The sequence below is a fragment of the Nansenia antarctica genome (assembly GCF_963989245.1).
Source record: "Nansenia antarctica genome assembly, chromosome: 8".
Lineage (NCBI taxonomy): Eukaryota > Metazoa > Chordata > Actinopteri > Argentiniformes > Microstomatidae > Nansenia > Nansenia antarctica.
Genome location: NC_137678.1, coordinates 56,441,235 through 56,513,323, shown reverse-complemented (window position 1 = coordinate 56,513,323; position 72,089 = coordinate 56,441,235). Strand labels below are relative to the sequence as shown.

The 72,089-nt window shown below is 44.0% G+C and overlaps 8 pseudogenes across 8 annotated transcripts; all 8 read right to left on the bottom strand.

The window, feature by feature from the left end:
- Positions 1–28,315: 28,315 nt before the first annotated feature.
- LOC308164459 (NAD-dependent protein deacetylase sirtuin-3, mitochondrial-like) lies at positions 28,316–30,482 on the bottom strand (annotated as a pseudogene). Its single transcript has 2 exons — positions 29,787–30,482; positions 28,316–28,365 (listed from the first exon to the last, which is right to left on the bottom strand). The product of its transcript is annotated as an NAD-dependent protein deacetylase sirtuin-3, mitochondrial-like (transcript).
- A 4,529-nt stretch (positions 30,483–35,011) lies between these two features.
- LOC308164458 (NAD-dependent protein deacetylase sirtuin-3, mitochondrial-like) lies at positions 35,012–38,804 on the bottom strand (annotated as a pseudogene). Its single transcript has 2 exons — positions 38,099–38,804; positions 35,012–35,154 (listed from the first exon to the last, which is right to left on the bottom strand). The product of its transcript is annotated as an NAD-dependent protein deacetylase sirtuin-3, mitochondrial-like (transcript).
- Positions 38,805–38,901: 97 nt separating this feature from the next.
- On the bottom strand, positions 38,902–39,855 carry LOC308164457 (NAD-dependent protein deacetylase sirtuin-3, mitochondrial-like; annotated as a pseudogene). The gene is made up of 2 exons: positions 39,157–39,855; positions 38,902–38,905 (listed from the first exon to the last, which is right to left on the bottom strand). The product of its transcript is annotated as an NAD-dependent protein deacetylase sirtuin-3, mitochondrial-like (transcript).
- A 130-nt stretch (positions 39,856–39,985) lies between these two features.
- Positions 39,986–40,971, bottom strand: LOC308164456 (NAD-dependent protein deacetylase sirtuin-3, mitochondrial-like; annotated as a pseudogene). The gene is made up of 2 exons: positions 40,241–40,971; positions 39,986–39,989 (listed from the first exon to the last, which is right to left on the bottom strand). The product of its transcript is annotated as an NAD-dependent protein deacetylase sirtuin-3, mitochondrial-like (transcript).
- Positions 40,972–41,068: 97 nt separating this feature from the next.
- LOC308164455 (NAD-dependent protein deacetylase sirtuin-3, mitochondrial-like) lies at positions 41,069–42,054 on the bottom strand (annotated as a pseudogene). Its single transcript has 2 exons — positions 41,324–42,054; positions 41,069–41,072 (listed from the first exon to the last, which is right to left on the bottom strand). The product of its transcript is annotated as an NAD-dependent protein deacetylase sirtuin-3, mitochondrial-like (transcript).
- Positions 42,055–42,151: 97 nt separating this feature from the next.
- LOC308164453 (NAD-dependent protein deacetylase sirtuin-3, mitochondrial-like) lies at positions 42,152–43,137 on the bottom strand (annotated as a pseudogene). Its single transcript has 2 exons — positions 42,407–43,137; positions 42,152–42,155 (listed from the first exon to the last, which is right to left on the bottom strand). The product of its transcript is annotated as an NAD-dependent protein deacetylase sirtuin-3, mitochondrial-like (transcript).
- A 97-nt stretch (positions 43,138–43,234) lies between these two features.
- LOC308164452 (NAD-dependent protein deacetylase sirtuin-3, mitochondrial-like) lies at positions 43,235–44,204 on the bottom strand (annotated as a pseudogene). The gene is made up of 2 exons: positions 43,490–44,204; positions 43,235–43,238 (listed from the first exon to the last, which is right to left on the bottom strand). The product of its transcript is annotated as an NAD-dependent protein deacetylase sirtuin-3, mitochondrial-like (transcript).
- A 106-nt stretch (positions 44,205–44,310) lies between these two features.
- On the bottom strand, positions 44,311–45,296 carry LOC308164451 (NAD-dependent protein deacetylase sirtuin-3, mitochondrial-like; annotated as a pseudogene). The gene is made up of 2 exons: positions 44,566–45,296; positions 44,311–44,314 (listed from the first exon to the last, which is right to left on the bottom strand). The product of its transcript is annotated as an NAD-dependent protein deacetylase sirtuin-3, mitochondrial-like (transcript).
- Positions 45,297–72,089: the final 26,793 nt, after the last annotated feature.

The following is a 72,089-nucleotide window of genomic DNA, read 5'->3' as shown; positions in this document are numbered from 1 at the left end:
CACATGATACTATTTATTATATGCCGTTTAGCTGACGCTTTTATCCAAAGCGACTTACATTGCAGTAAGTGCATACATTTGTTAGTCTACTACAGTCTATGGTCCCAGCGGGAACCAAACCCACAACCTAAGCACTATTAGCGCCATGCTCTACCAACTGAGCCACAGAGTACTTAAATCGTATATAGAAGAGCATAGTCCATGTGTGATGCTTATAAAATCTTACGCCTAAATTACACATCCGACCTTACCTCAGCGGTGCGTGTGCGTGGCGGAACTTTTGCCGTTGGACTTTTTACAGCATTGTACTCACTGGACCTGTTGTACTCACTGGACCAACCTAACCTGTTAAGATAGGTGCCTAAATGAAACTCACACACGCCGCTGAGGTAAGGTTGACATGGCAGCATGTGTCATTTAGCCCTTAGTGTTGTTATGTGATATCCCCAGATTGACTTTGTGGCCCATGACGATATCCCATACACCTCTGCAGGATCAGAGGAGGTCTACAAACACATCAAGGAAGCAGGTGAGAGATCTTTACATAAGCACACACTACAAATACCTCAGATACATTTGGATGTTTTTACATTTATTTAAGGATAAGTGTCACGGGGTGACATTTGCATGCGGAACCTTTTTCGTCTGTGTTTTGTTTCCCTTCGGTCGGGCGCACCGTTGGTGTTGTGTTCGCTGCCCCTCCTGTGCACACCTGGTGCTGGTTGATGGTGATTGGGGACTGGGAGTGGCACTCTTCCCCTTTTTTCTATTTAAGGTGCCAGCAAGCAGAGGAGGAGAGCGCAGTTTGGGAACGAGTGGCCAGACGGGAGTACAGAGACACCGAGTGCCGATAGGACGACCACTAGATGAACCCCTGCTGGATACCAGAGGGACCCGCGTGGAATCGAGAGAACGCCTGACTGGGGATAAGGGAGGGTGTGGCACAAAGCACCCTTCCCAGAGTTAAGTGGACTTTACGCCTTACCTCATCATCTGTCGCGGCCTGTGGGCCACTGTAGTCCCGCTGTTGTTGACGGGAACGTCCGGACTATTAGCTCGCCTCCTATACAGACATAGTGTTCTAGGGTTAGCCTCTCCAGTGTTTCTTGTGAACTTTATTTTGCTTTTGCTTGGTGTGTCTATTCTTTTGAGTAGTGTTGTTTATGACGAGCTAGTGGCAAGCTCCTTATTTGTGTGGTTTATTATTTCTGTCTTCTCGACAGTTGTGTGGTTTTCTTTGATCATTTAGTTTTAAGTATTTTTTTGAAGTTTTGAGTTGTATTATTTTGGAGATCGAGGGCTAACCCTATGGTCTAGCGTAGCTGGGAGTTAGTGGAGGGGCGCACCGTGAGAGTGACTGTCATCTATATACCACCTGTTGAGTCCCTCTCCCTCCTGTCCTCAGCGAGACCATTGGCGCCACGCCGGGATAGAGACGTGCCGGACCTTAGGGTCCTTGACCGACGGGATACGGCCGGGAGTTAACCCTGGGGGGAGCCCGAGTCGAGACTCCATCGGATTACCCCATCCCATTGGACTCTGTTGTTTTTAAAGACTCTGTTTTTAATTAGCTTTTGCAATTCCTTCTAATAAAGATTCATTGTGGACTGTTCCTGGTCTCTGGGTGTTGTCTGGGTAACCTTGGTTGGCTCCTCAACAGTATCCTCTTAGAAGGCAGGGGTGTTGGAAAGCTTTAGGGCTGCCCCTGCCCCGTTACATTTGGCGTTGTCGGCAGGATTACTGTTGAGTTGAGTAGCTGAGGTTGCCCAGCATGCCTACAGAGGGACCACAAGTAGTGGGACAGCCCATAATGATGCCATTTTTTATGGGTGCTCCATGGTTACAGAGATTCAGTGGGCTAGAAGCAGAGAAATTGGGGCCATGGAAAATATATGTGGAAAACATTCTAAACATACAGACTTTTGAAGAAGGGCAGAAAGCACAGTGTGTGTTGAGCCTTTTAGACGGGGAGGCGAAACGTGAAGTCCTGACACTGGATGAGACTGATAGAGACACCACAAAAAAGATCTTTGACTTTTTGGCCCGTTTGTATGGTGATACTACCCATGACGCTGTATTAAGATCTCAGTTTTATAGTTGTAGACAAGAGGGGAATGAATCCCTCAGATCCTTCTCCCTCCGCCTACGTGAACTGTTTTGCAGGTTGAGGCGTAGAAGAGCAGTGGGCTCGCAGCATGAGGCCATCATTCTGCGAGATCAATTTGTCATGGGCTTAAAAGAAGGACCTATCCGCCAACGACTGAGGGCCGAAGTGCGTAAGGACTCCGACCTCACCTTTGACGACGTCAAACAAGAGGCCTTGGCTTTGGAAGCGGAACAAGCGGAGCAGTGGGCGACGCCCAGCTGCCTAGCGGTGAGTCACCCAAACCCCCCAACCCACCCTACTCAACCATCTTGGTCTGTTCTAAAACAGGAAATCCGGAAGGAGATACTGGAGGAGGTAAAGGGGCATATGTCTGAAATGACCAAGACTCTACTCGACGAGATACGGGCCAGCAACAGCACCACCCACCCTTCAGATACCCCTCAGCGAAGGAGGGCGTATTCTGAGGAGACCTGGAGGGGGAACCAACGAGCCCGTGCACTCCCACCCCCCGCCACCAGAAATCAATGGGATGCGCAGGGCCAGCCGATCTGTAACCGCTGTGGGCTTAAAGGACACATCAGCCGCTACTGCCCCCCGAAGGAACAGGGTTTTTAAGACAACCGGCCACTGCGGGTCAAGTGACTGGATGCCCCCAAACCGGCCCTCCCACCCAACAAACCGTAACAGGAACATGCCCCACAGTAGAGGTAAGCGTAGATAATGTCAAGGTTAAGTGCCTTAGATACAGGATCCCAGGTCACCATATTTAGTGAAAGCCTGTGTAAAGAACTCTTTAAAGACAAGGCGCTCCAAACAAAAGACTGCACGCCCTGGCTGACATTACGTGCCGCCAATGGCCTTAACATCCCCTACATTGGGTATATGGTAGCCAACTTCCAAGTGGGGGGGGTGCAGGTCCCGGATCGTGGCATAGTCATAGTAAAAGATGTCTGTCTGGGCTCCAGTCGGGCCTTGTTGGGCATGAATGTAATATCGGACTGTTGGGAAGAATTGTTTGTGTTAAACAGAAATGCTCTGTCATCTAACCCCAAAACACGCCCTCTGGGCAAAGAATGGAATAGTGTCTTTGCAGATTGCCAGCGTATACAAGCAGCAGCCTGCGAGCGTGGCCAAGAGTGCACAGCCAGGCTCGCCTACCGCCAAACCGTGACTGTTCCAGCACGCAGCGAGGCACTGCTGTGGGCCAAGGTGCCAGCCAAATCAGCCGTACAGGACCAATGTGTGCTTGTGGAGCCAGTGGGAGACTGCAAAGGTATCGAGGTGGCCAAGACATTGGCTACTGTGCATCGAGGCCGACTCCCTGTTAGAGTACGAAATGTCACTCCGTTTCCAATCTCCCTAGACAAACTACAAAGATTGGCCACTGTCTCTGTTATCAACCCACAGGATGTTCGAGAGGGGCGAGACATTACACTGACTGAAGTGAGCCCGGGAGTCGTAGAGGTGGGAGTGGTACAGGTAGGGGGGGACCAACTGCAGACTACTGGAGGGTTGCCTGAATGCCTATCATTACAGGGTGACGGCCTGGAGGAGGAGCAGCAACAGCAGCTCCAACAGCTCCTAACCAAATGGCAACATGTGTTCGCTAGCCACGACGAGGACTATGGGCGGACCGGTGCGGTGAAACACCAGATCCCTACGGGGGAGGCAACCCCTATCCGAGAGCGACATCGGCCAGTGCCCCCCACACTCTACAAGGAGATCCGCGGTCTCCTCCAAGGTATGTTGGAAGGGGGAATCATTCGAGAGAGCTCTAGCCCGTGGGCTTTTCCAATAGTATTGGTTCAGAAGAAATGTGGCGCATGGCGTTTCTGTGTAGACTATCGAAAGCTTAACCAGACTCACAAAGATGCTTTCCCCCTCCCCCGCATCGAGGACTCCCTCACCAGCCTAACTAAAGCAGAGTGGTATACCACCCTTGACTTAGCCAGTGGTTACTGGCAAGTGGAGGTGGAACCCCAGGATCGTGAAAAGACCGCCTTCACCACGCCCTTTGGGCTCTTTGATGTTGAGAGGATGCCCTTTGGCCTTTGTAATGCCCCCGCCACTTTTCAAAGGTTAATGCAGAGGTGTCTAGGAAACCAACTAAGCGAATCTGCCCTAGTGTACTTGGACGATGTAATTATTTACTCTGAGAATTTTACAGCTCACCTAAGACACCTGGAAGAAGTGTTCCAGTCCCTAGGAGGCTACGGATTGAAACTGAAGCCAGAAAAATGCAAATTATTCCAGAAAGAGGTGAAGTTCCTAGGACACCAGGTCAGCCCTCAGGGGGTAGCCCCTGACCCTGAGAAAGTGTCTGCTGTCCAAAGCTGGGAACCCCCAAAGACTGTAAGGCAAGTCCGATCATTTTTAGGCTTTGTAGGTTACTATAGTATAGACGATTTATTAAGGACTTCTCTAAGACTGCTAAGCCTCTAAACGAATTACTGATTGGTACAGGACGAAATCGCAAGCGTAGCTCGCCCTCTATTACCTGGACTCCAATGTGTGAGGCAGCTTTTCAGCAGTTGAAACAGCAACTCCTACAAGCCCCAATCAGCACGGTGAGCTGCCTAAACGACTACCGCCCGGTGGCACTCACACCAATCATCATGAAGTGCTTCGAGAAACTAGTCCGGGCTCACATACTCACACGCCTCCCGCCCAACCTGGATCCATACCAGTTCGCCTACAGAGCCCACAGGTCCACAGAGGACGCCATCGCGACGACTCTCCACGCCACTCTATCCCACCTGGAGAGGGGAAACAGCTACGCGAGACTGCTCTTCGTGGACTTCAGCTCCGCCTTCAACACCATCCTTCCAGACAGGCTAGTGACCAAACTACTAGACCTGGGTCTATCACACTCTATATGTGCGTGGATCAAGGACTTCCTGACCGACCGCCCCCAGAGGGTGCGGGTGGGCCCCCACACCTCCACAGCCCTCAGCCTCAGCACTGGGTCCCCCCAGGGCTGCGTGCTAAGCCCCATCCTCTACAACCTCTACACCTACGACTTCACCCCCGTCCACCCCAGCAACTACATCGTAAAGTTTGCAGACGACACCACCGTGGTGGGATGTATCTCGGGGGGGGACGAGGCGGCGTACAGGGATGAGGTAGAGCAACTGAGCAAGCTGTGCAAGGTTAACAACCTGCTGCTGAACAAGTCAAAGACCCAGGAAATCATCGTAGACTTCAGGAGGAAAAAGTCCGAGATCCAGCCCCTGCTCATCGACGGAGAGAGCGTGGAGAGAGTCTCAACCCTCCGATTCCTGGGACATCACATGCGGGATGACCTGACCTGGAAGGACAACACAAAAGGCACCATCAAGAGGGCACAACAGCGGCTATACACCCTGAGATGCCTCAGGAAGGAACACAGCAAGCAGGAGATACTGGTGACCTTTTACCGCGGCGCAGTGGAGAGCATCCTCACCTACGGCATCTGCAACTGGTTCTCCAGCTGCACAACAGCGGAGAGAAATGCGCTACAGAGAGTAGTGAGAACAGCACAGAAGATCACCGGCACCCCCCTCCCCTCTCTGGAAGAGCTGTACAACACACGCTGTCTCAGGAAGGCCTCCAAGATCTCCAGGGACCCGACCCACCCTGGGCACGTACACTTTGCCCGGCTGCCCTCGAAAAGGCGGTACAGGACCATGGCCGCAAGGACAAACAGACTGAAGCTCAGCTTCTACCCCAGGGCCATCCAGGCCCTGAACACAGCAAAGACCTAGGTTCTGGGTCCTGGACAGTCTGGACGGATTGATGGCAGCTGCTGGATTGAAAAAATCAGGTGTAGTGCTGAGACACAAATGTGTACATTTCAAGCCTGCAAACTGCGACACTTTAAATGAATGTGCAATAACACTATGTGCAATATGACAACCCTAGTCGTCTTATCTGTACAGTATAGTATAGTGGATAGTGTACATAGCCTTTATTTATGTAAACCAGCTCCTTTCCCTTCTTGTTTTTTTTAGTTCTTTTTTTTTCTTTCCTAGCACCAGGGGAGCCACCCCTCCCAAATGTCGTTGTTTGGTACCTGTACTATAGCAATGACAATAAAGACCATTCATTCATTCATTCATAATCACACACCAGTGGTGTGACCAGGTATAACCCCAAAGCATTATATTACTCTCAGCAGGATTAATGGCAGTACTCACACAGAAATTAAGTACTGCAATTGCAGACCTAATAATAATAATAATAATATAATAATAATAATAATAATAATAATAATAATACTCACCCACGAGTTGAGCATTGACCAATGGAATGACAGGGTACTCAGTTTAAAAAGGAGCCGCGAGCCTCACACGTAACCATAACAAAACAGCTCACCTGACGACGAACACGCAGCTTGAGGACAACGGTAAGATCATATGAACTAGTAGTTCATACTAGTATATATTATATAGTAGTATACCAAAGTCGTTGACACTACCCTTTCATTAACCCAAGAAATGATAGTCTGGCTAGCCAGCTTTTTCAGGGTTTGCTAGCTAACGTGTTAGCTTCTACCACACTAGTAAGCAGCCGTCTTGCTGGGTAGCTAGCTGGGTAGCCAGTCAGCCAACTACGAACTCTGGCTTGTTGATTTTTAACCTTTCTCTTTTCGAGAGCATTGATCATTAAGCAATATCACACGAGAGGGAGTGTGTTATACTGAATATCAGCACGACAATCACAGCCGTGATATTCAGTATAACAGCACGACCTCGATTGTGATATTGCTTTTATACAACAGTTCTACAGCGCGATTTATTAGTTAACAGTAATAAGCGACAACAGATTATGATTTGTTTGTTTATTTAATCATAAAAATAAACAAAAAATAGTTCCGCAACTAAACTTCAAATGGACTGTTGCCTAGTAACCTGAAAACAAACAATGTAGTCTAATTAACGGTCATTTAGTAGAACACCTGTGCGGCGGAGTGATACATATAGTTAAAAGTCCCAGTGCTGTTATACTGTATCGTAACTCATGGAATGCCTCTCGTCCAATCAAATTACTTGGTCGGAACTAACTGTTGTATAATATGTAAATAACGGTAGTGAGCTTTTGTGGCTGCAACTGCTAGCGTTTGTCTGTCAGTGATGGATCTGTGGCTAGACAATCAATGTATTGCTATTGAGTAGAGTTACTGCACACAAAAAAAAAAGTTAATATAGATATTAGCTTCAGCCAGTTCTGTCTCAAAACGTATAAATGTCACAGCTTAGAAAGTCACACCGTAGTAATCCTGGGAACCAGATGTACATCTGTATGTTTTGTGTACCTTAAAAGTTGTCGAAAATGGGTTTGAAATGGAAATTCCCAACTGCCAAGTGTGGAGTTTTGAACATTCCACCACTAGAACACACACCACTACATGAAATTCCCAACTGCCAAGTGTGGAGTTTTGAACATTCCACCACTAGAACACACACCACTACATGATTGAAAGTCTCATCGCGCAGAAACGGTCACTCTCTGCGTATGTGGCTGAACATGACCACTGCCCTCAGCTGCCGACTGTCTGCATGATCAGCCATCTCCTACCTTCCTCCCAGGTCTCCTTCAACAGTACATCCTCTTGATAATAGCACTTTTGGATTTGGAAAAAAAACATTTTAGCCATCAGAGATAGATAGAATAAATACTGAGAGGACATGATGCTCAGGACATATTACTTATTAAATTGGTCTTCATGTAAAACATCAGATTTGGGTTGTAGATTTATCATGCATCACACGTTTTGTTTTTACAAAGTAGTTTTTTGCTTGTTTTTTTGCAAGCTTTATAAATGAGGCCCCTGATGCCCATTAGAATACTCTGATACCCAATTCAGATTTGATCTGAGATTTATATTTACATTTCTGACATTCAGCAGACGCTTTTTTATTTATTTATTATGATCTATAATCTATCAGTAACTGGACCCTCTAAATCAAAAATCAGATTAAAAGACCCGAACTACCCACTGTACATACTTTGTGTTTTGTCCCCCGCCCCCACCTGTGGTGTATGTCCCCACCTGTCCTACCCGCTGTACATACCTTATGTTTTGTTGTATTGTTCTTCCCATGATGGATGTATGTTTATCTTGTAGATAGTAATAGTTATTTGTCTGTATTATCTTGTAGATAGTACTAGTTTTTTGGTCTGTCTTACTTGTAACGATGAATTGAGAATCAAGGACCCCAATTGAAATAAGCCAGTGGCTTTCTTGGGTTTTTATCCTGTTAGTTGACCTTGTATGTAATATGTACTTTCATGTACCGGTACCTACTTCTGCAAATCTTCTAATAAAGTTTTCAATCAATCAATCAATCAATCTGTAAAGGCAAGGAAGAGCTGGAGGCCATGCTGGAGTCCAAAGGCGACCAGGTGGACCTGTTCTCCCTCGCCCAGGAGGACGAAAGGTGGCACAGCTCAACAAGGCCCTGCTGGACTTTGACTCCCGGGTGGGGCCTGGCAAGCTGCACCCCAAGCACCGGCTCATCCCCGACTGTGGCCGCAGCACCAAGATGCCCATGTATCAGCTGTCACTGACCATCAAGATGCCCATGTATCAGCTGTCACTGACCATCAAGATGCCCATGTATCAGCTGTCACTGACCATCAAGATGCCCATGTATCAGCTGTCACTGACCATCAAGATGCCCATGTATCAGCTGTCACTGACCATCAAGACGCCCGTGGTGTTTGACAAGCTACACTCAGAGGCGTGGAGCATCAGTGCCAAGCTGCACTGGTTCGTCTTTGGGCATGCGCCCCAGGACCCGCGGGAGAAGTTTGAGATCTACTACAAGCTCTTGCCAAGCTGCAATCAATGTACACCTTCTCAGACAGGATGTTTGAGAGCATTCAGTCAAGCCCTTTCTCCATCAACCTGGATAAGAGCACATCAAGCTCCAATAAGAAGGTGCTGTCAATCCTTGTTGGTTACTTTAATCAGGAGCTGAAGCATGTGGTCGTCGAGCACCTTGGCTCCATTGAAGTACTAAAGGGCACTGCTGAACATCTGGAAAAGGCCCTAGTGACCTTTTTCAAGGAACACACAATTCCATTTACTAACATGGTTAGCATGATGATGGACTCCTGCAACGTCATGCGAGGGAGTAAGTCCGGGCTGGAGACCAGGATATGGTCCAAGTACTGTCAGAACCTCCTAGATGTTGATGGAGATTCCTGCCACCACATCCACAATGCCGGCAGAATTGGAGATATACAAGATCCACAGTGATATAGTGGAGATATACAAGGACCACAGTGTTGGTGAGCGGGCAAAGGCCAGGATACAATTTTTCCACCAGGACCCCCCCCAAAATTCTTTAAATTAATCTAATATTGTAAAGGGGAGCCTCAGCCGCCAACAATCTTATGTGATTAATCCTCTTGTATACTGTATGTAGCCCAAAATACATATTGTATTTAATCTCTCTCTTCCAGGAATGACGCAAGTTGGGAAGGACAGGAAAGAAAGGGTGTGGAAGAAGCTCTGGTTTGAGAGTCGCAACACAGACCTCCAGCTGAGCATTTACCTCGGCGTCCTTCCCATCATGAAGGAGTATGTTACGGTGTTCCAGGTGTGTGTTTTCACACTAATGAATTAGTGAATTATCAATCTCTGATAGATAAACTAAATAGGCCCATTCTCTCATCAGTTAGATTGTGATATAAACAGACCCTCAACTGCATGTCTGTGTATGGTAATAGAATTGTTGTAGCATTTTATAATAATGCCATTATTCACAGGGCAGCCAAACCCTTGTCCACAAGCTGCATGACAAGCAGCTTGAAGTTGTGAAAACCTTCATGGGGTGCTTTATCAAGGCTGAGAATCTGCATACCACCCCAAAGAATATCATGGAGTTGGATTTCAACGACAAAATGCTGCCTCTCTGTGAGCTGTATGTCGGACAGGTGGCGGAGAAACTGAAGGCAGGAAATCCACGTAATCAGGTTAGTAAATGTATTAAAAACGGCAAATCAAACATTTATAAATGTCTCCAGGTAAAATGATTTAATTGCAATCGTTTTAATGTTTTACAGAGTGTGCTGCAGTTTCTCGAAACAGCGAAGACTGCATACATGTCGACAGCAGCCTATATGCAGAAAAAGCTGCCACTGGACAGCAGGACCCTGCAGTCACTGTCTGCCTTGGACCCATTGGTGAGGGGACACTCAGAGACGGGCATCCTCCTGAAGTGGCTGGCAGGGATGATGAGCCACTTGGTGCCACACCCCAATTTGACGTGCCACTGGAAGTTGTCAAATTCAGCACAAATTCCACCCTTCCCCTGTACACTGATGGGGACAACATGGTTAACTGGTGGGCAAATGTCATTGACACTGGAAGGTACCCAGGCCTCAACCATGTGGTTCGAGCAGCGCTCTCCATTTTCCTTGGACCAATGGTGGAGTCATCGTTCAGTGCCATGGGAGATATTATTGACTGCAAAAGCACCAGAATGAGCATGGACACCTTTAGGGACAACCAATCCAGACAACCAAGTATGCCCTCAGGTCCAGGGGTCAGACAGCAATACAGATGTTCAGGAGAGAGGATGTCAAGTTCTCAAAGGTAGACAAGGTCCTATGCAGGAACATCCACACTGCAGGCTCAAAAGACAAGGCTCGCAGACAACAGGCCCTGTTGAAGACAAAAGGGAGGCAGGAAGAGTTTGGTTGCCAGCCAACAACCAGTGCTGCACAAAGCAGGAAGACTGCAGTGGAGGATGACAGGCAAGCCACAGTGAGGCACATGGCTGCTCAAAAAAGAAAAAAAAGCACTGGAAGTGCTGGTACAGGCAAAGAAGGCAAAAAAGCACAAGTGATGCATTTACATTTTTGGGGATTTAACAGATGCCTTTATCCAAAGCGACTTTTCTTTTTGGGGATTGATGTGTGGTTTCATGTATGTGGGAATAAATGTTTTAAGTGACAAACCCAAAAAACTAAAACTAAAACAAACAAAATATATTTACAAAATTAATACATCTTTCTTCTAATTCTAATAGATGCGTTTTCATTATTGTTACCGCTGCTTCATAGGTCTGAATAACACTGACAGGCTTTATATGTGTCCCTTGAACAGAGCTTGTATAGAAAAATTATAGCATGCATCATAGGAAGGTGCCTGGGCGCCGCGCAATGATAATTTCCGTCGTTTTCAGTGAAAATAATTTTGTCACCTTTTTGGGCCAACACCCCTGCATTCCCCAAAAATGTGATAGAAATGAGCCATTGAATTGTTGCACTCTCTCCAGCAATTCCCAGTTCCCGGTGTACCATTCTGTAAGTATTTTCTTCGTGGGGTAATAAAAAACCTAATTTGTATTTATTGTTTTACTCCTGAATAATAACAAATACTTCCCCAGTATAGTCCACAACATTTGGCTATTAAAGACTGCCAGCCTTTATTCAAGAAACAAAAACAGTACTCACTGAGTCTGTTACTCACTACTCAGTGACCAACTGGTTTCAAGTTAAAACAATTTAAACAGCAGCATTCAGCATTGTAGAAGACTATGGGGAACGCCCCCTGCGTGACCTCATCAGAAACTGAATTACACTGCGCCAGCCCATTGGCTGGCCCAGGCGACGCTTGTGTCACGAGGGACGGGACCCTCCGCCTATATAACGGCATCTGTCGTCATTCAAAAGCCTTTGCGCCCTTCTCACTGGAGCTGACAACAACTGTGCTGGTGGCTAGAGCTAAACAGTCCACAGATACGAGCGACCACAACACACACACACACACACTGTATGGAAAGTTTGAGCGGCAGTGACGGCCGCGCGCTGCACTTTATTATTTATTATTTTGAACGTCTCGCTCAGCCCGTCTGTGACGGTGCAGTGGCAGTGTGTGTGTGTTAGCCCGTCAGTGACGGTGCAGTGTGTGTGTATTAGCCCGTCAGTGACGGTGCAGTGTGTGTGTGTTAGCCCGTCAGTGACGGTGCAGTGTGTGTGTGTTAGCCCGTCAGTGACGGTGCAGTGTGTGTGTTAGCCCTGCTGAGCCGTGCTGTACATTAACAAACACGTTTGTACAGCTGTTCCTTTGTGTCGACCTCCCTCTGTGCCTAGAGACTCTTACACTAACGTTACCACCAGGTGCTAGCTAACTAAGGTAGCTAATGTTACCACCAGGTGCTAGCTAGCTACGGGAGCTAACGTTACCACCAGGTGCTAGCTAACTACGGTAGCTAATGTTACCACCAGGTGCTAGCTAGCTACGGTAGCTAACGTTACCACCAGGTGCTAGCTAACTAAGGTAGCTAATGTTACCACCAGGTGCTAGCTAACTAAGGTAGCTAATGTTACCACCAGGTGCTAGCTAACTAAGGTAGCTAATGTTACCTCCAGGTGCTAGCTAGCTACGGGAGCTAACGTTACCACCAGGTGCTAGCTAGCTACGGGAGCTAACGTTACCACCAGGTGCTAGCTAACTAAGGTAGCTAATGTTACCACCAGGTGCTAGCTAGCTACGGGAGCTAACGTTACCACCAGGTGCTAGCTAACTAAGGTAGCTAATGTTACCACCAGGTGCTAGCTAGCTACGGTAGCTAATGTTACCACCAGGTGCTAGCTAGCTACGGTAGCTAATGTTACCACCAGGTGCTAGCTAGCTACGGTAGCATTCCTACACTTGAGATGGATGTCACTGCATGGAGTCTACAAGAGTTGTGTATGCTGGAGTGTATCCACTTAGGTTCACTCTTATAGAGTCATTTAGATGCTCATCTGTCAGTCTTGTTAAGAAGTAGTAGATTTCATTACATTCATATCAGAAAAATCTAATTCTCAAAGGCATGTAGAGCCAAATAAAGCAAATACTTTCAGGGCTGCTTGGTGAATATTCTTATAGTTTTCTGGGTCTACCAGGCTCCAGAAATGTTGTGAATGTAGCTGGACATTATTCTGGAGCTTTATAACCTCCATCTCCATTTCTCCAGGCTTGACACTGAACAGTTCAGCTATCTGCTCTCAGTGTTTCCGTTGGTTGCTGCCTTGGGGGGGGTGGCATATGTTGTCTTGACTATCTGTCCACTTTCTCACCTGGTTCTTGCTCTCTGTCTTTGGTGTGCCGACACCATCCTGCTCTCTCTCCTTCTCTACCCTCCTCTCCCTCTTTTGCTGTCAACCAAAAGGCAAACATAACAACCAGAGTATGTATAATTTAATAAGAGGTATAAATTGATCCATATCAATTCATAACATAATTCGAATTGAATATTGGGTTGCTGAAAAATAAATTGTATATCCATCTATAGAAAACAGACATTTTCAATGAGTGAGGGTTTGTTCCAATGCTTCAATCCACTGTCCATGTACTGTAAATATACCATTTTCTGTGAATGGATCAAATAGACTGAACAGATCCTCTGGTTGAGCCATTTTACTCCTAGTTATGCTTTCACAGTGCTATTATTACAATATTAAACAATTTTTCCTAAGCCAGGTTTGTGGTATTGAGTCCTACCTGGGGTGCCATTTTTTATGTAACGGTTTTGACCTTTGACTTGGTTGTCCGGGGTGCCAGTCAGGGCGAGGCCTGACAATTTTGTCCATGACCGAAGAATAGTTCTCTTGACATTCAAAGAGCTCAGAAAAATATTGGTATTAATATCGATAATAATTTTTACCCACAATTCCACAGTGAACCTGGGGGGATAGCACCATAGCACCAACCTCCCCCCAAGCGCCTTAATGGGAGAGGGCACCAACTGCCATCATTCACTTCAGACTTGTATAGAAATTTACAAAATTAAAAAATCCATATACAGTATATATCAGCACCCATTATTATATAGATCCTAAATATTACTGAATCAATATAACTGTGAGTGGAATGTGGCTCATGCATTGCTGTTATCGAGAGGGTCTTACAGTGAGAGTACAATTTGAACAGTATCATGAGAAGTGAGACAAAGGAGTCAGAGTCCTGTTGATCATGTCCGTGACCATCTATGACAATTAACAAAAGACAATAATTACAAACTAACTACCTGGTTATCATCTGCCGTCTTCCATAAATGCTCCGCAATGCAAATGTTTTGTTTGGTACTACTAAGTGTTAAGTTGTCATGGTTTTCACGACGGTATATCCGTTTCTACTGTTATCATCACTATCATTGATAACAATCAACAAGCACATTTAAAAAAACGGGTAAGAGTACAGTAGCCTCTCACCTGATAGTCTAACACAAGGGGACAGGGTGGCTGGGCTGTGTCACCTCACTCTACGTCTCACACACAAGCACTTCTGATTTGGGTTCTGCCACCGTTCATGGATTAAAAACATGTCTCAACAGTTGTCAGAGGGATTCAGACGGGGTGGATGTCATAGTCATACTCTGGCTCTAGGTGGTCTGGTTAGGTCAATCTCTTCTCATGGAGGGGGGCCTGGATGCTGTCAGAGGTATTGTGTAGTACAGTACTTATGAAAGCAAGACAGCAGTATTATTAATAACAAGTACGGTATACATTTACAGACACAACACTTTAGAATCAGTTTTGTTGTTTTCTGGTGATGAGGGCTGACAAGCTGAATGGACAAAAATCCACAGAATCATTCATGATTTAGTCATTATCCCTCACCAGTTAAATAATCTTACCTAAATATTTAAATATTTACATTTGTTATCTCTCTCTCTCTCATCTCTCGAAAATTCAAAAAAACAAAAGCTAAGCTTCAAGTTGTCAATATTCCGTTCTTTTTTTTTGTTCTCATTAAAATCAAGATCAAAAGTGCTTTTATAAAATATTTTCTTCTGTATGTACAATTTGTATTAGCTATAGCAGAAAAAAAACAATAACATCAACAACAATCATCATCATTAGTATCATATAATAAATAAGAATAAAAAAGTGGATTCAAATTAGTTATGTAGACGGAGCGCACAGAGAGGGGACTGTGGACAAATGCATGTTGCCGTGCCCTCAGTGGCCACAGCGTGTTGAAGCGTGTGGTGACCGTGACCAGTGTCTCTACAACATGAGGTACAGAGAGCTCTACAGCCCCTGAAAAGCACCAGGGTTTCTCCCAAATAAGCACCAAGCAGACCCTGGCCACGCCGCACGCCTGGTGCCGCCCTGGAGCCTACACAGCACGCGCACACACACACACACACAGAAACACACACGGAGGCGCGCACACAAACACACACAGGGGCACACACACACACACACACACACACACACACGTGCTAGCTTAGGGTTAGCTTGTAATTTGCAGTTTGCATGCTGTTGTAACTTTTTTTATCAATATCTAGCACAAGAAAATAGCAACGTTTTTTGTCAATACCGTCATAAAACCATCATAAATTGCTATATAATAATAATAATAATAATAATAAACAGAGGGTTTGTCCAGCACCACTGTCTGTGTGATTGAAGATGCTATGAAAGTGATGACAGAACTTTTTGTAAACAATGTCATTTGTCAAATAAATAATATTAGGTATATTGAGGACTTCATTATCATAGTTTGGGCAGAGTTTTCTGGAAAACTAGTAGTACTTTATCTCGTTAACAATCCACTCCCACTCCTCCCCTGGTTCTTAATTTAATGATTCATGTTTGTTAACGCACAGACAATATTATTCTCTTGCATCTTTGCGGCAGGGTTGCTGGGTGATTGGGTCTGACTTCAACATGGATCTTCAGAGGATCGAGTCCCGATATGACTCACGTATGAAGTTGTTCGAAGGCCTATTATTGCCTTGCTGGGGATCTCCCCCACCTAGCGGTTGTCTGCACACGGTCAACGGTCACATCTCACCTTTATTATTGCCTTGCTGGTGTAACCCCTCACAATCCGGACAGACCAGGCAGGCACACACAACCATACCCATGGATACAACATACATACAACATACCTGAATGTGCAAACAAAATGGTGGTTATTTAATGGTAGGCTCCAGCACAAAACAGCTCTCGCCCCTGCATGTCAGCAAAACAATACATTCAGAACACGCTACATTGCCGCCATCTTAGCTCACGCTAACTAGCTGTTAGCTAGTTAGCTAGTTAGCTCACAACTTTATCCATCCATAAAATACAAAGCGTGCACATTCATCTTGGCCTCCCACATGGCCAGGCCGTGGACGGGCTGGTTCAGGTTCTTGTGCATGTAGAAGACCAGGGAGATGCGCGTGGGGTGGGAGCGGTCGGGCCTCTTCAGAGGCGTGGTGGCATGCAGCTCGCGCCGGGCGCACTCAATCAGGATGGAGCCGTGGGCCGGGGCCACCGCCACGCCGCCGATGTCCGCCACGCAGCCGATGTTGGGGTCCAGGAAGTTGTGTTCGCTGTCTGACCAGTACTCCCCATCGCACGGGTCCCCCCTCTGGCTCTCGGCGTCGCTCTCCGTCCGGTTGCTCTGGGGTTAAAACTGTGTGTTTATTTAGACACCGTAAGCAGGTGCGAAGAAGGCAGGCTTCACTTGCTGGAGAGCAACAAACTAATTCAAAACTGTCATCCAGTCATCCAACACCTGACAGTCTTAGGACCTCCAGCATTAAGGAAGGAGTCATTTTTGTAACCTTTCATTTTATATTTTGTGGTTAGGTAAGTTTTATTTAAGTCTGCTGATGCTGAAAAGAACTCTCAAAGAACTCTATCAAACGCTAGAGCAATCTGCTGATATAGCTGGCATTATGAGTCAGCCGTTAGTGAGTAAAGGGTACTAAAATCGCTTAACTACTACTTCTACATCATGCTCTCTATCTACAGTTCATCATAGAGAAGTTTCATTTCACTAACACTAAATCTATCCATTCATTGTTTCCCATCCTAACAAATGTCCTCTGTGTTGTACTCATCTCCATAGGATAGGGCCGAAAATGGATTTTCACCAGCCAGCCAATGTGCACCCTGCAGATCCTTGCAGCCACTACTACGGAGGCAGCATCTAAACCGGACCTGTCTTCTGTACAGAGGCAGAAATTCCCTCTGTCTGCCAGTAAAAGACAGAAGGAGTCCATTGTTGCAAAGACACAGAAAAAAAAGATGTCTCCTAGTAGAAAGAGTTTCGCCTGATCCTCCCGATCGCCCATTTTGTGTTTGCGAGCCGCGTAGTTAGGAGGATAGTTTAATTTAAAACGGTAAAATTTGATCTTGAAATTTGAATTTGGTCAACAAGGCGAGTCAAGGCTTTGAGTTTGAGTGACGTTTCACCACCCCGCTGGTCTCGCGCTGCTGTACGGGAGGAGTGTGTTGCAGTAATCCCTGTGAGGCTGAGGAGTTACTGAGACAGAGAGAGGGAGAGAGAGAAAGAGAGAGAGAGAAAGAAAGAGAGAAAGAAGGTCAGAAGAGAGGGAGGGAGGGGGAGAGAGAGAGAGAAATCTTCCCTCCCTCAAGGCCAACCAAACAACCCATGGCATGTCTGGTAACTGTCTAGCGTGTGTTGTCAGTAAACTAATATAGGAGCCTCTCAGCTTCTCATAGACTTTAGAGTCTTCTAAAGCTTGTGACAGGTGTGTTATTGCTGCTATCACTAATCCTGTGAAGACCCCCTATGCCTTAGCATGAACAGATGCTAAGTCAGAGGAGCCAAGGCTATCCTCCGATCGCCATTGTGGAGCAGTTGCTGGCAAACAACTGTAATTCAAGATACATAGGACAGACAGGCCAAAATCCTTGTTTAGGGTTTTTGATATTGCTGTCTGCCCCATCTCTCTCTCTCTCTGGGGTTCCTGTTTCAGTCTCTGCCTTGGCCTAACCCTCATGTCCGAGACACTTCTCTCAGGTCTTTCGGTTGAGATTCTTCTCAGATCACAATACTGTCAGTCTTCTACAGCAAGGCCTCAAAGCCTACCTTTGATAAGCGAGAAAATCGAAACAAACTACTCGGTCAAACAACAGTAACATATTAAAACATAGAATATAAGACTTGAACAAATAAAGTATATTATGAACACAACAGCCAGGAGGAGGAGGAGGCATCAGCTTCTGTGTTATTAGAATAATAATATTACATTAATTATATAATATTACTCAAATAAGCTTCGCTATTTGCTTTGCAGTTTGGTTGACGCAGGGGAACGCATGAGCCAATTTTGTGAAGTGGTCTGTTATGACCAACACATCTACAGATCTTTGTTTACTGTCCTCAGCACTCCAAAAATCAATGCACACCAGTTCCATGGGTGCCGATGTTACTGCGTGTGCCGTAACTCGTGCCATGAGCCGTGCCACGCCTGACCCTGACAAAATGGTGGATGATGTGGAGCATGTGATATCACTGTCTGATTTTCCCCTGTCTGTCCCTCACAGTGAACTGGTGAGAGAGCAGCGGGCAGATCCAAGTCTGAAAGAGCTGTTGAGCTTTCCAAACACATCACTGAGATAGGCCAGTTTCATCAGGAATTCTAAATGACTGAACTTGCTTGCAGATTCGTGCATTCCCACCTCCTCCATAAACACCCGAATCTCCTCTCTGAGCTCAAAGACTCGGGACAACACTTTCCCTCGGGAGAGCCACCTTGCTTCACTGTGAAACAGCAAAGCAGAGTGTTCAGCTCCCATTTCCTCACACAGTGCAGAGAACAGACGTGCTTTCAGCGGGCGGGTTTTGATGAAATTTACAACACCGATCACTTCAAAGTTTTGAAAGTAACGAATTATAATAATTAATAAACTGACACTTTTGTTGAGTTATCTTGAGCCTTTATGTAAACGAGTCTTGTTCCCATCGGCCTTGAGGCCGCAGGTATGATGGAGATATTGATATGATATTGATATGCTAAGCTGCCTGGATGCGAGCGCCTCTCTGTGAATGACACAGTGTGTCCATTGCGCGTTTGGTGCGACGCGATTTATTAGCGCCTGCAGTCCCTTCCTTTTCCCGGCCATTGTCTGCGCGCCATCTGAGCAAAACCCCACACAGTTCTCCCATTTCAGTCCGTGTTCTGTCAGGTAAGTGTCAAGAATCCCAAATAGCTCATTAGCTGTCACTCTCCCTGTCACATGCTTGCAAAACAGCAAGTCTTCATTCATTGACTCCGAATCTACATAGCGGACATAAGAAATAAACAAGCAGTCCTTATTACTGTCAGTAGCCTCATCAACTTGCAATGGATAATTGAACAAATAAAGTATATTATGAACACAACAGCCAGGAGGAGGAGGAGGCATCAGCTTCTGTGTTATTAGAATAATAATATTACATTAATTATATAATATTACTCAAATAAGCTTCGCTATTTGCTTTGCAGTTTGGTTGACGCAGGGGAACGCATGAGCCAATTTTGTGAAGTGGTCTGTTATGACCAACACATCTACAGATCTTTGTTTACTGTCCTCAGCACTCCAAAAATCAATGCACACCAGTTCCATGGGTGCCGATGTTACTGCGTGTGCCGTAACTCGTGCCATGAGCCGTGCCACGCCTGGCCCTGACAAAATGGTGGATGATGTGGAGCATGTGATATCACTGTCTGATTTTCCCCTGTCTGTCCCTCACAGTGAACTGGTGAGAGAGCAGCGGGCAGATCCAAGTCTGAAAGAGCTGTTGAGCTTTCCAAACACATCACTGAGATAGGCCAGTTTCATCAGGAATTCTAAATGACTGAACTTGCTTGCAGATTCGTGCATTCCCACCTCCTCCATAAACACCCGAATCTCCTCTCTGAGCTCAAAGACTCGGGACAACACTTTCCCTCGGGAGAGCCACCTTGCTTCACTGTGAAACAGCAAAGCAGAGTGTTCAGCTCCCATTTCCTCACACAGTGCAGAGAACAGACGTGCTTTCAGCGGGCGGGTTTTGATGAAATTTACAACACCGATCACTTCAAAGTTTTGAAAGTAACGAATTATAATAATTAATAAACTGACACTTTTGTTGAGTTATCTTGAGCCTTTATGTAAACGAGTGTTGTTCCCATCGGCCTTGAGGCCGCAGGTATGATGGAGATATTGATATGATATTGATATGCTAAGCTGCCTGGATGCGAGCGCCTCTCTGTGAATGACACAGTGTGTCCATTGCGCGTTTGGTGCGACGCGATTTATTAGCGCCTGCAGTCCCTTCCTTTTCCCGGCCATTGTCTGCGCACCATCTGAGCAAAACCCCACACAGTTCTCCCATTTCAGTCCGTGTTCTGTCAGGTAAGTGTCAAGAATCCCAAATAGCTCATTAGCTGTCGCTCTCCCTGTCACATGCTTGCAAAACAGCAAGTCTTCATTCATTGACTCCGAATCTACATAGCGGACATAAGAAATAAACAAGCAGTCCTTATTACTGTCAGTAGCCTCATCAACTTGCAATGGATAATTGAACAAATAAAGTATATTATGAACACAACAGCCAGGAGGAGGAGGAGGCATCAGCTTCTGTGTTATTAGAATAATAATATTACATTAATTATATAATATTACTCAAATAAGCTTCGCTATTTGCTTTGCAGTTTGGTTGACGCAGGGGAACGCATGAGCCAATTTTGTGAAGTGGTCTGTTATGACCAACACATCTACAGATCTTTGTTTACTGTCCTCAGCACTCCAAAAATCAATGCACACCAGTTCCATGGGTGCCGATGTTACTGCGTGTGCCGTAACTCGTGCCATGAGCCGTGCCACGCCTGACCCTGACAAAATGGTGGATGATGTGGAGCATGTGATATCACTGTCTGATTTTCCCCTGTCTGTCCCTCACAGTGAACTGGTGAGAGAGCAGCGGGCAGATCCAAGTCTGAAAGAGCTGTTGAGCTTTCCAAACACATCACTGAGATAGGCCAGTTTCATCAGGAATTCTAAATTACTGAACTTGCTTGCAGATTCGTGCATTCCCACCTCCTCCATAAACACCCGAATCTCCTCTCTGAGCTCAAAGACTCGGGACAACACTTTCCCTCGGGAGAGCCACCTTGCTTCACTGTGAAACAGCAAAGCAGAGTGTTCAGCTCCCATTTCCTCACACAGTGCAGAGAACAGACGTGCTTTCAGCGGGCGGGTTTTGATGAAATTTACAACACCGATCACTTCAAAGTTTTGAAAGTAACGAATTATAATAATTAATAAACTGACACTTTTGTTGAGTTATCTTGAGCCTTTATGTAAACGAGTGTTGTTCCCATCGGCCTTGAGGCCGCAGGTATGATGGAGATATTGATATGATATTGATATGCTAAGCTGCCTGGATGCGAGCGCCTCTCTGTGAATGACACAGTGTGTCCATTGCGCGTTTGGTGCGACGCGATTTATTAGCGCCTGCAGTCCCTTCCTTTTCCCTGGCCATTGTCTGCGCACCATCTGAGCAAAACCCCACACAGTTCTCCCATTTCAGTCCGTGTTCTGTCAGGTAAGTGTCAAGAATCCCAAATAGCTCATTAGCTGTCACTCTCCCTGTCACATGCTTGCAAAACAGCAAGTCTTCATTCATTGACTCCGAATCTACATAGCGGACATAAGAAATAAACAAGCAGTCCTTATTACTGTCAGTAGCCTCATCAACTTGCAATGCAAAACGTTTGTGTAGTTTCTCTGCGAGTTGTTCCTCAAGGTCCTCTGACATCTCACCTATGCGTCTTGCAATGGTGTCGTTGGACAGGGGAATGGTCTTCAATTTTGCAGCGGTTGTCTCATCAATCAAAGTTGACACCATATCCAGTGCAGCTGGGAGTATGAGCTCCTCAGCTATGGTGTGCGGTTTCTTGCACACCATAGCTTGAGAGTGGATATTTATCTTTGATGGCAACGTCCCAGCTACAGTTAGCAAAAACCTGTACAAGTGTGCTTTGTGCCACTTTTTATCTGACTGCTTTACCAACCTGGGTCAGTACAAAGCAGGACTTGCCGCGAAACCTGTCTTGAATGAGGAATCAATACCAACTCTGTCCGTGACAAATGCAGACGAAGGTAAATGTACGTTTTTCTTTAATGGTCCTGTTTCTTTTGCCATGTAGCACTAGCTAATGCTAACAGCTGAGGTCATATATATTAGATTACATTTTCTACAAAGTTACTGCCATTACTTGCTGCAGGATACACAATAACGTTTAAGCTTAACGATAGACGTGTGAAAAAGAAATGGTCAAACTGCAGGAATTCCTTTGCTTGGCAATGTTGTGTAACTTTGATTAGACCCAGCAGCTAACTTGCTCAGACCATAAAGCTGTACTAGCTGAGTAGTGTGTGTAAAGTGAAGCCCAGGCTAATATCCATTGATTTGGGCATTCTCTCAATAAGCAAGCGGAATGGAGGTCATAATGAAGCACTGACACAGCGATCTGAAAATAGCGTAGATAGACCGACGCACTGATTTTGGACATGGTAAAAACATGGTTAAAGTGGGGCGTCCAAACTAATAATTTTTAAAAGTGGATGGGGCTTGGTCACAACACAAGTTACACTCCAAGTAAAATGTTCTGTGTAATGAGTTTCTTCTTCAATAATTGACTGTATAAATTAACCATAACATCAAGGAGACACAGGCAGATGGGGTGTGGGGAGCAGCAGCTCATTTGCATTTAAAGCTACAGACACAGAAACAGCCCGTCGAGAACAGGACTGACAAAAAGGCGTATAGAGGCATTCTAGAATGCCTTTAAATTAAAATCTGAGTGGTATTTTCAGCAAAAACTTCAAATACATGTTTTGGGGACCCCAGAGACCTAAATTAACTTGTTGAAACATAGTATAATATGGGACCTTTAACAAAAGCTTTGCAAAGCTCAAAAAGTAAGCTTTTTCTTCTTTCTTGAGCACATTTCACACCCCCAACCCCCCCCCCCCCCCATCAAATATGATCATTTACAAACACAGCTTGGAAAGTACATACAACATAATAACTACCATTCATTTCTAGTATATTCCAGATAGCAAAAACAAAACGCCACCAACTTAACAACCAGTCTCTTTGTCTGCACACATGACTTATTTTGAATGTGACATCCTGGTGCGCTTGGCTGGAGTTTGTACGGGCTCCTGAGCTCTTTTTGTGGCAGGTTTAGGGCTCACACTTGGAGAGAGAGTGGCCTCCATCTTCCTCTGTGATCTCGTCAGTACCTGGTCAGGTGAGACAGGTATCCTGATGTCCATGTTCTGCTGCAGTGCTGCCACCACACTCTCAGAACTTTTACTTTCAGTGATTCTACTTTGAGAGGGTTTCTTTGTTTGCACTTTCACCTCATTTGCTTTACTCACCGGAGCCTTTTCCACTCCTGTTTTCTCAGCCCCGACCTGCTTTTTGTTTGCGTCCTTATCTACAGTGGCAGGAGCAGGGCTGTCTTTCTGTGTTTTCGTGGAAATATGTATTTGGGGAGAGCTCTGTTGTGATGCACCGTCTTTCCTAGCAGGATCCCGTAAAGTTCTACTGCTGCTGCTGCTAGTCTTGGCTACCTGGATAGCAGCTTTTGCTGCAGTCTTTCTACTAGGAGACATCTTTTCTTTCTGTGTCTTTGCAACAATGGACTCCTTCTGTCTTTTACTGGCAGACAGAGGGAATTTCTGCCTCCGTACAGAAGACAGGTCTGGTTTAGATGCTGCCTCCGTAGTAGTGGCTGCAAGGATCTGCAGGGTGCACATTGGCTGGCTGGTGAAAATCCATTTTCGGCCCTATCCTATGGAGATGAGTACAACACAGAGGACATTTGTTAGGATGGGAAACAATGAATGGATAGATTTAGTGTTAGTGAAATGAAACTTCTCTATGATGAACTGTAGATAGAGAGCATGATGTAGAAGTAGTAGTTAAGCGATTTTAGTACCCTTTACTCACTAACGGCTGACTCATAATGCCAGCTATATCAGCAGATTGCTCTAGCGTTTGATAGAGTTCTTTGAGAGTTCTTTTCAGCATCAGCAGAGCAGGGTCCGTAGTAGTGGAGGTTTTTGTATCGGTAACATTGATGCTTTCCCCTGGAGCCTCTTTCAGCCTCATAGACGTCTGTTGAACCTGCAGCTTCTCCCGGATGTTAGAGTACTTCCTCAGAATCCTGGCACTTGCTGGATTTTTGGCCTTCACAGTGTTCTTCTGGGGTTCACTTTGAGAACCACTGCCTTAAAGTGATGCAGGATGAAGAGAGAGGACCTGCGCCTGAGCTCATAGCAGGAGTAGAAGTCTGCAAACGTACAGATGCCAATGCAGTTCTCCGGGCACAGCTGGGCCTCTAGGTAGTCAGAGCAGGCTTGCACAATGCCCATGACAGAGAACTGATCTGCAGCCACCAGAAGCTGCTCCACATTCTCGTCAGTGACAGGCACGGAGTGTGTGTAGGCACTAGGCATGAGGCTTCCAGTCCAAAAAAAACAATAAAGGCAACAAAAGCAATCACTGTTCTGTTGGTATCGGTCGCTATGTGTCGGGAAACAATTTGTTTGCTTTTGTCAGGAACAATGAGACCAAGACAAGAAAACTGATACGGATCACAATGTTACCTCTCCTAGCGCTTTGTAGCGGCCAACACTGGCTCACCCAGAAACATCTTTGATGTACCACAGATGTTTAAATGCCTTTTGATAGATTATTTTTCTCTTCTAATTATTTTCTCTCTGCCTCATAACAGAGGCTTGTAAAAAGAACTCTGTTACCGTGTGTTCTAGACTGGATGTTAGAGTCTGAAACACATACACACACACACACACACACACACACACACACACACACTCACACACACACACACACACACACACACACACACACACACACACACACACACACACACACACGCTGTAAGTCAAACCCTCAAGGAGAACCTCTCTTGACAACTGATATCAGATATAAACATGCTTTCTCTTTAAAAAATGCTCTTTATTAAGTCACAGGTTATAGCTGTCAAATGCAAATGCATATCACAAAATCCAGACTAATTGCAGATACATAAACAGCATTCCATGCAGCCCTTGGTACCACTGCAGTGCTAGGAAAATCCAGGAGAGAACGAGAAAGAGAGAGCAGGAACAAATGTCTGTGTGTATTGAACTACCACCTATTAAGACATAGATTCAAAAGGAACAATACAGAAGAAAGACGGCTAACACATTGCTCATCTAAACAAATAACAATACATATGCTGATGTCATAATATGTACAAAATGGAGCAAAATGTATGCAAACTGGCTAAATATGTATTAGGAGTAAGTTTGTATAACCAAAGAGACATGTTTAAATCATTGTTGATGTGATAGTTTAAACACCCTTCTTCTGAGTGAACATTCCTTGTCTTTCTGTGCTGTATGACCACAAATGTTTTAGCATACAAAATACTGTGTCCCTTGCTGTAAGCATTCCAGTTTAAACAAGAGATGAGAACTGCATCTTTGGTAAACGAAACCTAATTCTTGTGGTCTCAGTGATACTCTAGGTCACTCCTCAGTCAAAACATACCGTAATCCCACATCAAACACATCTAACAGAACTATTAGGCCTACACTAATGTAATCAGCTAGCTAATCAGCTAGCTAATGAGACGCATCATTAGTTCGCTTGACAACTTAAGATGGCAGCAGAATGGCCTCTCTCCTGGGTGTTTTTTTAATTGTATTTTTACAGATTATGAAAATGTAGATTGTCAGCTCTCAAATGATGTTGTCATACACTGAAACCAGTTGAAAATAGTTGAAGATTTATTGTTTATGTGAATGTTGGTACACCTCGATTCAACTAGCAGAGAAAATCTCCCTGAACCAAAACAAACAAACACGTTGGTTTCAGACGGTGCTCCATCGCGTCATCACATCACCTCTGATTCATCTTTATCTTCCGAAGGGTCTTCCGCTTTCTCCTGTTGGGGGGACTCCTGGTCAGGAAGAATTTTCTCTGAGCTTTTCGACCGTTTTACTTTCTTACGTTTCTTGGTCTCCAACTTGGAACTTGAAGAGAACTCCTGTGAGACAGCGCCAGCCTCCAGTGAGACAGCGCCAGCCTCCAGTGAGACAGCGCCAGCCTCCAGTGAGACAGTGCCAGCCTCCAGTGAGACAGTGCCAGCCTCCAGTGAGACAGTGCCAGCCTCCAGTGAGACAGCGCCAGCCTCCAGTGAGACAGCGCCAGCCTCCAGTGAGACAGCGCCAGCCTCCAGTGAGACAGTGCCAGCCTCCAGTGAGACAGCGCCAGCCTCCAGTGAGACAGTGCCAGTCTCCAGTGAGACAGCGCCAGCCTCCAGTGAGACAGTGCCAGTCTCCAGTGAGACAGCGCCAGCCTCCAGTGAGACAGTGCCAGCCTCCAGTGAGACAGTGCCAGCCTCCAGTGAGACAGCGCCAGCCTCCAGTGAGACAGCGCCAGCCTCCAGTGAGACAGTGCCAGCCTCCAGTGAGACAGCGCCAGCCTCCAGTGAGACATCGCATACACTGAAACCAGTTGAAATTAGATTAATTTATTGTTTATGTGAATGTTGGTACACCTCGATTCAACTAGCAGAGAAAATCTCCCTGAACCAAAACAAACAAACACGTTGGTTTCAGAACATGCTAAAACACATAACTACACAAAACTGGATTATCACACAGTCCCTAAACATGAACAAGACATGTATCACCATGACAACACTCACCCGAGTACAAAGCTCAGAATGTGTTACAGCAGACGAGTGTTGTGAATCACGTAATGAAAACAAGCTTAGTTTGCTGACAAATTATAAGTATTTAAGGATCCTAAAACTGTTGATTGTTATATTGAGGGGGCTCTACAACATTTAAACTTTCAGAACATTTAAAAAACAAAACATAAAAATCATCAGCATCATTAAACAATGTCAATATGTCCACACAGGCTAGAGGCCAATCTAACAAATGTGGGGGAGGAATATTGTTGGAGTACGTCCAGGCGTATGTCCAGAAAATAATCTAATCTAATAGAAAACTGAGAAGTGATAGGATCTATATCTTAATATGATATGATGTACAACATCTTAGTCTTCTAGCTGAAACGTTAGGAGGATTTATTGCAAACATACAACATACCAGTATTCAGTCACACTCGGCTTCTAAACATAACCACATAATCAGTTTCACTCAACTGCTTTTCAAGTTGTTGTTTTTTTGTTTTTTTTGTGGCACATTTATTTATTTGAAACAGTTAAAAAACGAAAGAACTTTCAAAAATATTGATTCAATCAAAAAAATAACAAGAAGCAAAAAAAATAACTTACACCATTCTAAACAGCTAAATGATTAAACCCTTTCGTATTGACAAATCACAACTCTGTCAGAAAATATATTCTTCAGATGGCTTTCCTGACAACTTCCAGCAGCCCAACTCCTTTCCTCCTGCCTCTTCAGGAATTCCAGGAGGCAGTCAAAGTGGTTTAGTGGAGAGAACATGTTTACAGGGTTGGTTTTGTGCACGATCCACTCTTTTTTAAGTGAACTTGGAAGCTTGCTCTCCAGAGACCGGCAGACCACACGGTTCTTTACGGCGTCTTCTTCTCCAAGTATCTGAAGGTTACACAGCGCTCTCTCCACAGCCTGAATCAGTTCAATAGTTCTTCTGGGATTGTTCCCTTTGATGGAAGGAAGTGCCTGGACCTCGTTGGTGATCAGCCAGACTATCTTCGCCTTGTTCCCATACTTGTTATCCAGCAGCCTGAACACATCGTCAGCGGAACCGCAACTGGATAGTACGAGATCCCTTTTGACCCTTTCATTTAGGCTGCTTAGTAGATGGAACTTTCTCACACTTTCTGCTCCCTGTGGGTTACCTAATTGCTGCAAGTCCTCCCATTCGGTTTTCCACCGGTAGTAGTCTCTCATGTCACCGGAGAAAGTGGGTAGCCGTGCCCTTTCAAGGCTGATGTAAGGCTTGGAGTCAAAGGCTTTCCTGACGTTGGGTTCTGGCTTGGAGTCGACAGGCTCGTCAGGGAGAGAGTGGGGAGCTGGTTTTCTTGGAGCCTCCGTTGGGTCAGCCTTGCTGCCCTTTGCTGCACCATCTAATAGCTCCTCTTCCAGCTTGTCAGACAATGCCAGGACCCTCTTCCTTACTTTCTCATAACACATTTCCAGATCCACCACCCTAGAGCCAGGAATCAACCCTTTCCATTCCACCAACATGTCTCCGAGGTCAGTGACCTCTCTGTCCAGTTTTTTATTTCTCACCCTACGGTTCTTGATTGGTTGCTGAGGGTCGGTCTCGTCTTCCTCAGCCTGAGTAATTGCAGACTCAGTGATTTCGGCCTGGGCATGAAACATGTTATTGGCGTAGCCATCCCAAAAGGCATCTTGGGTGGTTTGTTTCACTTCGAGGTATCTTTCCTCGCACTCAGCGGAACAGAGTATTCACATCGTCAGCTGGGAGTAATGGACGTCTGTTTGTGGCGACTCGGGTGCTATTTCATTACAGGTAAAACAATAAACACAGAACATGTGTTCTTTTTGCTTATCGACTTCAACTGCAGACGATTTGATCGTCGCCTCGGTCGATTCCCTCAGAGCTTGGGCATACTCGAGCCCCGCCTCGATTACTTTAGAGAAGTCTGCCCTGAAGCACTTCCATTCAATTAGAATTTCGTTAGGTTCCAAGAGTCCACTTTTAGTGAGAGCATTTCCCCTTTTAGTGAATAACATTTGTGCTCTTGATCGCACACTCTTGAGTTTTTTCAAGTCCTCCATCTCAGTTCCTTTTCTGTTGACTGGAGAACCGACCGTTACTACCAATGGGGTCCTTTAATTGGGACTTTGTTCCACTTTGTTGGTGTTGGTCCTTATCCTAGTTCAACAGGAATTCTGGTGGTTGACTCGTGTAAGCTCCTGGTCGAAATTATCGGCCGTTTGAGTTGATTGTTTGTTTGATGGGGCTTAAGCTTTGCCCAGTGGTTCCAGTATTAGGTTGGCCGGGCCTGGGTTGGCTGTGCCTCCTTGGTGAGACTGAGAGCCGCGGTTCGTTAGTCCGTGGCTGCTCTTTGCTGCACTAATCCAGTGCAGTGGGCCTCGGTTTATAACTGTTCGGTTCTGTATCCCCACCGAACGGGGTGCCAAGAGATCAAACGTTGGAATAACTCAATTTGGTGATTTGTGGTTTATTGCAGTATAAAATGTTCACCACAGTCAGTAGCAGTAGCATTTGCAGTAGCAGGTTATAAACCTAAATGTAAAACGAAATATAAATGTAGATAACAGTCATGCAATGTATCAGAATATCAAGTCATTTAGAAACATTCTCTTAATATTACAGAACAACATAACCCAACAGAGCAGTAAATACATTCGTTTTGTCATTTAGAAACATTCTCTTAATATTACAGAACAACATAACCCTGCAGAGCAGTAAATACATTCGTTTTGTCATTTAGAAACATTCTCTTAATATTACAGAACAACATAACCCTGCAGAGCAGTAAATACATTCGTTTTGTCTTACCGGTAGCGTGTCCCTCTTGACTACTATGATAAACACAAGGCAGTTTCCGCCATTTTATCCCCGAAGCCCCTCCCACATTGTGGATATCCGGGTTTGGAAATTAACCCCTTACAGTCACCCTAGTGAACGCAACACATACAATCCGTCCGGACTGTCCTGGGCCCAGAACTTAGGCCTTTTCTGTGTTCTGTGGTAGAAGCAGTCCTTCAGTCTGTTTGTCTTAGCGGCCGGGGTCCTGTACCTCCTGTTCGAGGGCAGCTTGACAAAGTGTACGTGCCCAGGGTGGGTCGGGTCCCTGGAGATCTTGGAGGCCCTCCTGAGACAGCGTGTGTTGTACAGCTCCTCCAGAGAGGGGAGGGGGGCGCCGGTGATCTTCTGTGCTGTTCTCACGACTCTCTGTAGCGCGTTTCTCTCCGCTGTTGTGCAGCTCTAGAGACGTGCCCATGATGATGAGCAGGTCGGCCAGGGGGAAGTCTCGCAGGTAGTTAAAGAAGTTCTGAGGAAGCTCTTCCCCGAAGAAGACGATGTCAGGCTTGACCACGCCCTTACAGGTGGGACACTTAGGAACCACCCCCTTCATCACATCAGGACGCAGCTCTTCTCCCTTGTATTCTCTCAGACACACAGTACAAGTAGCAGTAGCAATTTAGCAAATGTGCCATGTGCCTCCACCAGCATCCCAGGAGGAATCCCTGCCATTCTCTCTAACCCGTCGATATTCTGTGTGTACATCCTGAGAAGCTGACCCTTGTCGTGGAGGAGTCGTACAAAGTAGTGTGTCAAGTTGGGCTGGTAGTTCCCGGGGTAAAGTTATTTAGCCAGGGCAAAGAAGGGCTTGGGGTTGTGGTGAAAGAAGTTGATCTCAAATATGGTTTCTGCATAGGACAGGTCGTACTGTTGGAGGTTGTCATAAAGACCACTGCCGGGGGACCTGAAGTCTGGTATGCCACTAGGGGTGCTGATCCCTGCCCCTGCCATCACCACAATCCTTTTGTACTCTCGCTCTCTGATGTTTTTAGCGATATCCTCCAGGGTCAGCTGCTGCTTGGAGCTCCCCCCCCCACCCCCCCTGGAGAACAGCCCTCGAGCCCCATCCCACCAGAGGCAGTGTCGCCTCCAAATGGCAGGTAGTGGTTGTTGACCACCTTTGAATCTCTGTGTCCTGTCCTGAGCTGAACACAAACCCTTATGCCTTTGATCAGAACAGCAGAATGCTCTTAGCTGTTGGCCTTTTACAGTGCTAGGTCCAATTGTCTTCGATCTCATGTTGTGAAGAAGCACAACCCCAACCTCCATCTAACCATTGGGGAGGTCATGAAATAAGTCATAGCTGCAATGAAAAAGCACTTGCTAAATAGCTTTGGTTTCTGAAGTCACAAGTTCATTTTGCAAAGCTGGACGGTGAACCCATATAATATTCGACCCAGAAAGAATTAACGTCATAACTGGCATAAGCTTAACATTTCTAAATTCTTAATATAACTAATGAACTGCTATGAATAATGCAATGAATGTCTGACTGGCAACCTTCATGATAAAAGGAGCCAAAAAACCGTAGCGCATAGGTTGTGGCATTTGAAACGGGAGAGAAAACCAGACACTCATTTATTACCAAAAAAAAATACTTACAGATACTTATTACCAAAAAATACGTACACAGATGCAACAGACTCACCTGCTGACTGCGAAAGTAAACTAACTGAGGTGAGGCGTGTTACAGGTGACAGTACGTTTATAAACAAACCGCAGAAATGAATAAAGAGAAATTGTAGCGCACTGGAGTCAGCCGCTGGGGGGGTAAAGATGTGAAATGAAAATGAATGAAACTCACCTTCGCTGTCTGGGGGAAAATCGTCTTTAGAGTTGATGGGGTAAAATCGTCTTTAATTTTATAATTCGTTACTTTCAAAACTTTGAACCTGTCGAGTACCGGTGCTGCGAGTCTGGCCACTAGCAACAGCAAGCCATTTTTGCCTACCTGCCGTCCTGCAACCTCGGCTGGTTCCCCCACACGTGTCAAATAGTTCACCTAATGGCTAGACATCTGGGGAATTGTAGTCCTAGATTTAGTGGACTACAAAAACACATACACAACTGAACAGAAATACAAACATAACACTGAGACAACAAACTATAAGTATACGAAAGTGATCTTAAAACTGTTGTTTGTTACATTGAGGCTCTTCAACCTTTAAACTTTCATAACATCAAAAATAAGAAAATCACAAAAAAAAAAAAAACATCATTAAACAATGTCAATGTGTCCACACAGGCTAGAGGCCAATCTAACAAATGTGGGGGGAGGAATAGTGTTGGAGTACATCCAGGAGTATGTGCAGAAAATAATCTAATCTAATAGAAAACTGAGAAGGGATGGGATCTATATCTTAATATGATATGATGTACAACATCTTAGTCTTCTAGCTGAAACGTTAGGAGGATTTATTGCAAACATACAACATACCAGTATTCAGTCACACTCGGCTTCTAAACATAACCACATAATCAGTTTCACTCAACTGCTTTTCAATTATTATTATTATTATTATTTTTTGTGGCACATTTATTTATTTGAAACAGTTAAAAAACGAAAGAACTTTCAAAAATATTGATTCAATCAAAAAAAGAACAAGAAGCAAAAAAATAACTTACACCATTCTAAACAGCTAAATGATGAAACCCTTTCGTATTGACAAATCACAACTCTGTCAGAAAATATATTCTTCAGATGGCTTTCCTGACAACTTCCAGCAGCCCAACTCCTTATGGGGGAAAAACCAGTAAACAGTTATTTCTGTCACAGAACTTGTGTAAATACCATTTGTTTTTGAAACTGAGAAAAAAACACAAATGACATGACATGGTTATTATTTATATGACATGGTTATTATTTATATGACATGGTTATTATTTAGCAAGGTGCCGTCTTGTATCTCGTAGCCGTGCAGAGTTCAGAATAGCTAGCTGCTAGCTCGGACATCGCCGAGGTAAAGATGTGAAATGAAAATGAATGAAACTCACCTTCGCTGTCTTCTCGGTCGGTGTGCTGTCAGCCATGGTTGTTTTAATTAAAGAGTTGATGGGGGAAAATCGTCTTTAATTTTATAATTCGTTACTTTCAAAACGTTGAACCTGTCGAGTACCGGTGCTGCGAGTCTGGCCACTAGCAACAGCAAGCCATTTTTGCCTACCTGCCGTCCTGCAACCTCGGCTGGTTCCCCCACACGTGTCAAATATTTCACCTAATGGCTAGACATCTGGGGAATTGTAGTCCTAGATTTAGTGGACTACAAAAACACATACACAACTGAACAGAAATACAAACATAACACTGAGACAACAAACTATAAGTATACGAAAGTGATCTTAAAACTGTTGTTTGTTACATTGAGGCTCTTCAACCTTTAAACTTTCATAACATCAAAAATAAGAAAATCACAAAAAAAAAAAAAAAAACATAATTAAACAATGTCAATGTGTCCACACAGGCTAAAGGCCAATCTAACAAATGTGGGGGAGGAATAGTGTTGGAGTACATCCAGGAGTATGTGCAGAAAATAATCTAATCTAATAGAAAACTGAGAAGGGATGGGATCTATATCTTAATATGATATGATGTACAACATCTTAGTCTTCTAGCTGAAACGTTAGGAGGATTTATTGCAAACATACAACATACCAGTATTCAGTCACACTCGGCTTCTAAACATAACCACATAATCAGTTTCACTCAACTGCTTTTCAATTATTATTATTAAAAAAAATTTGTGGCACATTTATTTATTTGAAACAGTTAAAAAACGAAAGAACTTTCAAAAATATTGATTCAATCAAAAAAAGAACAAGAAGCAAAAAAATAACTTACACCATTCTAAACAGCTAAATGATGAAACCCTTTCGTATTGACAAATCACAACTCTGTCAGAAAATATATTCTTCAGATGGCTTTCCTGACAACTTCCAGCAGCCCAACTCCTTATGGGGGAAAAACCAGTAAACAGTTATTTCTGTCACAGAACTTGTGTAAATACCATTTGTTTTTGAAACTGAGAAAAAAACACAAATGACATGACATGGTTATTATTTATATGACATGGTTATTATTTATATGACATGGTTATTATTTAGCAAGGTGCCGTCTTGTATCTCGTAGCCGTGCAGAGTTCAGAATAGCTAGCTGCTAGCTCGGACATCGCCGAGGTAAAGATGTGAAATGAAAATGAATGAAACTCACCTTCGCTGTCTTCTCGGTCGGTGTGCTGTCAGCCATGGTTGTTTTAATTAAAGAGTTGATGGGGGAAAATCGTCTTTAATTTTATAATTCGTTACTTTCAAAACTTTGAACCTGTCGAGTACCGGTGCTGCGAGTCTGGCCACTAGCAACAGCAAGCCATTTTTGCCTACCTGCCGTCCTGCAACCTCGGCTGGTTCCCCCACACGTGTCAAATATTTCACCTAATGGCTAGACATCTGGGGAATTGTAGTCCTAGATTTAGTGGACTACAAAAACACATACACAACTGAACAGAAATACAAACATAACACTGAGACAACAAACTATAAGTATACGAAAGTGATCTTAAAACTGTTGTTTGTTACATTGAGGCTCTTCAACCTTTAAACTTTCATAACATCAAAAATAAGAAAATCACAAAAAAAAAAAAAAAACATCATTAAACAATGTCAATGTGTCCACACAGGCTAAAGGCCAATCTAACAAATGTGGGGGGAGGAATAGTGTTGGAGTACATCCAGGAGTATGTGCAGAAAATAATCTAATCTAATAGAAAACTGAGAAGGGATGGGATCTATATCTTAATATGATATGATGTACATAACATCTTAGTCTTCTAGCTGAAACGTTAGGAGGATTTATTGCAAACATACAACATACCAGTATTCAGTCACACTCGGCTTCTAAACATAACCACATAATCAGTTTCACTCAACTGCTTTTCAATTATTATTTATTTTATTTTTTTGTGGCACATTTATTTATTTGAAACAGTTAAAAAACGAAAGAACTTTCAAAAATATTGATTCAATCAAAAAAAGAACAAGAAGCAAAAAAATAACTTACACCATTCTAAACAGCTAAATGATGAAACCCTTTCGTATTGACAAATCACAACTCTGTCAGAAAATATATTCTTCAGATGGCTTTCCTGACAACTTCCAGCAGCCCATCTCCTTATGGGGGAAAAACCAGTAAACAGTTATTTCTGTGACAGAACTTGTGTAAATACCATTTGTTTTTGAAACTGAGAAAAAAACACAAATGACATGACATGGTTATTATTTATATGACATGGTTATTATTTATATGACATGGTTATTATTTAGCAAGGTGCCGTCTTGTATCTCGTAGCCGTGCAGAGTTCAGAATAGCTAGCTGCTAGCTCGGACATCGCCGAGGTAAAGATGTGAAATGAAAATGAATGAAACTCACCTTCGCTGTCTTCTCGGTCGGTGTGCTGTCAGCCATGGTTGTTTTAATTAAAGAGTTGATGGGGGAAAATCGTCTTTAATTTTATAATTCGTTACTTTCAAAACTTTGAACCTGTCGAGTACCGGTGCTGCGAGTCTGGCCACTAGCAACAGCAAGCCATTTTTGCCTACCTGCCGTCCTGCAACCTCGGCTGGTTCCAGTCCTTCACTTCCCTCCGGAGCCAAGGATCACCTCCAAGTTCCAACAGGATCCTATTTCTCGGCTCTTCACAGCACTGCTCGGAGGCTAAAGCGGCCAGGCCACAGTTGCCTGGACCGCAACACCGCCGCCAACGCATCTTAAATAACTTTGGCATCTCCAACTTTAATATAAAATATTTTATATTAAATATATTTTTATGTATAAAAAACAGGCATCAACACTTCCGCATTTACCTATCCGCTTTTTATCACTCCAACTACGGTGGTCCACATAGAGCGGAGGGGAGGCAACAGGGAGCAGAGGGGAGGCAACAGGGAGCAGAGGGGAGGCAACAGGGAGCGGAGGGGAGGCAACAGGGAGAGGAGACAAAAGCTTAGTGGGGGGGAGGGGTAGGGAGGAAGAAGCCCTAACAGCAGCAGCAGCTACTGCTAGTTTCAGTCTGGCTGATCTAAATGGGCGTTTTGACTCTTGGCCTTTTGTTGAATCGACTGGCTGTTCTGGAACTGGGGACGGTGGAGTGTCAGACGTGCTCTGGCTTGGTATGGCAAGAGTTATGATGTCAGACACGGTCCGACTTGTTTTCACAGGGGTCCTTGTGGGGCGTCTAGATGCCGGGCTTCTAATGATCTCAGCTGGCGGGTCCTGGGCTTGTGGAATCTCAGGTGTCTTCTCAGCAGGTTTCACAGAGGATTTCACAGCCTTCGTGGGCCTTTTCGACAATGGGCTTTTGATACTTTTAGTAGAGTCAGGAACATAAGTTGTTTCGGTTACATTCTGACTACATTTGACAGGACTTTTAGAAGGCTGTGGTGTGCCTTTGGAGTGCCGCTTACGCAAAGTTCTATCAGAGGGTCCTATAGGTCTACCATTAACGTACCCCACAATTACACTCTCCGATTCACAGACTACAACTTCCTTTTCCTGCAACTGTGCAACACACTGCTTTTCTCCTGGAGAGAATTCTCTCTCAGCTGCCTCAACCTTCTCAAAGGACACATCAGTGTCTATCTTCTTCTCTTCAGGCACAATTTCATCATCAACTGGGGCAGAATCTGCTTCCACTCTCCCAATGTCCTGCATTTCAATTGTTTTCTTCTCTGTTGTGACCTCAATGCCTGTCTTTAGTTCCTTCCCTGAGTTCTCTGATGGTTCCTGGGCCTCTGACAGTGGACGATCCACAAGCTGCTTCTTCGCTGTCTCCTCTCCCTCTGCTCTCTCCACCACCTCTTTGTCTCCTGTGCTCATCATAGCTGGGGTTGAAGATTTATTGTTTATGTGAATGTTGGTACACCTCGATTCAACTAGCAGAGAAAATCTCCCTGAACCAAAACAAACAAACACGTTGGTTTCAGAACATGCTAAAACACATAACTACACAAAACTGGATTATCACACAGTCCCTAAACATGAACAAGACATGTATCACCATGACAACACTCACCCGAGTACAAAGCTCAGAATGTGTTACAGCAGACGAGTGTTGTGAATCACGTAATGAAAACAAGCTTAGTTTGCTGACAAATTATAAGTATTTAAGGATCCTAAAACTGTTGATTGTTATATTGAGGGGGCTCTACAACATTTAAACTTTCAGAACATTTAAAAAACAAAACATAAAAATCATCAGCATCATTAAACAATGTCAATATGTCCACACAGGCTAGAGGCCAATCTAACAAATGTGGGGGAGGAATATTGTTGGAGTACGTCCAGGCGTATGTCCAGAAAATAATCTAATCTAATAGAAAACTGAGAAGTGATAGGATCTATATCTTAATATGATATGATGTACAACATCTTAGTCTTCTAGCTGAAACGTTAGGAGGATTTATTGCAAACATACAACATACCAGTATTCAGTCACACTCGGCTTCTAAACATAACCACATAATCAGTTTCACTCAACTGCTTTTCAAGTTGTTGTTTTTTTGTTTTTTTTGTGGCACATTTATTTATTTGAAACAGTTAAAAAACGAAAGAACTTTCAAAAATATTGATTCAATCAAAAAAAGAACAAGAAGCAAAAAAAATAACTTACACCATTCTAAACAGCTAAATGATTAAACCCTTTCGTATTGACAAATCACAACTCTGTCAGAAAATATATTCTTCAGATGGCTTTCCTGACAACTTCCAGCAGCCCAACTCCTTATGGGGGAAAAACCAGTAAACAGATATTTCTGTCACAGAACTTGTGTAAATACCATTTGTTTTTGAAACTGAGAAAAAAACACAAATGACATGACATGGTTATTATTTATATGACATGGTTATTATTTATATGACATGGTTATTATTTAGCAAGGTGCCGTCTTGTATCTCGTAGCCGTGCAGAGTTCAGAATAGCTAGCTGCTAGCTCGGACATCGCCGAGGTTTGATTGATTGATTGAAAACTTTATTAGAAGATTTGCAGAAGTAGGTACATGAAAGTACATATTACATACAAGGTCAACTAACAGGATAAAAACCCAAGAAAGCCACTGGCTTATTTCAATTGGGGTCCTTGATTCTCAATTCATCGTTACATGTAAGACAGACAAAAAAAACTAGTACTATCTACAAGATAATACAGACAAATAACTAGTACTATCTACAAGATAAACATAGGTAAGGAGCTGGTTTACATCAATAAAGGCTATGTACACAATCCACTGTACTATACTGCACAGATAGTCAACTAGGGTTGTCATATTGCACAAAGAGTATTTTTTCACATTATTTTAAAGTGTCACAGTTTGCAGGCTTGAAATGTACATGTTTGTGCCTCAGCACTAGCTGCCATACAATCCGTCCGGACTGTCCTGGGCCCAGAACTTAGGCCTTTTCTGTGTTCAGGGCCTTGACGGCCCTGTGGTAGAAGCAGTCCTTCAGTCTGTTTGTCTTAGCGGCCGGGGTCCTGTACCTCCTGTTCGAGGGCAGCTTGACAAAGTGTACGTGCCCAGGGTGGGTCGGGTCCCTGGAGATCTTGGAGGCCCTCCTGAGACAGCGTGTGTTGTACAGCTCCTCCAGAGAGGGGAGGGGGGCGCCGGTGATCTTCTGTGCTGTTCTCACGACTCTCTGTAGCGCGTTTCTCTCCGCTGTTGTGCAGCTCTAGAGACGTGCCCATGATGATGAGCAGGTCGGCCAGGGGGAAGTCTCGCAGGTAGTTAAAGAAGTTCTGAGGAAGCTCTTCCCCGAAGAAGACGATGTCAGGCTTGACCACGCCCTTACAGGTGGGACACTTAGGAACCACCCCCTTCATCACATCAGGACGCAGCTCTTCTCCCTTGTATTCTCTCAGACACACAGTACAAGTAGCAGTAGCAATTTAGCAAATGTGCCATGTGCCTCCACCAGCATCCCAGGAGGAATCCCTGCCATTCTCTCTAACCCGTCGATATTCTGTGTGTACATCCTGAGAAGCTGACCCTTGTCGTGGAGGAGTCGTACAAAGTAGTGTGTCAAGTTGGGCTGGTAGTTCCCGGGGTAAAGTTATTTTGCCAGGGCAAAGAAGGGCTTGGGGTTGTGGTGAAAGAAGTTGATCTCAAATATGGTTTCTGCATAGGACAGGTCGTACTGTTGGAGGTTGTCATAAAGACCACTGCCGGGGGACCTGAAGTCTGGTATGCCACTAGGGGTGCTGATCCCTGCCCCTGCCATCACCACAATCCTTTTGTACTCTCGCTCTCTGATGTTTTTAGCGATATCCTCCAGGGTCAGCTGCTGCTTGGAGCTCCCCCCCCCCACCCCCCCTGGAGAACAGCCCTCGAGCCCCATCCCACCAGAGGCAGTGTCGCCTCCAAATGGCAGGTAGTGGTTGTTGACCACCTTTGAATCTCTGTGTCCTGTCCTGAGCTGAACACAAACCCTCAGCACTAGCTGCCATACAATCCGTCCGGACTGTCCTGGGCCCAGAACTTAGGCCTTTTCTGTGTTCAGGGCCTTGACGGCCCTGTGGTAGAAGCAGTCCTTCAGTCTGTTTGTCTTAGCGGCCGGGGTCCTGTACCTCCTGTTCGAGGGCAGCTTGACAAAGTGTACGTGCCCAGGGTGGGTCGGGTCCCTGGAGATCTTGGAGGCCCTCCTGAGACAGCGTGTGTTGTACAGCTCCTCCAGAGAGGGGAGGGGGGCGCCGGTGATCTTCTGTGCTGTTCTCACGACTCTCTGTAGCGCGTTTCTCTCCGCTGTTGTGCAGCTCTAGAGACGTGCCCATGATGATGAGCAGGTCGGCCAGGGGGAAGTCTCGCAGGTAGTTAAAGAAGTTCTGAGGAAGCTCTTCCCCGAAGAAGACGATGTCAGGCTTGACCACGCCCTTACAGGTGGGACACTTAGGAACCACCCCCTTCATCACATCAGGACGCAGCTCTTCTCCCTTGTATTCTCTCAGACACACAGTACAAGTAGCAGTAGCAATTTAGCAAATGTGCCATGTGCCTCCACCAGCATCCCAGGAGGAATCCCTGCCATTCTCTCTAGCCCGTCGATATTCTGTGTGTACATCCTGAGAAGCTGACCCTTGTCGTGGAGGAGTCGTACAAAGTAGTGTGTCAAGTTGGGCTGGTAGTTCCCGGGGTAAAGTTATTTAGCCAGGGCAAAGAAGGGCTTGGGGTTGTGGTGAAAGATGTTGATCTCAAATATGGTTTCTGCATAGGACAGGTCGTACTGTTGGAGGTTGTCATAAAGACCACTGCCGGGGGACCTGAAGTCTGGTATGCCACTAGGGGTGCTGATCCCTGCCCCTGCCATCACCACAATCCTTTTGTACTCTCGCTCTCTGATGTTTTTAGCGATATCCTCCAGGGTCAGCTGCTGCTTGGAGCTCCCCCCCCCCCACCCCCCCTGGAGAACAGCCCTCGAGCCCCATCCCACCAGAGGCAGTGTCGCCTCCAAATGGCAGGTAGTGGTTGTTGACCACCTTTGAATCTCTGTGTCCTGTCCTGAGCTGAACACAAACCCTCAGCACTAGCTGCCATACAATCCGTCCGGACTGTCCTGGGCCCAGAACTTAGGCCTTTTCTGTGTTCAGGGCCTTGACGGCCCTGTGGTAGAAGCAGTCCTTCAGTCTGTTTGTCTTAGCGGCCGGGGACCTGTACCTCCTGTTCGAGGGCAGCTTGACAAAGTGTACGTGCCCAGGGTGGGTCGGGTCCCTGGAGATCTTGGAGGCCCTCCTGAGACAGCGTGTGTTGTACAGCTCCTCCAGAGAGGGGAGGGGGGCGCCGGTGATCTTCTGTGCTGTTCTCACGACTCTCTGTAGCGCGTTTCTCTCCGCTGTTGTGCAGCTCTAGAGACGTGCCCATGATGATGAGCAGGTCGGCCAGGGGGAAGTCTCGCAGGTAGTTAAAGAAGTTCTGAGGAAGCTCTTCCCCGAAGAAGACGATGTCAGGCTTGACCACGCCCTTACAGGTGGGACACTTAGGAACCACCCCCTTCATCACATCAGGACGCAGCTCTTCTCCCTTGTATTCTCTCAGACACACAGTACAAGTAGCAGTAGCAATTTAGCAAATGTGCCATGTGCCTCCACCAGCATCCCAGGAGGAATCCCTGCCATTCTCTCTAACCCGTCGATATTCTGTGTGTACATCCTGAGAAGCTGACCCTTGTCGTGGAGGAGTCGTACAAAGTAGTGTGTCAAGTTGGGCTGGTAGTTCCCGGGGTAAAGTTATTTAGCCAGGGCAAAGAAGGGCTTGGGGTTGTGGTGAAAGAAGTTGATCTCAAATATGGTTTCTGCATAGGACAGGTCGTACTGTTGGAGGTTGTCATAAAGACCACTGCCGGGGGACCTGAAGTCTGGTATGCCACTAGGGGTGCTGATCCCTGCCCCTGCCATCACCACAATCCTTTTGTACTCTCGCTCTCTGATGTTTTTAGCGATATCCTCCTGGGTCAGCTGCTGCTTGCAGCTCCCCCCCCCCACCCCCCCTGGAGAACAGCCCTCGAGCCCCATCCCACCAGAGGCAGTGTCGCCTCCAAATGGCAGGTAGTGGTTGTTGACCACCTTTGAATCTCTGTGTCCTGTCCTGAGCTGAACACAGACCCTCAGCACTAGCTGCCATACAATCCGTCCGGACTGTCCTGGGCCCAGAACTTAGGCCTTTTCTGTGTTCAGGGCCTTGACGGCCCTGTGGTAGAAGCAGTCCTTCAGTCTGTTTGTCTTAGCGGCCGGGGTCCTGTACCTCCTGTTCGAGGGCAGCTTGACAAAGTGTACGTGCCCAGGGTGGGTCGGGTCCCTGGAGATCTTGGAGGCCCTCCTGAGACAGCGTGTGTTGTACAGCTCCTCCAGAGAGGGGAGGGGGGCGCCGGTGATCTTCTGTGCTGTTCTCACGACTCTCTGTAGCGCGTTTCTCTCCGCTGTTGTGCAGCTCTAGAGACGTGCCCATGATGATGAGCAGGTCGGCCAGGGGGAAGTCTCGCAGGTAGTTAAAGAAGTTCTGAGGAAGCTCTTCCCCGAAGAAGACGATGTCAGGCTTGACCACGCCCTTACAGGTGGGACACTTAGGAACCACCCCCTTCATCACATCAGGACGCAGCTCTTCTCCCTTGTATTCTCTCAGACACACAGTACAAGTAGCAGTAGCAATTTAGCAAATGTGCCATGTGCCTCCACCAGCATCCCAGGAGGAATCCCTGCCATTCTCTCTAACCCGTCGATATTCTGTGTGTACATCCTGAGAAGCTGACCCTTGTCATGGAGGAGTCGTACAAAGTAGTGTGTCAAGTTGGGCTGGTAGTTCCCGGGGTAAAGTTATTTAGCCAGGGCAAAGAAGGGCTTGGGGTTGTGGTGAAAGAAGTTGATCTCAAATATGGTTTCTGCATAGGACAGGTCGTACTGTTGGAGGTTGTCATAAAGACCACTGCCGGGGGACCTGAAGTCTGGTATGCCACTAGGGGTGCTGATCCCTGCCCCTGCCATCACCACAATCCTTTTGTACTCTCGCTCTCTGATGTTTTTAGCGATATCCTCCAGGGTCAGCTGCTGCTTGGAGCTCCCCCCCCCCACCCCCCCTGGAGAACAGCCCTCGAGCCCCATCCCACCAGAGGCAGTGTCGCCTCCAAATGGCAGGTAGTGGTTGTTGACCACCTTTGAATCTCTGTGTCCTGTCCTGAGCTGAACACAAACCCTCAGCACTAGCTGCCATACAATCCGTCCGGACTGTCCTGGGCCCAGAACTTAGGCCTTTTCTGTGTTCAGGGCCTTGACGGCCCTGTGGTAGAAGCAGTCCTTCAGTCTGTTTGTCTTAGCGGCCGGGGTCCTGTACCTCCTGTTCGAGGGCAGCTTGACAAAGTGTACGTGCCCAGGGTGGGTCGGGTCCCTGGAGATCTTGGAGGCCCTCCTGAGACAGCGTGTGTTGTACAGCTCCTCCAGAGAGGGGAGGGGGGCGCCGGTGATCTTCTGTGCTGTTCTCACGACTCTCTGTAGCGCGTTTCTCTCCGCTGTTGTGCAGCTCTAGAGACGTGCCCATGATGATGAGCAGGTCGGCCAGGGGGAAGTCTCGCAGGTAGTTAAAGAAGTTCTGAGGAAGCTCTTCCCCGAAGAAGACGATGTCAGGCTTGACCACGCCCTTACAGGTGGGACACTTAGGAACCACCCCCTTCATCACATCAGGACGCATCTCTTCTCCCTTGTATTCTCTCAGACACACAGTACAAGTAGCAGTAGCAATTTAGCAAATGTGCCATATGCCTCCACCAGCATCCCAGGAGGAATCCCTGCCATTCTCTCTAACCCGTCGATATTCTGTGTGTACATCCTGAGAAGCTGACCCTTGTCGTGGAGGAGTCGTACAAAGTAGTGTGTCAAGTTGGGCTGGTAGTTCCCGGGGTAAAGTTATTTAGCCAGGGCAAAGAAGGGCTTGGGGTTGTGGTGAAAGAAGTTGATCTCAAATATGGTTTCTGCATAGGACAGGTCGTACTGTTGGAGGTTGTCATAAAGACCACTGCCGGGGGACCTGAAGTCTGGTATGCCACTAGGGGTGCTGATCCCTGCCCCTGCCATCACCACAATCCTTTTGTACTCTCGCTCTCTGATGTTTTTAGCGATATCCTCCAGGGTCAGCTGCTGCTTGGAGCTCCCCCCCCCCACCCCCCCTGGAGAACAGCCCTCGATCCCCATCCCACCAGAGGCAGTGTCGCCTCCAAATGGCAGGTAGTGGTTGTTGACCACCTTTGAATCTCTGTGTCCTGTCCTGAGCTGAACACAAACCCTCAGCACTAGCTGCCATACAATCCGTCCGGACTGTCCTGGGCCCAGAACTTAGGCCTTTTCTGTGTTCAGGGCCTTGACGGCCCTGTGGTAGAAGCAGTCCTTCAGTCTGTTTGTCTTAGCGGCCGGGGTCCTGTACCTCCTGTTCGAGGGCAGCTTGACAAAGTGTACGTGCCCAGGGTGGGTCGGGTCCCTGGAGATCTTGGAGGCCCTCCTGAGACAGCGTGTGTTGTACAGCTCCTCCAGAGAGGGGAGGGGGGCGCCGGTGATCTTCTGTGCTGTTCTCACGACTCTCTGTAGCGCGTTTCTCTCCGCTGTTGTGCAGCTCTAGAGACGTGCCCATGATGATGAGCAGGTCGGCCAGGGGGAAGTCTCGCAGGTAGTTAAAGAAGTTCTGAGGAAGCTCTTCCCCGAAGAAGACGATGTCAGGCTTGACCACGCCCTTACAGGTGGGACACTTAGGAACCACCCCCTTCATCACATCAGGACGCAGCTCTTCTCCCTTGTATTCTCTCAGACACACAGTACAAGTAGCAGTAGCAATTGAGCAAATGTGCCATGTGCCTCCACCAGCATCCCAGGAGGAATCCCTGCCATTCTCTCTAACCCGTCGATATTCTGTGTGTACATCCTGAGAAGCTGACCCTTGTCGTGGAGGAGTCGTACAAAGTAGTGTGTCAAGTTGGGCTGGTAGTTCCCGGGGTAAAGTTATTTAGCCAGGGCAAAGAAGGGCTTGGGGTTGTGGTGAAAGAAGTTGATCTCAAATATGGTTTCTGCATAGGACAGGTCGTACTGTTGGAGGTTGTCATAAAGACCACTGCCGGGGGACCTGAAGTCTGGTATGCCACTAGGGGTGCTGATCCCTGCCCCTGCCATCACCACAATCCTTTTGTACTCTCGCTCTCTGATGTTTTTAGCGATATCCTCCAGGGTCAGCTGCTGCTTGGAGCTCCCACCCCCCCTGGAGAACAGCCCTCGAGCCCCATCCCACCAGAGGCAGTGTCGCCTCCAAATGGCAGGTAGTGGTTGTTGACCACCTTTGAATCTCTGTGTCCTGTCCTGAGCTGAACACAAACCCTCAGCACTAGCTGCCATACAATCCGTCCGGACTGTCCTGGGCCCAGAACTTAGGCCTTTTCTGTGTTCAGGGCCTTGACGGCCCTGTGGTAGAAGCAGTCCTTCAGTCTGTTTGTCTTAGCGGCCGGGGTCCTGTACCTCCTGTTCGAGGGCAGCTTGACAAAGTGTACGTGCCCAGGGTGGGTCGGGTCCCTGGAGATCTTGGAGGCCCTCCTGAGACAGCGTGTGTTGTACAGCTCCTCCAGAGAGGGGAGGGGGGCGCCGGTGATCTTCTGTGCTGTTCTCACGACTCTCTGTAGCGCGTTTCTCTCCGCTGTTGTGCAGCTCTAGAGACGTGCCCATGATGATGAGCAGGTCGGCCAGGGGGAAGTCTCGCAGGTAGTTAAAGAAGTTCTGAGGAAGCTCTTCCCCGAAGAAGACGATGTCAGGCTTGACCACGCCCTTACAGGTGGGACACTTAGGAACCACCCCCTTCATCACATCAGGACGCAGCTCTTCTCCCTTGTATTCTCTCAGACACACAGTACAAGTAGCAGTAGCAATTTAGCAAATGTGCCATGTGCCTCCACCAGCATCCCAGGAGGAATCCCTGCCATTCTCTCTAACCCGTCGATATTCTGTGTGTACATCCTGAGAAGCTGACCCTTGTCGTGGAGGAGTCGTACAAAGTAGTGTGTCAAGTTGGGCTGGTAGTTCCCGGGGTAAAGTTATTTAGCCAGGCCAAAGAAGGGCTTGGGGTTGTGGTGAAAGAAGTTGATCTCAAATATGGTTTCTGCATAGGACAGGTCGTACTGTTGGAGGTTGTCATAAAGACCACTGCCGGGGGACCTGAAGTCTGGTATGCCACTAGGGGTGCTGATCCCTGCCCCTGCCATCACCACAATCCTTTTGTACTCTCGCTCTCTGATGTTTTTAGCGATATCCTCCAGGGTCAGCTGCTGCTTGGAGCTCCCCCCCCCCACCCCCCCTGGAGAACAGCCCTCGAGCCCCATCCCACCAGAGGCAGTGTCGCCTCCAAATGGCAGGTAGTGGTTGTTGACCACCTTTGAATCTCTGTGTCCTGTCCTGAGCTGAACACAAACCCTTATGCCTTTGATCAGAACAGCAGAATGCTCTTAGCTGTTGGCCTTTTACAGTGCTAGGTCCAATTGTCTTCGATCTCATGTTGTGAAGAAGCACAACCCCAACCTCCATCTAACCATTGGGGAGGTCATGAAATAAGTCATAGCTGCAATGAAAAAGCACTTGCTAAATAGCTTTGGTTTCTGAAGTCACAAGTTCATTTTGCAAAGCTGGACGGTGAACCCATATAATATTCGACCCAGAAAGAATTAACGTCATAACTGGCATAAGCTTAACATTTCTAAATTCTTATAACTAATGAACTGCTATGAATAATGCAATGAATGTCTGACTGGCAACCTTCATGATAAAAGGAGCCAAAAAAACGTAGCGCAGAGGTTGTGGCATTTGAAACGGGAGAGAAAACCAGACACTCATTTATTACCAAAAAAAAATACTTACAGATACTTATTACCAAAAAATACGTACACAGATGCAACAGACTCACCTGCTGACTGCGAAAGTAAACTAACTGAGGTGAGGCGTGTTACAGGTGACAGTACGTTTATAAACAAACCGCAGAAATGAATAAAGAGAAATTGTAGCGCACTGGAGTCAGCCGCTGGGGGGGTAAAGATGTGAAATGAAAATGAATGAAACTCACCTTCGCTGTCTGGGGGAAAATCGTCTTTAGAGTTGATGGGGGAAAATCGTCTTTAATTTTATAATTCGTTACTTTCAAAACTTTGAACCTGTCGAGTACCGGTGCTGCGAGTCTGGCCACTAGCAACAGCAAGCCATTTTTGCCTACCTGCCGTCCTGCAACCTCGGCTGGTTCCCCCACACGTGTCAAATATTTCACCTAATGGCTAGACATCTGGGGAATTGTAGTCCTAGATTTAGTGGACTACAAAAACACATACACAACTGAACAGAAATACAAACATAACACTGAGACAACAAACTATAAGTATAAGAAAGTGATCTTAAAACTGTTGTTTGTTACATTGAGGCTCTTCAACCTTTAAACTTTCATAACATCAAAAATAAGAAAATCACATAAAAAAAAAAAAACATTAAACAATGTCAATGTGTCCACACAGGCTAGAGGCCAATCTAACAAATGTGGGGGGAGGAATAGTGTTGGAGTACATCCAGGAGTATGTGCAGAAAATAATCTAATCTAATAGAAAACTGAGAAGGGATGGGATCTATATCTTAATATGATATGATGTACAACATCTTAGTCTTCTAGCTGAAACGTTAGGAGGATTTATTGCAAACATACAACATACCAGTATTCAGTCACACTCGGCTTCTAAACATAACCACATAATCAGTTTCACTCAACTGCTTTTCAATTATTATTTTTTATTTTATTTTTTTGTGGCACATTTATTTATTTGAAACAGTTAAAAAACGAAAGAACTTTCAAAAATATTGATTCAATCAAAAAAAGAACAAGAAGCAAAAAAATAACTTACACCATTCTAAACAGCTAAATGATGAAACCCTTTCGTATTGACAAATCACAACTCTGTCAGAAAATATATTCTTCAGATGGCTTTCCTGACAACTTCCAGCAGCCCATCTCCTTATGGGGGAAAAACCAGTAAACAGTTATTTCTGTCACAGAACTTGTGTAAATACCATTTGTTTTTGAAACTGAGAAAAAAACACAAATGACATGACATGGTTATTATTTATATGACATGGTTATTATTTATATGACATGGTTATTATTTAGCAAGGTGCCGTCTTGTATCTCGTAGCCGTGCAGAGTTCAGAATAGCTAGCTGCTAGCTCGGACATCGCCGAGGTAAAGATGTGAAATGAAAATGAATGAAACTCACCTTCGCTGTCTTCTCGGTCGGTGTGCTGTCAGCCATGGTTGTTTTAATTAAAGAGTTGATGGGGGAAAATCGTCTTTAATTTTATAATTCGTTACTTTCAAAACTTTGAACCTGTCGAATACCGGTGCTGCGAGTCTGGCCACTAGCAACAGCAAGCCATTTTTGCCTACCTGCCGTCCTGCAACCTCGGCTGGTTCCCCCACACGTGTCAAATATTTCACCTAATGGCTAGACATCTGGGGAATTGTAGTCCTAGATTTAGTGGACTACAAAAACACATACACAACTGAACAGAAATACAAACATAACACTGAGACAACAAACTATAAGTATAAGAAAGTGATCTTAAAACTGTTGTTTGTTACATTGAGGCTCTTCAACCTTTAAACTTTCATAACATCAAAAATAAGAAAATCACATAAAAAAAAAAAAACATCATTAAACAATGTCAATGTGTCCACACAGGCTAGAGGCCAATCTAACAAATGTGGGGGGAGGAATAGTGTTGGAGTACATCCAGGAGTATGTGCAGAAAATAATCTAATCTAATAGAAAACTGAGAAGGGATGGGATCTATATCTTAATATGATATGATGTACAACATCTCAGTCTTGTAGCTGAAACGTTAGGAGGATTTATTGCAAACATAACAACATACCAGTATTCAGTCACACTCGGCTTCTAAACACCAAGGCCACATCTGGGTGGAAGGGGCGGTGACCACATGACGCAGGAGGGGACAAGGACATCTCAACTCCTACAACCTCGATTCCTCCTTTACTCTCCAGGAGGGAGAGGAGGGGAAGAGAGGAGGAGAGGAAGAGAGGAGGAGAGGAAGAGAGGAGAGGAAGGGAAGAGAGGAAGGGAGGAGGGGAGAGGAGAGGAAGAAACGCCGCACGGCAAGACACGCCGTGTTCTCTAGACTTGCGAGAGTGAGATGCGAGATCCACAAGATGGCGCCGTCCTGATAGCCACTTGTTCCCAGACTCCAGTGTTCTACAGTTCAAACAAGCAGAGAAAGTAACAGTAGTTCACCCACCTCAGTCAGAGAATAGCGTGGTTACTCACTCCAGTAGGAGGAGGAGGATGAGGATGATGGTGGTGGGGTTTTTGCGCTGCGCCCCGATTCTTACATGATCTTTGTTTAAACTGGTTTGCTGTCTGGTCCTGGTCGCCGCAGCGCACCTAGCCGCCAATCAGACAATTGACTAATTCATCCACTCTTGATTCATTGTTTTCATCAGTTCCAGAAGATTAAAATCACATTCTGTGAGCTGGCTTGCAGGAGACCAATCTTAGCTACGTTAGCCCGCGATCAGTTCACCCAGTTCACAGTTCACGCCATTTGTCAACGTCACCACCGTTGTCCTTCGGTTAGCACCCTCCAGATGCCATTTTATATGTATTTCCTCCTTGGAAAGGATATAAGCTAACGGGAAATGGCTTTTACTTCTTGTCTTTAGCCGCTTGCCTTCAGTTGTGTCCAGACAAGGCCCCGTGTCTGTAACCTAGCCTCTCTCTACTAGCTACACACACGCTAGTCGTTCAAATCTAATCATATGCAATCATAGTGTTCACGTTATATTGCTTATACATGATCCAGCACAAGTGTGTGACAATGTCAGTAGTGCTGTTGACTACGATGATGCACTAGTCTACTGTGCTGCTGCTCCGTAGCAGCTCACCTAGTCAAGTTCGCTTGAGAAGACTTAAGATGGCGCCGCCGCATGGCAAGACCAATCGCCTTTCTCTACTTGCCTTAGATACAACAATCTAAATATCTGTGACTGTAACCAAAGTGATAATAATATATAGCATTCTGACTGTATAAAAACCTCTTTCGAAGTATTCTAATAATAGAGAACAGTGTTTGCCCTACCATTGCCTTGGGGGGGCGGGCCTGTAGAGAATGGCTCTAATATGCACGACGAAAAATGTAAAGAGGAATTTTAAAAATTAATAAACATCAAATGGTACTGACAGTAAATTATTGATAAATGCCTTAGAATAAACATGAACAATTAAAAACATTAATTGCAAAAAAATCACATTAAAAGACTGTAAGAGGTCATCATTGAGAATTGCAACAAAAGTGTCTGAGGATGATCTAATATGAATGCAATTGACATGACATGTACATTAGGAACAGGAAGGCCTCCAAGATCTCCAGGGACCCGACCCACCCTGGGCACGTTCACTTTATCAGGCTGCCCTCGAAAAGGAGGTACAGGACCCCGGCCGCTAAGACAAACAGACTGAAGAACTGCTTCTACCACAGGGCCGTCCAGGCCCTGAACACAGCAAAGACCTAAGTTCTGGGCCCTGGACAGTCTGGACGGATTGTATGGCAGCTGCTGGACTGAAAAAATCAGGTGTAGTGCTGAGGCACAAACATGTACATTTCAAGCCTGCAAACTGTGACACTTTAAATAACGTGAAAAAATACTATTGTGCAATATGACAACCCTAGTTGACTATCTGTGCAGTATAGTACAGTGGATTGTGTACATAGCCTTTATTTATGTAAACCAGCTCCTTACCTTCTTGTGATTTTATTCTTTTTCTAAAAGTTTTTTTTTTCCCTTTCCTAACACCAGGGGAGCCACCCCTCCTAAATGTCGTTGTTTGGTACCTGTACTGTAGCAATGACAATAAAGTCCATTCATTCATTCATTCATTCATTCATTCATTATTACCCAAGGTTGAAATGTGAAAAGGCCAATTGAATTCATGTATGGTTTATCAGTGGGTACCCAGTTAAAAGCCATAACCATCAGACTGTATTCTGTGTGTGTATATGTATCTCTGTGTGTGTGTGTGTGTGTGTGTGTGTGTGTGTGTGTGTGTGTGTGTGTGTGTCTGTGTGCCTGTATAATATCTAAGCACCTGGTGGATATCAGTATCACTGTGAGTGCCTGTGAGTGTAAATTTGTGAAAGTTGTCAATCAAGTGTATGTGTGTATCTTGTGTGAACCAGTTGTTGTGTATTTGTGATTGGGTGTGTGAACCCACATGGTGTGCATTTGTGAAAGTCTGTGTGTGTGTGTGTGTGTCCAGGTCCCACCCTGCAGATTGTCCATGTGCTGCTGTAACCTCACACCGTACTAGGATTTTATCTCTGAACTATATATCGTCACAGGTTGGACAACAAAGTTCTATTCTAAAATAAATAAGGTCAGCCCACTTTTCAGGGCCAAAAGTGAAGTGGAAAGGAAAGTCAGTCTTTACATTTACATTTTTGGAATTTAGTGGACACCTTTTTTGGTAATATACAGTTGAGAAACTGAACAGGGGGATTCAGAGGTTTGAGGGACAGTTAAGGTGTAGCCTGAAAAGATGAAGTCTATGGCAGAAGATAGGGAGAGACTCTGCTATCCTGACAGCAATGGGGAGCAATCTTCAGATTTAAATCCAATTTAACACGCCATTATATGGCACTCTATCATCAATTCAGTCATTCAACTCAGGCTGCCGAGGTCCATGATGGTCCAGTTTTACACGGCCATCATAGAGGCCATCCTCACCCACTCCATCATCACCTGGTTCCCTGCTGCAACGACCAAGGACAAGGCCAAGTTGCAGCAGAGAGGGTGATCGGCTGTCCCTTGCCCTCCCTCAACTCCCTACATGACACCAGGGCCCTGAGGATGGCAAGGAAGATCATGGCCGACCCCTTCCACCCCGGCCACGGCCTCCTCACCCTGCTTCCCTCTGGAAGAAGGTTGCGGCTGCCTAAGACATTAAAGGCCCGCCACAGGCTCAGTTTCTTCCCCTCAGCCGCCAGGCTGCTAAATGACTCTGGCTTCCCCCTCACCCCCGCCTCCAAGTCTGCCCAGGACTGAACATGCACTGGACCTTGAATAAACTCTGCACTGCACTTTATATACAGCACTATCCATGCACTGTCTGTCCTGTGTTGTCCTGGTTTTGCCTGTTTTTGCATTTGTATTTGTACTTGTTTTGTTCATGTATATGTGAAAAAAGCATAAATGCACCTTCTGTAAATGCCAAAACAAATTCCTATATGTGTCAAGCATAATGGCAATAAACGTTATCTGAATCTGAATCTGAACACGCCCCTGGCTCAGCTGGGTATGACAGACGTGTTTGACGAGGCCAAGGCTGACCTGTCAGGGATGAACGGGAGTGGCGGGCTCTCCCTGTCCACCATGGCCCATAAGGCCTTTGTGGAGGTGAATGAGGAGGGGAAAATATTGTCTTGTTATTTTGTACACCATAGGGGTAAGGTAAATAGGTAAAACACACCTGGGGGGGTATTCCACGTAGGGTGATTAACTCTGATCCAGGTTTAAATCAGATCCGGGCGCTAATTTCAGCTTCCATCAATGTGGCTCAAATAATTCGCTGCTTGGTTGAGCAAACCTGGTAGCGAGCAGGTTTACAGGCTGGTTTAGGTAATACGTGCGTTAATGTCTCACAGATGGAAACGACATCCCGAACGACAGTTCCGTCAAGTGTCTTTTAGGAAATATGATGACATATGAAGATATGATGACATATGAGGTTTTATCGCCGCCTACCGGCCTGGCTGGCATGATGATGCTCTTGTGGACGGAGGTCTTTTTCTATAACCGCTTGTGTGTTTTTGTTGTTGTTTTTTAGGAAAAACCTAGTCTTCAAAAATCCCAGTGTACGTGACCTAGCTCTGCTCCGTGTACGTGACCTAGCTCTGCTCCGTGTACGTGACCTAGCTCTGCTCCGTGTACGTGACCTAGCTCTGCTCCGTGTACGTGACCTAGCTCTGCTCCGTGGTCTAGAGGGGATGTGACCCAACAACCTGCTGATGTAGCAGGCTTAGGCTAGCAGCGTATGAGGAGCTGTAGCCAGGCTGCCCAGAGATACAATACAGACCTGAACTAGAATACAGACCTGAACAACTCACCTTCTGCTGTCTGAGTTACAATCAGCGCGACACAGAAGGCCAACAGAGCCTGATATGTTTGACTCTTCATAATAAGAGTCATATAAGGAAAACAAATATGAATTTGTGATGTAGCAAATAGACTAGGATAGCCACCGGACAGCAGCCTTCCAGACAGTGTTGTTGTGGGAGCAAGTCTAATTGGTTAATTGATTGTTAAAGGAACATCTACGTATATAATATCTATGGTAGAGGAGGTTTATTTGTGTGATTTTTTTTTTTGACAACGACATATGACTATTATTAAATTGTAAGGCATCATGTAAGACAGACATATTTCATTTCAACAACAGCAGCAATATTGAAATATAGCCAGTGATTATGATGATTATGTAAATCTAATATGGATCAGGAGAACTTTACTGTTGGTTTATGGAAATCCAAAGTATTTCATTGTCCATCAGTGAACGTTGATCTTAGCAACATATATGAGCCACCAAACAAAGTGAAAATAGGCTACTCCAGATAAAGTAGATACTTTTTAACAACAATAAATGCTATTATGACACTTTTGTGCTTTCTCCTGGTCCTGTGTAGATAAGCTGTAGGCCATTCGATTTAAGACCAATGTTGGAATGCACAATGACTGGTGAAGAGGGATGACATTAACAATTAACTTCAAAACACTTTTTTTTAATATAAATATATAGAATGACACAACGCATTTAAGATCACAATCCTCAATAGATTGATTCCATCGTTTTACCGACAAGAAGATTCTACAATCTATCAGCCTTTCCGTAGAAATACATCGCTCCCTGTATAACGATATATATATATATATATAACGTTACATGTTTTAAGGCTGATCTGTGCATGATGGTGCTGCATTTTGACATAATTCTTATCGCATTTCCCCCCGTTGTGCTGTGCTGTGCCGTTCCATAGTCCAGCGCTTCATCATCCCCCTTCTAAAACTGCCATCACCCCTTTCCATCCCTGGCGTCATTTTATCAATGAACGTGGACAAACAGACTGAAGCTCAGCTTCTACCCCAGGGCCATCCAGGCCCTGAACACAGCAAAGACCTAGGTTCTGGGCCCTGGACAGTCTGGACGGATTGATGGCAGCTGCTGGATTGAAAAATCAGGTGTAGTGCTGAGGCACAAATGTGTACATTTCAAGCCTGCAAACTGCAACACTTTAAATGAATGTGCAATAACACTATGTGCAATATGACAACCCTAGGGTACATAAGGTTGCAGAGAAATAGGAAATGTTAGAATAGGTATAGCATAGCATAGAGTACAGCACAGTGTTTTATCTGTACAGTATAGTGGATAGTGTACATAGCCTTTATTTATGTAAACCAGCTCCTTTCCCTTCTTGTTTTTTTAGTTTTTTTTTTCTTTCCTAGCACCAGGGGAGCCACCCCTCCCAAATTTCGTTGTTTGGTACCTGTACTATAGCAATGACAATAAAGACCATTCATTCATTCGTATTATACATATTTACATATTACATATTTGTTGTTATTTATGGAAGTGTCCGGTTGCTGGAGGAACCAGGACGCCGGCTACACTGCACAGTTTAGCCCGAAATAGAGAGAGTGCAGCACCGCGCCAGCTGGTTGAAACTCCCGTTGACAGCGGGGGGAGAGAATCGTGGGAATTCGCTACGCGCTGTGTCGACGGTGATAGGAGTGTAGGATCGACACCATTCAAATGGTTTTGGATTGTTATCCTAACCCACGGTAAACCGAAGTTATTAACCCGCAAAGGGCACCGTGTTTGTCCGTGAATAACACAGCACACATTGATACTACAGTTCATAAAGCAGACAAGTGAAGGCAGTGGTTTTAAGGGTTAAAAAAACATGACTTTATTATGTGTACATAGCTTCCTCTCTCTCTTTCTCTTTCTCTCCAAAAAACCACGGTTAATAATATACCACATGCCGAGGGAAAGGCATACAATAGCTTCAAGTTCCTCCATGTCGCTGTTGTTGTGGCTGTGTTGTGTCTCGTGAAAATATGCGTCACCACCATGGCGCGCTTTTATGACGCGTAACTCCGCCTACTATCGCCTACTCCTCCTACTCGTTCCTGGTCTGTTGTGTATACTGGAAAACCAGAACTGTTCAAAAGCGGGCCGAAGCGACCCGACCCGACCCGAACCGAGCCGAAGCGAGCCGGGCCGCTGGTGGAAAAGCGCCATATGCCATGTCAGGTCAGGTCATGGAGGTAAGGGGACAAGGAAGGATAACAGTGACAGTTACTGTCCGTCAAAGATGTTTAGAGACACAGTGACACAGTAACACGTTTTGTCAATTCGGTTGTTAAGTCGTGACGTGTTTCCGGGTCCAACGTTGGCTGAGGCGCTCTCTTCGAAATGCCTCAGTAATAATACTAATTCATTATATTTATATAGCGCTTTTCCACGGCTCAAAGACACTGACAAATATGGGAAAAACGGGAAAGTGCTGTGTCCCTTGTTGTATGAATAGATCCCAGTCTAAAAAACTATTGAACTGTCATTCTACCGCTGTAGTACACTGGTACTCTGGTGCTGTAGTACACTGGTACTCTGGTGCTGTAGTACACTGGTACTCTGGTGCCTTAGTACACTGGTACTCTGGTGCCTTAGTACACTGGTACTCTGGTGCTGTAGTACACTGGTACTCTGGTGCTTTAGTACACTGGTACTCTGGTGCTTTAGTACACTGGTACTCTGGTGCTTTAGTACACTGGTACTCTGGTGCTGTAGTACACTGGTACTCTGGTGCTTTAGTACACTGGTACTCTGGTGCTGTAGTACACTGGTACTCTGGTGCTGTAGTACACTGGTACTCTGGTGCTTTAGTACACTGGTACTCTGGTGCTGTAGTACTGTCAAGTTATCTGTGGTTTCTGTGCTTCCCCTAACTTGAAAGGGCTTTGACCGTTTGACCAGAGTTTCACTGGGACTCCACTCTTTCTGCATCCAATGACCAGACAGTAATTATCTTTCTCCTTTTATTTTTGGACTTAATTTTGTCTCTTTTTCATCAGATTTATAAGTTTAGCAGTAGTAGTAGCAGGTGAAAAACCTTTGAAAAGGTATAAACACAAAATAAGCGGCTAAGAAACAATATGAAGGAATTTACAATGCAATGAATGCCCGACATTTTTACAAGTAATGAAATAGTTTTCCCAAAATTATGTACCGCCCTTTTAACTTTACCATAAACTGAACTTGATATCAAACACCCAACAGCAACCAATTTGCTATCAAACAAATCCAAGATATCAAACAAACAACAACACACAGCCAAGTCATCTCACCGTCAGCCACTCTGGTCTCTGTAAACAGTTGGTTTGAGCACAGCACTGCAATAGTACATGTTCCTATCACAGTGTGTTTGTTGAACTGTGAGACTGCCCTTTATAGGGAGTGGTGATTGTTCAGGTGAGCTGCTGGGTGATTAGTGAATTGACTTCAGCTGTGCAGGCCATGACTGTCATCTCATGTCTCTCCTCTGGGGGGAAATGGGGGCCAAAACCCATGTTGGGATGGCTGAGTTTCTCTAGGGAGGGGAAATTGGGCTCTCCTTCCCTGTCTGTGAAGGAATGGCACTGTACTTGGTTTCTTGTTGAGTTTGCCAAGACAATGGGCCTCTACAATAATGTGTATGTCTATGGGTCTACAATAATGTATATGTCTATGGGTCTACAATAATGTATATGTCTATGGGTCTCTACAATAATGTATATGTCTATGGGTCTCTACAATAATGTGTATGTCTATGGGTCTCTACAATAATGTATATGTCTATGGGCCTCTACAATAATGTATATGTCTATGGGTCTCTACAATAATGTATATGTCTATGGGTCTCTACAATAATGTGTATGTCTATGGGTCTCTACAATAATGTATATGTCTATGGGCCTCTACAATAATGTATATGTCTATGGGCCTCTACAATAATGTGTATGTCTATGGGTCTCTACAATAATGTATATGTCTATGGGTCTCTACAATAATGTGTATGTCTATGGGTCTCTACAATAATGTATATGTCTATGGGTCTCTACAATAATGTATATGTCTATGGGTCTCTACAATAATGTATATGTCTATGGGCCTCTACAATAATGTATATGTCTATGGGTCTCTACAATAATGTATATGTCTATGGGTCTCTACAATAATGTATATGTCTATGGGCCTCTACAATAATGTATATGTCTATGGGTCTCTACAATAATGTATATGTCTATGGGTCTCTACAATAATGTATATGTCTTTGGGTCTCTACAATAATGTATATGTCTATGGGTCTCTACAATAATGTATATGTCTATGGGTCTCTACAATAATGTGTATGTCTATGGGTCTCTACAATAATGTGTATGTCTATGGGTCTCTACAATAATGTGTATGTCTATGGGCCTCTACAATAATGTATATGTCTATGGGTCTCTACAATAATGTGTATGTCTATGGGTCTCTACAATAATGTGTATGTCTATGGGTCTCTACAATAATGTGTATGTCTATGGGCCTCTACAATAATGTATATGTCTATGGGTCTCTACAATAATGTGTATGTCTATGGGTCTCTACAATAATGTGTATGTCTATGGGTCTCTACAATAATGTGTATGTCTATGGGCCTCTACAATAATGTGTATGTCTATGGGTCTCTACAATAATGTCTATGGGTCTCTACAATAATGTATATGTCTATGGGCCTCTACAATAATGTATATGTCTATGGGTCTCTACAATAATGTATATGTCTTTGGGTCTCTACAATAATGTATATGTCTATGGGCCTCTACAATAATGTATATGTCTATGGGTCTCTACAATAATGTATATGTCTATGGGTCTCTACAATAATGTATATGTCTATGGGTCTCTACAATAATGTGTATGTCTATGGGCCTCTACAATAATGTATATGTCTATGGGCCTCTACAATAATGTATATGTCTATGGGTCTCTACAATAATGTATATGTCTTTGGGTCTCTACAATAATGTATATGTCTATGGGCCTCTACAATAATGTGTATGTCTATGGGTCTCTACAATAATGTGTATGTCTATGGGTCTCTACAATAATGTATATGTCTATGGGACTCTACAATAATGTATATGTCTATGGGTCTCTACAATAATGTATATGTCTATGGGCCTCTACAATAATGTGTATGTCTATGGGTCTCTACAATAATGTATATGTCTATGGGTCTCTACAATAATGTGTATGTCTATGGGTCTCTACAATAATGTATATGTCTATGGGTCTCTACAATAATGTATATGTCTATGGGTCTCTACAATAATGTATATGTCTATGGGTCTCTACAATAATGTATATGTCTATGGGTCTCTACAATAATGTACATGTCTATGGGTCTCTACAATAATGTATATGTCTATGGGTCTCTACAATAATGTATATGTCTATGGGTCTCTACAATAATGTATATGTCTATGGGTCTCTACAATAATGTGTATGTCTATGGGTCTCTACAATAATGTATATGTCTATGGGTCTCTACAATAATGTGTATGTCTATGGGTCTCTACAATAATGTATATGTCTATGGGTCTCTACAATAATGTATATGTCTATGGGTCTCTACAATAATGTGTATGTCTATGGGTCTCTACAATAATGTATATGTCTTTGGGTCTCTACAATAATGTGTATGTCTATGGGTCTCTACAATAATGTATATGTCTATGGGCCTCTACAATAATGTATATGTCTATGGGTCTCTACAATAATGTGTATGTCTATGGGTCTCTACAATAATGTATATGTCTATGGGTCTCTACAATAATGTATATGTCTATGGGTCTCTACAATAATGTATATGTCTATGGGTCTCTACAATAATGTATATGTCTTTGGGTCTCTACAATAATGTATATGTCTATGGGTCTCTACAATAATGTATATGTCTATGGGTCTCTACAATAATGTGTATGTCTATGGGTCTCTACAATAATGTGTATGTCTATGGGCCTCTACAATAATGTGTATGTCTATGGGTCTCTACAATAATGTGTATGTCTATGGGCCTCTACAATAATGTATATGTCTATGGGTCTCTACAATAATGTGTATGTCTATGGGTCTCTACAATAATGTGTATGTCTATGGGTCTCTACAATAATGTGTATGTCTATGGGCCTCTACAATAATGTATATGTCTATGGGTCTCTACAATAATGTCTATGGGCCTCTACAATAATGTGTATGTCTATGGGTCTCTACAATAATGTCTATGGGTCTCTACAATAATGTATATGCAGGGGTGCACATAACTTTTTGGGGCCAGTGCTCAGAGGAGCACCTAGGGATGCTGCTTGGTGCTCCCCGAGCTCGCGAGTCACGACCCGTCCCACAGGATGGATGAAAAAGGGATACATGGATAACTTATATTAGCAAAACGACATTTATTCATAAATAAAGATGAACGAATAAATGATTGTGTGCAAAACAAAATAAACAAATGCAAAATCAAATGACTGCTCTTTAAGCATGAAAGTCTGTCAGACTCCTTTAAACCAGTGGCGGGCGGTGCATTTCACACCTAGGCCTTCAGTGATGTCCGACACATTCCTACCTGAATTATTCTACCTCTTAATACCATCGTTATGACGCCATGGCTCTAGAAACTACACAGAAACACAGTATAACCGGGCGTTGCATCACCTTAACATAGTCAGACAAGTACAACAGAGTTATATTAATATTTCCGAAGCATTTTTAATCAATAAATCCGCATTTACAATGAAGAGTGTTAAACTAACATCTTTAAGATCGCTACATTACCCACGTCTGTCGTCTCGTCCACCATAATAGCGACAAAGGGTGCCTTTTTAATCTCCATTTTGATCTCTTCTCCCATCACTTAAGCAATAGCAAAAATCAGGTCGTTTTGTATTTTGCCTGACGTCCCAGTAAACACTTTGTTTGTGGACAGGTGGTAATGTAAATCTGGGTTGTTTTCAGCCAGAAAAGAAATAAGCTCAACGTAGTTTCCTCTGTTTGTGGACTCGGTGCTTTCATCGTGTCCCCTAAATGATAGTTATTGTTTACCCAAAAACAGGACACAATCGATCAGTATTATCGATCAGTCAACGAAAGCTTTCGTTGTGATGCTCCGTTTCCCTGCGCACTTTCGAAAGTTTCACATCTACCGGCATATACGCATCTCAATAGTGAATATCAATAGTGCGTATCAATAGTGCGTATCAATAGTGCGTATCCAATCAAAAGACGTGCTGGGTGCTGACATCATTGAGCCTTCCAGCAGGCTCCGTTGTTGCTTTTGCTCGCATCTACGTAGGTTTACTAGGAACGCCACAGGTTTTCTCGTTCCAACGTTAAGTTACAGGTCGAATCCGCGGCACCGCTTAACGTGCAGGCAGGCAGATTTTGGAGCCCCCTAGCAACACATTTTGATTGGATAAAAGCTCTAACATAAAGGCCAGCCCTCCAAATCTCAATCGGAGACTGGAAGCAGCGCAACCAAGAGGAAAGCTATGAAATGAAGAGAATAGACTATGGGGAATCATTAATACATATTTGTGGAAAAAATATATTAAAATAAAATGTATATTCTGATGATGTTTAGGCCAGCAGAGAAGGCCTTGCTGGCCCTGACGGCACACCACTGCTTTAAACACAATGAAATCAACTGACATCTCTTAAGCACTGCTCTGTTCTGTAAACACTGAAATCAACTTTTCAACAAAAAGTTACAGCCTAAGCATTTATTTATGCTACAAGCTTAATCGTCATCATCACTGCTCTCTTGACTGCTGTAAATTATCACTGTCCTCAATTTCAACCATGGTAGAGGATGTTTTTTTTGTGATCAACTTTTTTATTATTTATTTTTTTGGTGCGCAAAAGCGCCCTCATGCGGCTGATCTGCCGCGCAGCATGCATTTTGGCGACGCATGCGCACTGGCGCACCAGTTATGCGCACCCCTGTGTATATGTCTATGGGCCTCTACAATAATGTATATGTCTATGGGTCTCTACAATAATGTATATGTCTTTGGGTCTCTACAATAATGTATATGTCTATGGGCCTCTACAATAATGTATATGTCTATGGGTCTCTACAATAATGTATATGTCTATGGGTCTCTACAATAATGTATATGTCTATGGGTCTCTACAATAATGTATATGTCTATGGGTCTCTACAATAATGTATATGTCTATGGGCCTCTACAATAATGTATATGTCTATGGGCCTCTACAATAATGTGTATGTCTATGGGTCTCTACAATAATGTGTATGTCTATGGGTCTCTACAATAATGTATATGTCTATGGGTCTCTACAATAATGTATATGTCTATGGGCCTCTACAATAATGTGTATGTCTATGGGTCTCTACAATAATGTATATGTCTATGGGCCTCTACAATAATGTATATGTCTATGGGTCTCTACAATAATGTATATGTCTATGGGTCTCTACAATAATGTATATGTCTATGGGCCTCTACAATAATGTATATGTCTATGGGTCTCTACAATAATGTATATGTCTATGGGCCTCTACAATAATGTATATGTCTATGGGCCTCTACAATAATGTATATGTCTATGGGTCTCTACAATAATGTATATGTCTATGGGTCTCTACAATAATGTATATGTCTATGGGCCTCTACAATAATGTGTATGTCTATGGGCCTCTACAATAATGTATATGTCTATGGGTCTCTACAATAATGTATATGTCTATGGGCCTCTACAATAATGTATATGTCTATGGGTCTCTACAATAATGTATATGTCTATGGGTCTCTACAATAATGTATATGTCTATGGGTCTCTACAATAATGTATATGTCTATGGGCCTCTACAATAATGTGTATGTCTATGGGCCTCTACAATAATGTATATGTCTATGGGTCTCTACAATAATGTATATGTCTATGGGCCTCTACAATAATGTATATGTCTATGGGTCTCTACAATAATGTATATGTCTATGGGTCTCTACAATAATGTGTATGTCTATGGGCCTCTACAATAATGTGTATGTCTATGGGCCTCTACAATAATGTATATGTCTATGGGTCTCTACAATAATGTATATGTCTATGGGCCTCTACAATAATGTATATGTCTATGGGTCTCTACAATAATGTATATGTCTATGGGTCTCTACAATAATGTATATGTCTATGGGTCTCTACAATAATGTGTATGTCTATGGGCCTCTACAATAATGTGTATGTCTATGGGTCTCTACAATAATGTGTATGTCTATGGGTCTCTACAATAATGTCTATGGGTCTCTACAATAATGTATATGTCTATGGGCCTCTACAATAATGTGTATGTCTATGGGCCTCTACAATAATGTGTATGTCTATGGGTCTCTACAATAATGTGTATGTCTATGGGTCTCTACAATAATGTCTATGGGTCTCTACAATAATGTATATGTCTATGGGCCTCTACAATAATGTATATGTCTATGGGCCTCTACAATAATGTGTATGTCTATGGGTCTCTACAATAATGTATATGTCTATGGGCCTCTACAATAATGTATATGTCTATGGGTCTCTACAATAATGTATATGTCTATGGGCCTCTACAATAATGTATATGTCTATGGGTCTCTACAATAATGTATATGTCTATGGGTCTCTACAATAATGTGTATGTCTATGGGCCTCTACAATAATGTATATGTCTATGGGTCTCTACAATAATGTATATGTCTATGGGTCTCTACAATAATGTCTATGGGTCTCTACAATAATGTATATGTCTATGGGCCTCTACAATAATGTATATGTCTATGGGTCTCTACAATAATGTATATGTCTATGGGCCTCTACAATAATGTGTATGTCTATGGGCCTCTACAATAATGTATATGTCTATGGGTCTCTACAATAATGTCTATGGGTCTCTACAATAATGTATATGTCTATGGGCCTCTACAATAATGTGTATGTCTATGGGCCTCTACAATAATGTGTTTGTCTATGGGTCTGTACAATAATGTATATGTCTATGGGTCTCTACAATAATGTATATGTATATGGGCCTCTACAATAATGTATATGTCTATGGGTCTCTACAATAATGTATATGTCTATGGGTCTCTACAATAATGTATATGTCTATGGGCCTCTACAATAATGTATATGTCTATGGGTCTCTACAATAATGTATATGTCTATGGGTCTCTACAATAATGTATATGTCTATGGGTCTCTACAATAATGTATATGTCTATGGGCCTCTACAATAATGTATATGTCTATGGGCCTCTACAATAATGTATATGTCTATGGGTCTCTACAATAATGTGTATGTCTATGGGTCTCTACAATAATGTATATGTCTATGGGCCTCTACAATAATGTATATGTCTTTGGGTCTCTACAATAATGTATATGTCTATGGGCCTCTACAATAATGTATATGTCTATGGGTCTCTACAATAATGTATATGTCTATGGGTCTCTACAATAATGTATATGTCTATGGGCCTCTACAATAATGTCTATGTCTATGGGTCTCTACAATAATGTATATGTCTATGGGCCTCTACAATAATGTATATGTCTATGGGTCTCTACAATAATGTGTATGTCTATGGGTCTCTACAATAATGTCTATGGGTCTCTACAATAATGTATATGTCTATGGGTCTCTACAATAATGTGTATGTCTATGGGTCTCTACAATAATGTCTATGGGTCTCTACAATAATGTATATGTCTATGGGCCTCTACAATAATGTATATGTCTATGGGTCTCTACAATAATGTATATGTCTATGGGTCTCTACAATAATGTATATGTCTATGGGCCTCTACAATAATGTGTATGTCTATGGGCCTCTACAATAATGTATATGTCTATGGGTCTCTACAATAATGTATATGTCTATGGGTCTCTACAATAATGTGTATGTCTATGGGCCTCTACAATAATGTATATGTCTATGGGTCTCTACAATAATGTGTATGTCTATGGGTCTCTACAATAATGTATATGTATATGGGTCTCTACAATAATGTATATGTCTATGGGTCTCTACAATAATGTCTATGGGTCTCTACAATAATGTATATGTCTATGGGCCTCTACAATAATGTATATGTCTATGGGCCTCTACAATAATGTATATGTCTATGGGCCTCTACAATAATGTGTATGTCTATGGGTCTCTACAATAATGTATATGTCTATGGGCCTCTACAATAATGTATATGTCTATGGGTCTCTACAATAATGTATATGTCTATGGGTCTCTACAATAATGTGTATGTCTATGGGTCTCTACAATAATGTCTATGGGTCTCTACAATAATGTATATGTCTATGGGCCTCTACAATAATGTATATGTCTATGGGCCTCTACAATAATGTATATGTCTATGGGCCTCTACAATAATGTATATGTCTATGGGTCTCTACAATAATGTATATGTCTTTGGGTCTCTACAATAATGTATATGTCTATGGACCTCTACAATAATGTGTATGTCTATGGGTCTCTACAATAATGTGTATGTCCATGGGTCTCTACAATATTGTATATGTCTATGGGCCTCTACAATAATGTATATGTCTATGGGTCTCTACAATAATGTATATGTCTATGGGCCTCTACAATAATGTATATGTCTATGGGTCTCTACAATAATGTATATGTCTATGGGTCTCTACAATAATGTGTATGTCTATGGGTCTCTACAATAATGTATATGTCTATGGGTCTCTACAATAATGTATATGTCTTTGGGTCTCTACAATAATGTATATGTCTATGGGCCTCTACAATAATGTATATGTCTATGGGTCTCTACAATAATGTATATGTCTTTGGGTCTCTACAATAATGTATATGTCTATGGGCCTCTACAATAATGTATATGTCTATGGGTCTCTACAATAATGTATATGTCTATGGGCCTCTACAATAATGTGTATGTCTATGGGTCTCTACAATAATGTATATGTCTATGGGCCTCTACAATAATGTATATGTCTATGGGTCTCTACAATAATGTATATGTCTATGGGCCTCTACAATAATGTGTATGTCTATGGGTCTCTACAATAATGTATATGTCTATGGGTCTCTACAATAATGTGTATGTCTATGGGTCTCTACAATAATGTATATGTCTATGGGTCTCTACAATAATGTATATGTCTATGGGTCTCTACAATAATGTATATGTCTATGGGTCTCTACAATAATGTATATGTCTATGGGTCTCTACAATAATGTATATGTCTATGGGTCTCTACAATAATGTATATGTCTATGGGTCTCTACAATAATGTATATGTCTATGGGTCTCTACAATAATGTATATGTCTATGGGTCTCTACAATAATGTGTATGTCTATGGGTCTCTACAATAATGTATATGTCTATGGGTCTCTACAATAATGTGTATGTCTATGGGTCTCTACAATAATGTATATGTCTATGGGTCTCTACAATAATGTATATGTCTATGGGTCTCTACAATAATGTGTATGTCTATGGGTCTCTACAATAATGTATATGTCTTTGGGTCTCTACAATAATGTGTATGTCTATGGGTCTCTACAATAATGTATATGTCTATGGGTCTCTACAATAATGTATATGTCTTTGGGTCTCTACAATAATGTATATGTCTATGGGCCTCTACAATAATGTGTATGTCTATGGGTCTCTACAATAATGTATATGTCTATGGGCCTCTACAATAATGTATATGTCTATGGGTCTCTACAATAATGTATATGTCTATGGGCCTCTACAATAATGTATATGTCTATGGGTCTCTACAATAATGTATATGTCTATGGGTCTCTACAATAATGTGTATGTCTATGGGCCTCTACAATAATGTATATGTCTATGGGTCTCTACAATAATGTATATGTCTATGGGTCTCTACAATAATGTCTATGGGTCTCTACAATAATGTATATGTCTATGGGCCTCTACAATAATGTATATGTCTATGGGTCTCTACAATAATGTATATGTCTATGGGCCTCTACAATAATGTGTATGTCTATGGGCCTCTACAATAATGTATATGTCTATGGGTCTCTACAATAATGTATATGTCTATGGGTCTCTACAATAATGTCTATGGGTCTCTACAATAATGTATATGTCTATGGGCCTCTACAATAATGTGTATGTCTATGGGCCTCTACAATAATGTGTTTGTCTATGGGCCTCTACAATAATGTGTATGTCTATGGGTCTGTACAATAATGTATATGTCTATGGGTCTCTACAATAATGTATATGTATATGGGCCTCTACAATAATGTATATGTCTATGGGTCTCTACAATAATGTATATGTCTATGGGCCTCTACAATAATGTATATGTCTATGGGTCTCTACAATAATGTATATGTCTATGGGTCTCTACTATAATGTATATGTCTATGGGTCTCTACAATAATGTATATGTCTATGGGCCTCTACAATAATGTATATGTCTATGGGCCTCTACAATAATGTATATGTCTATGGGTCTCTACAATAATGTGTATGTCTATGGGTCTCTACAATAATGTATATGTCTATGGGCCTCTACAATAATGTATATGTCTTTGGGTCTCTACAATAATGTATATGTCTTTGGGTCTCTACAATAATGTATATGTCTATGGGCCTCTACAATAATGTATATGTCTATGGGTCTCTACAATAATGTATATGTCTATGGGTCTCTACAATAATGTATATGTCTATGGGCCTCTACAATAATGTCTATGTCTATGGGTCTCTACAATAATGTATATGTCTATGGGCCTCTACAATAATGTATATGTCTATGGGTCTCTACAATAATGTGTATGTCTATGGGTCTCTACAATAATGTCTATGGGTCTCTACAATAATGTATATGTCTATGGGTCTCTACAATAATGTGTATGTCTATGGGTCTCTACAATAATGTCTATGGGTCTCTACAATAATGTATATGTCTATGGGCCTCTACAATAATGTATATGTCTATGGGTCTCTACAATAATGTATATGTCTATGGGTCTCTACAATAATGTATATGTCTATGGGCCTCTACAATAATGTATATGTCTATGGGCCTCTACAATAATGTGTATGTCTATGGGCCTCTACAATAATGTATATGTCTATGGGTCTCTACAATAATGCATATATGCTCCTAGATTGTGGAACACCCTACCTGAGGGCCTGAGGTTGTCTAAAACTCAGGACATTTTTAAGCGTGACCTCAAAACCTACTTATTCAATGTCGCCTTTTGATACTACGGGAGACATTGGACATTATAGAACTAGGATCACTAGGCCATTACACCATACTCGTGTTTTGAGATTTGTGTTGACAGGAAAATGGACCCGGGTGCTGATGAGGCACTCTCAGCTCCAAATAGCACCTAGAGCAGTACTGGAACCGGTACAAGGGTGTACCAGGACCACCATCAGGTTGTATTGCTGTCATCTTTATTGTCTTTATTGTGTTGTTGCATCATAACTATGCCTAAGATTCTTTTTTGGCAGGACCTGTGACCATCCGGATGCAGAACGATGCAAATATAACACTAAATTTATGGACAGAGTGTACGCCGATAATATGCAAGGAATTTTTCCTGGATACATGGTGTACAGGTTTTTGCCCTTGCTTGCTTGCTTTGTGCCGGTGGTCCTTGGCCTCCCCTTGGGGACCGCTGGGTACTGGTAGGCAAACTGGCTAGTAGTCGCTCTATTGGTAGAGGGCTGCAAGGGAATTTTTTCCTGGCTACATAGTATACAGGTTTTTACTTTTGCCTGCTCGCGGCTCTGTCAGTATTGATTGATTGACTGATTGACTGAACATTTTCATTGTGTGAAGCGCATTGAGTTGCATCTTGTAAGAAATGCGCTATACAAATAAAATTTGATTTGATTTGATTTGATATGTCTATGGGTCTCTACAATAATGTGTATGTCTATGGGCCTCTACAATAATGTATATGTCTATGGGTCTCTACAATAATGTGTATGTCTATGGGTCTCTACAATAATGTATATGTATATGGGTCTCTACAATAATGTATATGTCTATGGGTCTCTACAATAATGTCTATGGGTCTCTACAATAATGTATATGTCTATGGGCCTCTACAATAATGTATATGTCTATGGGCCTCTACAATAATGTATATGTCTATGGGCCTCTACAATAATGTGTATGTCTATGGGTCTCTACAATAATGTATATGTCTATGGGCCTCTACAATAATGTATATGTCTATGGGTCTCTACAATAATGTATATGTCTATGGGTCTCTACAATAATGTGTATGTCTATGGGTCTCTACAATAATGTCTATGGGTCTCTACAATAATGTATATGTCTATGGTCCTCTACAATAATGTATATGTCTATGGGCCTCTACAATAATGTATATGTCTATGGGCCTCTACAATAATGTATATGTCTATGGGTCTCTACAATAATGTATATGTCTTTGGGTCTCTACAATAATGTATATGTCTATGGGCCTCTACAATAATGTGTATGTCTATGGGTCTCTACAATAATGTATATGTCTATGGGCCTCTACAATAATGTATATGTCTATGGGTCTCTACAATAATGTATATGTCTATGGGTCTCTACAATAATGTGTATGTCTATGGGTCTCTACAATAATGTATATGTCTATGGGTCTCTACAATAATGTATATGTCTTTGGGTCTCTACAATAATGTATATGTCTATGGGCCTCTACAATAATGTATATGTCTATGGGTCTCTACAATAATGTATATGTCTTTGGGTCTCTACAATAATGTATATGTCTATGGGCCTCTACAATAATGTATATGTCTATGGGTCTCTACAATAATGTATATGTCTATGGGCCTCTACAATAATGTGTATGTCTATGGGTCTCTACAATAATGTATATGTCTATGGGCCTCTACAATAATGTATATGTCTATGGGTCTCTACAATAATGTATATGTCTATGGGCCTCTACAATAATGTGTATGTCTATGGGTCTCTACAATAATGTATATGTCTATGGGTCTCTACAATAATGTGTATGTCTATGGGTCTCTACAATAATGTATATGTCTATGGGTCTCTACAATAATGTATATGTCTATGGGTCTCTACAATAATGTATATGTCTATGGGTCTCTACAATAATGTATATGTCTATGGGTCTCTACAATAATGTATATGTCTATGGGTCTCTACAATAATGTATATGTCTATGGGTCTCTACAATAATGTATATGTCTATGGGTCTCTACAATAATGTATATGTCTATGGGTCTCTACAATAATGTGTATGTCTATGGGTCTCTACAATAATGTATATGTCTATGGGTCTCTACAATAATGTGTATGTCTATGGGTCTCTACAATAATGTATATGTCTATGGGTCTCTACAATAATGTATATGTCTATGGGTCTCTACAATAATGTGTATGTCTATGGGTCTCTACAATAATGTATATGTCTTTGGGTCTCTACAATAATGTGTATGTCTATGGGTCTCTACAATAATGTATATGTCTATGGGCCTCTACAATAATGTATATGTCTATGGGTCTCTACAATAATGTGTATGTCTATGGGTCTCTACAATAATGTATATGTCTATGGGTCTCTACAATAATGTATATGTCTATGGGTCTCTACAATAATGTATATGTCTATGGGTCTCTACAATAATGTATATGTCTTTGGGTCTCTACAATAATGTATATGTCTATGGGTCTCTACAATAATGTATATGTCTATGGGTCTCTACAATAATGTGTATGTCTATGGGTCTCTACAATAATGTGTATGTCTATGGGTCTCTACAATAATGTGTATGTCTATGGGCCTCTACAATAATGTATATGTCTATGGGTCTCTACAATAATGTGTATGTCTATGGGTCTCTACAATAATGTGTATGTCTATGGGTCTCTACAATAATGTGTATGTCTATGGGCCTCTACAATAATGTATATGTCTATGGGTCTCTACAATAATGTGTATGTCTATGGGTCTCTACAATAATGTGTATGTCTATGGGTGTTCAGCTCTCCCTCTAGTTAGCTGATGGCGAATCCTCTGCTTGCTCCGGCAGTACGGGTGAAATGATGAGACTGACACAATTCGGTTTGGTTTCCTTCTTCGTCTATTAAACAGATTGTAAAACTGAACACAATACATTGATATTAGTACATGTAAATAAACAACAGTGAACAAACTAACAGAAAAGATTTAACAAACTACACAATCATACAGAACTCAACTTACCAACTCCCATCTCTCTATACAACTGATCTCCCTTCTCCCCTGTCTCTCAGATCACACTCATTAAGCCCGCCCCCATTTCTATCTAACCAATCACTCCACTCATGCATACTTTTAACCAATCACAAACAACAAATAAAATAACCCCCAAATGAACCCTCCCATGGATTAGCCAAACACCTCCCACTTGGTCCATTGGTCCTTTATGACTAAATGGACCACAACTTTCCCTCTCTTCAATACAGTCATTTCTACTGCTCCTCCACGGGAAGCAGCACGACCACCCGCCTGACGTCTCGGTCGAGCGTTGGGAAGAGATCGCGGCCTTCGCTCCTTCTTCGTCCTGAAGCCCCCACTCCTAGAGCGGGCTGGCTTAGGCAAACCCTCACTCTTACGTCCCGAACCAGCCCCTTTTCGTCTGGCCTCGCTTCCACAACCCGCCCCAGGCGGAATTGCCCCCTTAGTGCATTTTGGTCAGCCAACCAGACCACGTCTCCCACGGCCACATTTCGGGCTTCTCTGTGCCACTTGGTGCGGATGAAAAGCCCGGGCCCACCCAGTTGACTCCACTGTCGCCAAAACCGTCCCACTTCTTCCTGGACGCCGAGGCTAACTCCGCTTCTTGTCTCCCTCAGGCGAGTAGCCTCCCACTTTGCGTCTTCTGGAGCCCTCCTGCAAAACAACCACTGCCTAACAGCTCGCCGGACCCACCCAACTACCCGAATGAGCCTGCCTATTTCACTGAAGCGATCTGGCTCAATCAGGTCCATGAGAGCAGCGCCCCAAAGCCTGTCCCTCTCATGCTCGAGGTCCCTGGAACTCCCAACCGGTGTGGATGTCCCCTTTGCATTTGCTTCCTCCTCAATGGCGCATTTCGGGTCCAGCCCCTTCCTCGCCTGAGCGCGTGTTACAGTTGCAGTGAACGCTTTCCGTTGCAGCATGCTCACGCTGTCTCGAGCACTTACAGCCACTCCCCTGGATGTTTCCTCGCTCAGCTGATCAGCCAGCACCAACACCTCTGACTCTGGCTCCACATTGGCCCTCGTTTCTGCAGGCTGGCCCTCTTTGCTCCTCCCACTTTGACCCGACTGGATCCGTGGTTCCGGAGCGAAACCTCCAGCGTTGAGCGTCCTCTCGATTCCCTCCGTGATGCTCCTCAGCTCTCTCCTGTCGCCATGAGACGCTAGAATGTCGTCTACATAGGTGTCCTCCTCAAGTGCTCTCCGCTCTTCTTTTAGGTGGGCGACCTCTGGCAGCCTTGCCGTCTTCCTCATGGCCAGCTGGGCGATGCATCCGGCTGGCTTGTCCCCGATGTTGACGCGGGTAATTGCGTAGGTTTTGATCTTCTTTTCCCCTGCGAGAGTCATCTCTTTCCCGCCCGGCTGACAATTTCCGCAGCGACACCCTCCACACTTTGGCTCGCACGCGGCGCTGATGCTATCCCAGCTCCACCACTCGAGGACCTCTTTGCTGCTTGCAGCTGTTCTCCCGGTCTTTTCATGACCTTGCGGCTTCTGGTCTCCATCCTCTTCTTTTGCGCTGGGCGTCTTGCAGGGGATCTCCTCAAATCTTACTGCCTCCGTTCTCAGAGAACGCGCAAAGTGCGTCTGGGAGTTGTGTGCGGATCTTTCCCAACTTTCAAACAGGTCTGGGTGCGTTCCTCCCACGGTCTTCCCCAGAGGCCCGTCCCACAGCACTAAGTCTCCCGTCCCTCTTCTCCACCGTGGAGCGAGTCGTCCCTCTCGGTGGCTGATCAAGAGCTCGATTTCCTTAGGTCGGACCAGCTCTTCCTTCTCGACCCCAGGGAAAAACTTACAGAGTCGCTCTGGACTGATGACCTTGTCTGCACGAGCGATTGTGTCGAGCCCGTAACATACCATCTCGTGGGGACTCCATCTGTTGTTGCTCCACGCCCTGACCTTTAGCAGGTACTTATTAGTCTTGACCTTGACCTTCATTCCACCGACTCCATGCACAGTCAGTGTTACTTGCTTCCGCTCCAGTCGGAGCCGATCGGCGGCCCGGTTGGTGATATAATTTGTGTCGGAGGCGAGGTCTATGAGAGTTCCCAGGTCATATCCTGCTTCTGTTTTGACTGTCAATATCATCATTAGTACTGGAAGTTCCTCTGGCCCATCCTCTGCGAAGAGACTTCCGCCTTCTGCGCCCGTGCTCAGCGTCATCGAAGCCTTACTGGTGAATGCCTTCGCCCTCCTCTCCTGTTCAGGGTTGAGTCCCAAAGAATCCAGGAATTCTCGTTGCTTGTCAGCGAACCCTGGCCCTGTCCTCTTCCCCTCACTCCATTTGGGGCACAGAAGGTAGTGATGACTCGCCCCTCCTTCATTCTGCTTGCACATTCTGCACAGGTACCGGTTACTACACTCTCCGTCGGCACCGTGCATGCCCAAACATTTCTGACAGGCTTTGCTTTGCTTTGCTATGGCTCGCTTCTCTGCCAGACTGAGACTCTTGAACTTACGGCAGAAGAATATTTTGCCACCGTGCTGATCGCTTCCACAGATGTCACACTCTTCTCTTCTTTCCGAGTTTCTGCCCGTGACTCTGGTTTCACCTCGATGTTCTTCCTCTTCTTCATCTACCGGTGAGTCTCTCTCCGTGGCCCTCGTGAATGCCCTCTTCTCCCATCTGACTGGCTTCTCTGGTGTTCCC